Source organism: Primulina tabacum, chromosome 1, assembly GCF_025594145.1.
Source record: "Primulina tabacum isolate GXHZ01 chromosome 1, ASM2559414v2, whole genome shotgun sequence".
In the NCBI taxonomy this organism is placed as follows: Eukaryota; Viridiplantae; Streptophyta; class Magnoliopsida; order Lamiales; family Gesneriaceae; genus Primulina; species Primulina tabacum.
Genome location: NC_134550.1, coordinates 35058937 through 35131025, shown reverse-complemented (window position 1 = coordinate 35131025; position 72089 = coordinate 35058937). Strand labels below are relative to the sequence as shown.

The 72089-nt window shown below is 37.9% G+C and overlaps 1 protein-coding gene and 1 long non-coding RNA gene across 6 annotated transcripts; one reads left to right on the top strand and one right to left on the bottom strand.

The window, feature by feature from the left end:
* Window positions 1-22848: 22848 nt before the first annotated feature.
* On the top strand, window positions 22849-24680 carry LOC142518786 (uncharacterized). Of its 4 annotated transcripts, none has more exons than XR_012813653.1 (4): window positions 22849-23088; window positions 23211-23289; window positions 23428-23664; window positions 24385-24680. It is a non-coding gene; the product is annotated as an uncharacterized LOC142518786 (long non-coding RNA). The 4 variants fall into 4 exon arrangements; XR_012813650.1 differs by having other exon boundaries at window positions 24351-24680; XR_012813651.1 differs by lacking the exon at window positions 24385-24680 and having other exon boundaries at window positions 23189-23289; window positions 23428-23601.
* Window positions 24681-41780: 17100 nt separating this feature from the next.
* On the bottom strand, window positions 41781-43249 carry LOC142543926 (protein CYSTEINE-RICH TRANSMEMBRANE MODULE 13-like). Of its 2 annotated transcripts, XR_012819933.1 has the most exons (4): window positions 43077-43249; window positions 42785-42977; window positions 41846-41989; window positions 41781-41814 (listed from the first exon to the last, which is right to left on the bottom strand). XR_012819933.1 is itself a non-coding variant. In XM_075651164.1 (3 exons), exons 1-3 carry the CDS (start codon window positions 43126-43128, stop codon window positions 41944-41946), a joined length of 291 nt encoding a protein of 96 aa, XP_075507279.1. In that variant the 5' UTR covers window positions 43129-43249; the 3' UTR covers window positions 41781-41943. The 2 variants fall into 2 exon arrangements, 1 of the variants encoding a protein (XP_075507279.1); XM_075651164.1 differs by having other exon boundaries at window positions 41781-41989.
* Between the last annotated feature and the right edge of the window lie 28840 nt (window positions 43250-72089).

Below are 72089 nucleotides of genomic sequence, written 5' to 3'. Positions count from 1 at the left end.
CATGCAAGGCAATACTACTCAAAAAGCTATTAAACATGTATCATAAACATAATATCCATAACGTCATGCAGGTTAAATCATATAAAATCACATAAAGCAAGTAAATCTTACAACTTGAGGCTTGACGACTGATATTCCCGGCGCTGATGGTGGCACAAACCTTTGCAGGACCTTTGCTCTGATACCAACTGAGACGTCCTGCTCTTTTTATTGCTTTAAAAGTACTAGAAATTTTTTTTTTTCCTCACTTAGCATCGGCCGAACCATAAAATATTTTTGACATCATTTTAAAAATAAACATCCAACTGCTATTTAAAAATCCAAAGAAAAATATTTTAAAGCATAAAATCGTCAAACATTTTACTAAACCTAAAAAGCAATAATTTGAAAAGTAAAGCCCATACTAAACCTCTCAAAAATCTCTCAAAAGCATAAATAAATAATCTTAAAAATCTTTAATCATAAAGCATGAGTCAAAAGTCATAATGCGGAAAAAGTAGAAGCGCTGGTCCTCGGGTTGTGTGCGCCTTCAGTCCAGTCAAATCACTCATCAAGTCCTCCCTCAATACCACCTGCATCCATCACACCTAGTGAGTCTAAAGACTCAACACACCATAATCTTGATAACGAGTAATACGTAATACAGTCAACATATAACGGTGAAAAATATGTGTACTTAAAATATCGTTTTCATGAAGATGCATAAACATAAACATTTTCATAAATATTTTCATGATGCATAAACTTTAAACATAAACATTTTCATAAAATACTTTTTCATGACATGCAACCATAAACCTTAACATTTTCCCTTTTTCCTCAACATGACATGACATAAAACATTTTTCAAGATCATAAACATTTTTTCCTTTTCCTTTTCCTTTTCCTTTTCCTTTTGTTGAATTCAGATCGTTAATTGTGACTTTCCTGATCATGCTCATGAGGGTCGATGGATCCATCTACATAAAACCACAGTACTGAGCGGCGGGGGACACCAGCAACACTCTCACCGGTCAACTGGGCCCTGGCCTATCATGATTCGAATAGAAATACGCTCGTCGGGGCTCCCTCTGGGGCCTTTTCCCATAAATGGGCTCCCTCTGGGGCCTTTTCCCCTCACGATATTCCCATTCTTCCGTTACCACAAAACCGTTACCACATATCCGTTACCACATATTCGCAATGATGGAAACACGATCGTCGGGCTCCCACTGGGACCATAACCCTCACGACGTCGCCAACATTAACGAATTAGTCACAATTATTTCACATCCTTCAACATTTTTCATTCACATCACTTTAGAAAAATCATGAATATCATTACGTTTTTCATTTTTGAAACCAAGCATGCAACATGTATTTTAAATGTCTTCCCTCAATCATAAAAATCAAATAGACATTTAAAAATCATCATTCAATCATGAACAATTCATAAACATTTAAAAATAATCATATTTTCATAAAATAGCATTTAGGGCACTGCCATGACCTTAACTAATTTCTAGGTGTAAAAAGACCGTTTTACCCCTGGACTCGACATTTTACGTTTTCGACTTTTTCCTTGATTTCACGACTCTAACATGTCCCAAATAATTATTTAAGCTTACGTAAATTTTTTTCATAATTTTATTTGGCTTAAATGTAAGACTTTTTCAATTATCTTTTCTTAATTGTTTTAACAGTGTTTTAATCCCGAAAAATACCAAACTTTAATATAAAATTCTTAAATTCTAAATTTAGTCTTTTTATATTATTTTAGCCCTTATGGACCCCGACTCGACCCCCGTGAGCCGTTTTCCAATTTTTTTCTTTACTTAAAACCCTATTTTGACACCTAAACTTCGACCCCGAGCCAACTTCTGATTTTCACGAGTTACCCCCGAACCATGTCGAGCCGAAACTTGCCCAACACAATAATTTAGCCTAATGGACTCTAACTTTAACAAGAAACCCTCCCCAAAACCAAAAACGAAGGTCCCCTCTACTGCCCATAAGCTGGCCGAGAGTTATATCCTGCATGGACTCTATGTTTGATGCAATAAGGACCCTAGCCGACACTCTAGCCACGAACCAGCGTACCTAGCACTTACCCAGGATCCTAAGGACTCGCCCTAACCCTGCCCAGCAAGCTTGGAACGAGCCCTTCCCTTCCCTGCAGCCGCGCACCTCCTGCACGCGAACTGCCATGCTTCTCGGGTAGAGTCCTTCCTACGATGGACTCTTCGCCGCCTCTCCTCTCGAGTCCTAGCATGGCTAGGACTCTTCCTTGGTCTCCCCCACGCCCCTGGCTAGCCCCTGGACAAGAGTCGCACCAAGCCCGGCCGTGAGGACCCCTAATCGAACCCATGTTCTTCCCATGACAGCAACTTACGTTTTATTTGGTGCTCTTCAAATTCCAGCGTGTATGGTGCGCTTACAGGACCCTAACTCACGTGTAAACCCTTGTAAATCATGGCCTAGATCATGGCAGTTCTTAAACAACATACAATCATGTTTTAAGAATAAAAAACCTTGCTTAACATATCATGCTATGATCCAAAACGAAATTTAGAAAAGTGGCACTTGTTTTTCTTTCATGTTATTCATGCATCCAATAATTTAAGCATTAATATGATATGATGGATGAGTAAAGGGAGATTAGGGTGTGCCTTTGCGTTTTATACGCACGAAAAACCGTTGACGACGAAGAACGGGACGCGACGATGGCTTGCTCTTGGCTTGATGCCTTCGAAAACCTCTTCTAGCTTGGTGTGGTGAGTGCCGTGTGTGTATGGGAGTGTTTTCAGATTTTAAAAAGTGTGTGGCCGATCCCTTGATGCAAAAAGTGTAGGGTTTTGGGGAGACTAAATCATGTATTATATACTAATTATTTGCTAACATGGCTTTAGGCCCATTAAGCCAACAATTAAGCCCATTAGCCTTTAATTAGAATTAAATAAAATATTAACAAGGTTTTTGTTTAAATAAATTTGTGAATTTATTAGCCGGGTTGCCAAAAAGCTCGTATTTTAGTTGAAAACCAACACCGATAAAATTTACGCCCCGGCGTATAAAATCACCTCAAAACCCTTAATTTCATAAAAATACTAAAAAGCATCGACCATCTTTTAAATAATTAAAAATAATTATTTAATATAAATATTTTACGTTTTCTTCAGCCCTCGGTCCCCGTTCCTCGATCGTCACTTGAATATTCCTAAAAATACATTTTTTTATGCATGATGACAAATAAATCTCATTTAGCATATAAACAAGTACGTCACATAATTAATTAGCAGCTAAAATCAATTAATTACTCAATTTTTCATAATTTCCTAGATTCGCATGCAGTTGGATTACGTCGTCTTAATTTTGGACCTTACATATCGAATTAATATGCAACCCTCGATAAACCAATGGTTGCAGATTCGATCGGGATATATGAGATGAAGGGACCGTACTGTACGTTAATCATAATCGACTGGTTCTTGCAGGCACTATCAGTGATACCTAAAGGATCATGGTGCGATGCTACTAGACGCTCTTACCATGATCCGATGGGTGCAATCAGAAATGAGTTCTGACATTCTTGATCAAGGTGTTGATGAAATGAATGGGGCTAACTAGGGTAAGCCCGAATAAAGTATTATGTCTTGAATCACAAGGAGTTGTGAACCCACGACTAGCTGTATCCCTGAACCATTGAGGGTAACACAAGCACTGGATCGTTTGTTCCCGTTGAGAGAATAAATTCAAGGAGCTGAATTTATATTATAATATAGTAAATTCAAGGAGTTGAATTTATGATAATTAAATTTTGACAAAATAAATTCAAGGAGTTGAATTTATGATATAGTAAATTCAAGAAGTTGAATTTATGAAATTTGGATAGAATAAATTCAAGGAGTTGAATTTATAAAATTTGATAATTTATTAAACTCAAAAGTTGGGTTTATTAAATATTAAATTTTGGAGGTGATAAAATTTAAGGAGTTGAATTTATAATTTAAATGATAAATTCAAATGTTGAATTTATAATGTATTTAATTTATTAAGCTCAAAAGTTGAGTTTATTAAATATTAAATTTTGGATGTGATAAATTCAAAGAGTTGAATTTATAATTTAAATATTAAATTCAAATGTTGAATTTATAATATATTTAAATTAAATGTAATGGGTGTATGTATTATAGGCTTGTAGGAGTACAAGACCAACATACATATTATTAAAGCTCTTAATTAGACTTTAAAAGATTAATTAATTAATTAAACTAGTTGGACTAGGATAATTAATTGATTGAGCCCAGTAAGTGTTTAATTTAATTAATGGGCCCTAAGCTTATATATATATGTGTATTATGCTTAGGGTTAGAAACAATTCATTCATAATTTTGAAAACCCTAGCCTCCATCTCCTAAGGAATTTCGAAAATCCCATCTCCCAAAAGTCTCAAAATTTCGGTCATCTCCTTTTGAAGGAAAACTTTGAGCTGTCTCTCGTTTTCAATCTCCAACGTAAAACTTCTTCTAATTTTTCTAGTGCGAATTAGAAGAGGAACAAATCATCTAGTCGTGGACCTGATTAGAAGAAAGGAGTCTCTTGAAGAAAGTTCGTAGGGATTCATCAAGAGCTAATCCGTTTATACCGGATTAATTGGAGCCACGTGATCTAATTCACAAGGGTATAAAATTTCAACACCCTATTAATGTTTATGTTTAAACCATACAAGCGCCCAAAGCAAAACATATTGTGATTGTCAAAATAAAATAAAATTTTTAAAACTTTCGCTGCATTTGGGCGTGTAGAAAACCGAGATCCAACAGTGGTATCAGAGCCAAGGTTTTTTCTAAATCGTATGGTTTGATATTGAATAATTTATTTCTAACCACACAAGAACATTTTTCAGAAAATTTAGCACCACGAAAATTTATTTTTTTCCAGATTTTCGAAACAAAAAAAAAATTTTAATCTGCTCGGAACTATTCCGGGCAGTCCGTGTGCGCAGGGCCGTGCACGGCAGCGCGCAGCGTGCGCGCAGGCGTCCCCCGCGCGTAGGCGTTGGACGCCTGCGCGCAACGCGCAAGCGCAGGCGCCGGATGCCTGTGCGCCCTGCGCGTACAGGAGTGCCCCCACTGCCCGAAACGTTCGGGCAGCGAGGGCGGCTGCCCGGGATCGTCTCGGGAACCGTGCTGGATGTTGGGCCTGAATTGTTTGGGCCTAGGGTGCAATTTTCTAAATTTTAAAATTTTTGGGTAAAATTGATATTTTTGAAAATTGATTCAATTTCTATTTTGAAAAATTGATTTTTAGAAAATTAATAATTTTCTTGTAAAATAAATAACTAGAATGTGATTTTAATTATTTATGGTAAAATGAGTTTTACAAGAAATCAATTATTATTAATTTAATTGGAAATTAAATAAAGGAGTTTATTTAACTTATTAAATTCTTTAATAATTGTGGTGGTTAGTGATAAAATTATTAGATATATGATTTATCAATTAATAAAATTGATTTTAATATTTGATATTAAATGCATGAAGGATGATCGAGAGCCTTGACCAATGTGTTAGGTGTATGTTAGGATATTTTACTGTTTTATTCATTTTGTTAATATTTGATATTATTAAAGTGGGACTCGTTTATGGCCCGTTCCCACCCCATGAGATGTATCCCTTATGTGCCATGGCTATTTAAATGTAATTATTATAAATAATGGGAGATCAAGACTGGAAGATGGTGGGCCCGATGAACGAGATGAAGACATGTAAAATATTGGAAGCTCTTGTAATAGTTGCATTTGCATCCCTGCATTCACCTAGGTTTTGGACCTGGAACCATGTTTGGCTCACATGGATCTAATAATGTTGGCGATCGATCATCCTTATTTATTGTTGAATGTCATATTATGATATATGCGATATATAGTAGTATGCATGTATGTATATTATTAGATAATATAGTTGCATGAATCCGGCAAACATACAAACTCGTGGCACGCAATTTTTAAATTAAAATGATGAGACAATTTTAAAATTAAAATCCCTCATTTTGAATATGATTCAAAATTCATATCAAACCGTAAAAGTAAAAATTAAAAGAGTTTAATTTTTCCTTGCCTTCCATCAACCGTGGTTGCATGTTGATCGCTACCCGCGGACAGTGTCTGGCTCATATTATTGGGGAGGCCTGTACGCCGGAAAGCTGTGACTTCCAGCGGACATATGATGTCAATTGAGTGGAACTCCCATGACTTCGGCTCATATTATTGGGGGAACTCATGGCGACTGTCTACTACAATTCAATATTGATGGGTCGGTTTGACACGCGAAAATAAACGGCGTCATATTATTGGGTCCTTATTAAACGTGAGGCAAAACACGCGGAGGTTGCATAGGGATGCAATTGGATGCTACCTTTTAGAAATTATAATTGTCTGATATTATTCGGGATTATAATTGGCTAATTGGACTCTACGTGCCTACTAAGGAAATACGATTTCTCTTTTTCATCAGAGGGTGGTGGAAATGTCAAAATAATAGGAGGGTAATTTATAAAATGAAATCCATATTTTATATCTTAAAATTATTTTAAAATAATCAGCAACCATTATTCTGTTTCCGTATCAGTATATTTTCGATTTCGTCACGTAATCTTTTTGTTATTAACAAGTTAACCGAATCTAATTTTCAAGACTGGTTGGGAAAAACTTGTTCTAAATTCGGAGAAAATGACATACACACTAATGTCAGTCCTGCTGAACTGACAAAGCGTGCAAGATGGTAGGACCATAGTATGCAAGCTAAAGTGTGATGTGCTCGCTTCTATGTCAAATGAACTGTAGGGACAGTTTGAGGAAATTTTGAATGCTGCTGACATTCGAATGCACGTGCAAGAGTTGCATGGTGCATGAAACTCATACAATGATGCACACTACTTTCAAGGAGCTCATGACTACACATATGCAAGATAGGGCTTTGGCCCATGAGCGTGGTGGACGTATGACTGCGCTTATTGAGAAAGTGGTGGGCCTGGAATATATGATTCCTAACAAGTTACTAGATAACATCAATTTGTTGTCTTTCTCTTCCTCATTTAACGGGGTTATGGTGAACTTCAATTTGAATAAGATAGATGATAGCCTTGAAGAGCTAGTCAATACGCTTATGACTTATGAGATCACCATGAAATAAGAAAATCGTTGTTTTTATAATGGGCCTCTCGTCGGACGAAAAATGGCCCACAAAGTAAGGGAAAGAAATGTTCTGTCCCTCACAAGAAAAACAATCCCAATAAGAGGCAAACTCTGAAAGGCACTTAAAAGGCCTACAAAGCTCGCTAAGTTAGAACATATTTATTTCACTGCATGAAGTCCGGACATAAGAAATTATATGTGCCAGAAATGTTCTGGAAATGATAAGTGAATGTCCAAGTAAACATGATTTCAACAACAAACAACATAAAGTTAGATGATCCAAATCCCACACAAATATGGCACGTTAGACTAGGTCATATTTCCCAAAGAAGGATGCACAAGCTAGTGGGAGAAGGTACGTTTGACTTGTCGGATAAAAATTCTCTACCTGCTTGTAAGTCCTGTCTAAAAGGAAAAATGACCAAGACTCCATTCGATGGAAACGTGGAACGTGCGCATGGTCTACTGGATTTGATCCACATAGACATTTGTGGCCCGCTAAGTGTTAGCACAAAATATGGGCATTCCTACTTCATTACCTTTACTAATGACTATTCGAGGTATGGGTACGTTTATTTGATGAAACACAAATCTGAAGCATTTGAAAAGTTCAAAGAGTTCAGATCTGAAGTAGAAAATCAGTTGGAAAGAAGTATTAAGGCACTTCGATCTGATCGAGGTGGAGAATACTTGAGTGCTGAATTTTTGGGTTATCTAAAAGAGAATGAGATTCTCTCACAGTGGACTCCACCAGCAACACCACAATTGAATGGTGTTTCTGAACGTCGTAAGCGAACCTTGTTGGACATGGTTCGATCTATGATGGGATTCACTGAATTGCCTACATCGTTTTAGGGCTTTGCGCTTGAAACTGCGGCAATGTTGTTGAATAATGTCCATACTAAAGCATTGGATAAAACACCATATGAGATATGGATGGGAAAAACTCCCAAATATTCTTACATGAGAATATGGGGATGTCCTGCTTACGTGAAGCAGAAAGTGGGAGACAAATTGGATAGTAGATCCACTTTGTGCTACTTTGTAGGATATCCAAAAGAATTCTGTTGGATATTATTTCTATCATCCCAATGAAGCAAAAGTGTTTGTTTCAAGAAATGCCACCTTTTTGGAAAGGGAATTCCTATTAGATAGAAAAGGCAAGATGATAGAACTTGAAGAAATTCAAGATACGCCCTCAACTATAGAAGTTGAACCCATTTCACAAGAACCAGTAGTTGAAGTACAAGCTTCTAGAAGGTCTGATAGGGTTATTAGACCACCTGCAAGATATACGCTTCTTCATGAACAAGGCCATGATGAGTCTTGTGTTGGATGTGATCCAATGAATTTCAAAGAAGCACTATCTGATACTGATTCAACCAAATGGCTTGAAGCCATGCAGTCAGAAATGGACTCTATGTATTCAAACCAAGTCTGGACATTAGTGGATCCACCTGAGGGAATCGTTCCCATAGGATACAAATGGATCTACAAAAGAAAGTTTGGGGCGAATGGGAAGGTAGTGACCTTCAAAGCAAGACTGCTTGGAAAAGGTTATACTCAAAGGTAAGGAGTTGTCTATGAGAAAACCTTTTCACCAGTTGCTATGTTTAAGTGCATTAGAATACTACTAGCCATAGCAGCATAGTATGACTATGAGATATGGCAAATGGATGTAAAGACTGCATTCCTCAATGGAGACATCAAAGAAGAAATTGATATATCTCAACCTGAGGGATACACATCAGTAGGAAGTGAGCATAAGGTATGCAAACTTCAGAGATCAATATATGATCTCAAGCAGGAGTAAAGGAGTTGGAACCTCAGATTTGATAGCACTATCAAAGAGTTTGGTTTTGCTAAGAATTCTGAGGAACCGTGTGTGTACAAGAAAGTTAGTGGGAGTGCAGTGACATTCCTAATACTTTATGTTGATGATATCATGCTCATTGGGAATGATGTAGGATTACTGCAATCAACTAAAGTATGGTTAGCCAGTAAATTCTCCATGAAAGACATGTGTGAAGCATCCTACGTATTGGGAATACAAATCTATAGAGATAGATCAAATAGGATGCTCGGACTCACCCAAGCCACCTATATCGATACTATTATAAAACGATTCTCTATGGAAGAGTCTAAGAGAGGATACTTACCAATGTGTCATGGTATTACTCTATCTAAGGCAATGTGTCCCAAAACTGATGAAGAGATAGAAATGATGACACGAATTCCATATGCGTCAGCCATTGGTAGTATCATGTATCGTGTGATATAGACACGTCCTGATGTTGCTTACGCTCTGAGTGTTACAAGTAGATATCAGGCAAACCCTGGTCGAATGTATTGAAAGGCCGTGAAAGATATTCTTAAGTACTTGAGAAGGACTAAGAACTTGTTCTTGGTCTATGGGGTGGAGAATTGAAATTGGAAGGCTACACTGATTCTGGCTTCCAATGTGGCGTAGATGATTCGAAATCGACCTCTGGCTTTGTACTCATTCTTAATGGTGCGGCTGTCTCTTGGAAAAGTTCCAAGTAAGACACCGTTGCGGATTCCACCACTGAAGCTGAATACATTGCTGCATCTGATGCAGCCAAAGAGGTAGTTTGGATGAGGAATTTTGTCCAAGAGTTGGGCGTTATTCCTAATGGAGTTGATCCAGTCCCGTTGTACTGGGACAACACTGGTGGCCATTGCACAAGCAAAGGAACCAAGGTCTCATCAGCGATCCAAACATGTACTGAGGAAGTTCCACATCATACGGGAGATGGTGGGAAGAGGAGACATATCAGTTGAAAGAGTCCCCCCTGCAGATAATGTTGCTGATCCACTTACAAAGCCCTTGCCAGGACCATTGTTTGAAAAGCATCGCGAAGCAATGGGATTAAGGGTAGTTGGCTCTAGGGCAAGTGGGAGATTGTTAGAGTAGATGCCCTGCAAGCCAACGATTGGCTAGAGAATTTATTGACTTAAGTGAAATAAACAATCTTTATTTTAATATAATTTAACATTTTATGGTCTTGTTATACTTTATCTGTATACCTATGCAAACAGCATAGATAAAGTCCTTGATTATACTTTAATATAAATGAATCGTAATTCAATGTTGAAACTCGTTTGTAAACACTGTATGATCTAAATTCGTTCCTAGTCGATTCAGCCGCCTAAAACATGGATAAAGGTCGCTTGAGCTCGAGACTAGCATCTGTGATGTTGTGTACTGCGTTTCTTGGTAAGGGCATGGAGATGTCCAAACATGCAGATGGGTAGTCATATGATGATTATACCGAACAACCCTCCCTCGGACTTTCCAAGTGGTTATCATTCATCGAGCGGATAAGTCCGTGGTTATGATTGTACACCATTAGTCCTTACGACCCGGGACAACACTGAAGCTCTATATGCTAGGGCTGTGCTTTGACTCGTTTACTGGCTCCAGGAGAGTCATCAGGTGGCGAGGTTGGGTACAGTTGCGACACATATAAGAGCCAGTGCATTGTAGTCGGGGATTCACCGCTCACCTACAGGTGTGGATATCCTATGTGATCTGATGTAATAATATTGCATGAAATCTCTGGCCAGAACATGATATGTACGTTGGAGAAGGAGTTCTCCAATAGTACACGCGATGCCACTGTTATAGTTATCACATAGTTATCGAATTAATATGCAACCCTCGATGAACCAATGGTTGCAGATTCGATCGGGATATATGAGATGAAGGGACCGTACTGTACGTTAATCATAATCGACTGGTTCTTGCAGGCACTATCAGTGATACCTAAGGGATCATGGTGCGATGCTACTAGACGCTCTTACCATGATCCGATGGGTGCAATCAGAAATGAGTTCTGACATTCATGATCAAGGTGTTGATGAAAAGAATGGGGCTAACTAGGGTAAGCCCGAATAAAGGATTATGTCTTGAATCACAAGGAGTTGTGAACTCACGGCTAGCTGTATCCCTGAACCATTGAGGGTCACACAAGCACTGGATCGTTTGTTCCCGTTGAGAGAATAAATTCAAGGAGTTGAATTTATATTATAATATAGTAAATTCAAGGAGTTGAATTTATGATAATTAAATTTTGACAAAATAAATTCAAGGAGTTGAATTTATGATATATTAAATTCAAGAAGTTGAATTTATGAAATTTGGATAGAATAAATTCAAGGAGTTGAATTTATAAAATTTGATAATTTATTAAACTCAAAAGTTGGGTTTATTAAATATTAAATTTTGGAGGTGATAAAATTTAAGGAGTTGAATTTATAATTTAAATGATAAATTCAAATGTTGAATTTATAATGTATTTAATTTATTAAGCTCAAAAGTTGAGTTTATTAAATATTAAATTTTGGAGGTGATAAATTCAAAGAGTTGAATTTATAATTTAAATATTAAATTCAAATGTTGAATTTATAATATATTTAAATTAAATGTAATGGGTGTATGTATTATGGGCTTGTAGGAGTACAAGACCAACATACATATTATTAAAGCTCTTAATTAGACTTTAAAAGATTAATTAATTAATTAAACTAGTTGGACTAGGATAATTAATTGATTGAGCCCATTAAGTGTTTAATTTAATTAATGGGCCCTAAGCTTATATATATGTGTATTATGCTTAGGATTAGAAACAAATTCATTCATAATTTTGACTCAAAATTTCGGCCATCTCCTTTTGAAGGCAAACTTTGAGCCGTCTCTCGTTTTCAATCTCCAACGTAAAACTTCTTCTAATTTTTCTAGTGCTAATTAGAAGAGGAACAAATCATCTAGTCGTGGACCTGATTAGAAGAAAGGAGACTCTTGAAGAAAGTTCGTAGGGATTCATCAAGAGCTAATCCGTTTATACCGGATTAGTTGGAGCCACGTGATCTAATTCACAAAGGTATAAAATTTCAACACCCTATATATGTTTATGTTTAAACCATACGAGCGCCCAAAGCAAAACATATTTTGATTGTCAAAATAAAATAAAATTTTTAAAACTTTCGCTGCGTTTGGGCGTGTAGAAAATCGAGATCCAACAGAAATCTCTAGCATACATCACAACAACAATAGTCACAGAACGGCTGGCCATGTGAGATCCGATTTGAGACGTTGTTGACTACCTTGGTGATCCTTAATAACTTGAATTGCTCGGTTGTAGATATTTCAAATATGTGTGCTTAAGATCTTTTAGAGATTTTGAAATCTTATAGTGCAAGTTCATCGGATATCTTCAATGGCTTGCAATCGCTCAATTTATACTTGCCGTTTAATCTACAACATTCAAGAATCTTGTAAAGCTAGACTTTTTCTTTATCTGATAATTGTGCAGCTTCGTAATCGTCCTAAGCACTCATCATTTAATGATTGATGACGCCTTACCAAAAATGGTAATAACATGCTCTGAAAAGTCGATGCTTTAAGAGAGAGAAGACTGCAAAAATTTCTTTGTATTTTTAGGAGATATTCTAATATTCTGGTAACCTTGTTTTCCATGCTTGATTGGTCAAAAATATGTGGTAATTAAGATTGCTTTGATCCTCAAAAAGTTCATTTTGATTGGCCAAAAACACTAGTCTTCCCGTAATTTGGTTGAGCTTAATTCTGTCTGGTTATAAAACTTAGATGATTCGGTCTTGAGCAACATCTGGCTATGCTAATCATCTGGTAGAATGTGTGGTGATCAGCTGAGAGGAGTCTTTTAAGGTCCAAGAAAATCGAACTATGTAACACGACTGCTTGTGTAAGGTCCAGAAATTTAATTCACGTAACCTAAATACTTGCAATCTAGAATTTTATTTAAATTATGGATTTAATTATTTTTATTCATTTTGTGCATAATTTTTGCATGATAGAATTTATTTCATGAAATTTTAAAGGTTCATGCATCAAAAATTTTTAAGTTGCATTTCGCGCTCGAACGAGGAATGGAGACCGGGGAATTATCAGGAAAATTATTTTTATTACATGATTAATTTTTATTAATTAGTATAAGATGTTTTAAATGTATTTTTCAAGCAATGGGCTTTGTTGGGTATTTTTACCCGTCAGGGCATATTTTTCAGCAACACGCAAATTTTATCGAATCAAGTGACTTTTTGAGGGTTCGGGTATTATTTTCAAAATCTTACCACGACGAAATATTTTTTAGGATTGTGTTTGGACTTAATGGGCCTACTTTTAAGCTTAATGGACTCCCAATCCATTTCCTACTCTTTAATTTTATATTAGGGCCCATTAACCCTTTTATTTAACCTTAACCTAGCACCTAAATTATTATTTAACCTAAACACTCCTCCCCACCAGCCGACACCCCCTTCATTCAGAAATTTCCTCTCGTTTTCAGCGCCTCCCTCAGCTACAAGGCTTCGGCCATAGCTCTTCCTTCGAATATAAATTCATCCGGCAATCTCCCGACGCTTGTCTTCGATCCTCTTGCGTATATATCATCAAGGCACGCATGTTCTTCTCTTGTGCATCATACACGCTGATGTTATGTGTAAAATTTGTGTGATGTCATGTGAAATTCTTGGTGTATGCATGTGTGTGTCTCGGTATTAGTTTCAAGCATTTTATTTCACTTCTCATTCGGTTCTCACGATTTACTTGATGTGGTTGCGAAGGGATGGCGATCTAGGGCCTTAAGGGGTTGTGCATGTCGAGTGTCAAGAGGTTTTTAAGAGGGGATAGCGGCTTGGTGGAGTAGTGTGTGAAACGATTCAGGAGCCGAGAGGTTGAGCGAGTGGTGCCTCATTTTGGGTTGGGGATCGGACCAAAGGTGAAGCCGACGGGATGAGGGCATCTCCAGGCCATGGATTGGTCTCTGATGAGTCTGAGTCGCGATCTGGAAGAGCTTGAACACCGCTGGACTTGACTCTAGGGCCGCGCGAGGGAGCTGTAACGATAGGGGTCATGGTCGAGCATCTTGGGAGGTATAGCGAGAAGCTGGGATCTCCAGCGTGCATGGGACTATTTGCATGGGTTCAGTAGGTTCAAGGACGTCCTAGGGTGGTCTAATAAGGGTTGAGTCGGGGCTAGATCGATCGGATGTAGGCTAGAGTGCCAAAATGGGAAGTAGTGCTCTAGGGTTTGTAGAAATAGGAAGCCCCAAAAATTCGGCAGCTAGATGTCCTAATTTTTGAAAGTTTAGGGGTCTTGTTTTTGAGGTTATAGGGCCTTTTAAATGTATACTAAGTATGGTAAAAAGGTTGGGAAAATTTGGTTAAATTTCGAGTCGATTCGGGTTAAAACCGGGACCCCGGTCCAAGTTTTAAAACGGATCGGTTTAGTTTGATTATGGGCTCAAGTTTATGTCTAAGAAATATTTTTAATAGGTTTTGGGATGTTTTAAGGAGTTGGTAAGATTCGGGTCGAAATTTTGAAGTCCGGGTGTAAAATGGTCATTTTGGATTTCCAGGAGCAAAATAGTCATTTTTTTCCCCGAGGTGAGTTTTAGCCCTGGCAGCGCCCTGAGCACATTTTATCAGGTTTTTAAATGTTTATGCCTCATGTATATGATTTTTATGTAAACACGATAAATACGTTGCATGCTTGGTTTGACGGAAAAACTATGTACATGCATACTTTTATTTAAGTGGTGAATATGATGACACTTTTTTGAAGGATAGGAGTTGGTTGTGACTGACACGATGACACGAAAGGTTGGGACTCAGTGGACGGGTAATGCCGTCGCTGATGCCTCCGCCGTCGAGTACCTCGGTTACACGTAGATGGATCCATCGAATGACATGATAATACGAAAGTCACAGCTGACGAACGGAATTCAAATTAAAAAAAATGAACACGTATAGATTTTTATGATAATATGTGCTATGATTATTAACATGCTTTGACAGGTCACGATTATGCATACAATTTTACTGCAGACATGAAATGTATGTTGATTACGATATTTTTCACTGCTGCTTGTTATGTATATGTATTCGTTATTCCATTACAGGTGTGTCTTTAGATTCACTAGGCGTATGTGATCTAGTTGATCATGATATTGAGGGGACTGGAGGTGCCAAACTTTGAGTAGGCAGGCCTAGATGTGCACCCGACCCGAGGACCACACTTTTCCGCACATCATGATTTTAGGAGAGATGAGAGGAAATTGATATTTTTACACTGTTGTTGATTTACTGATGGTTATTATCATTTTTAATTATTATTTTTTCGCTTGAGATCGATCATTTTAAATTGTAGTATGTCTTTTAATTGTTAAATATTTACGATTATTTTTAAATGTCATTTTTCTTTAGTAGGATTGCATGCATGCAAATTATTTAAGTGTTTATTTTCAAAATGTGAGCTTTATAAAAAAAATACTTCAGCATTTTAAATAGTAGACGTTACAGTTGGTATCAGAACAAGGGTCATGTGTAGGGTTGTGCCACCGTCAGTTTCTGCAGCTCAGTCTTCAAACCTCAAGTCTGTAAGCTTTTATGTTTTAATGTTTTGAATGATTTACTGTTATCACCTGCATGTTTAAATGATTTATGCTTTACGAGGGTTTACTATACAGGTTTAACTGCTTTTATGATTTAAGGATTTACTATTTTAAAAACGAGATTAATTGCATGATGGGTTACGTTTATAAATTGTACTGATTTCATATATGCCTCCCAGACGTGCCCTCAGTACCGAGAGACAGGATGAGATTCCTGAAGGTGGCAGAGGACCTCCACCACCACAACCAAGAGACCCAACTACCCGAGTATTAGAGGGGATAGCTAAACTGATGGAGTAGGCCCAGCGGGCCCAGCAGGTGCCCCGACCACAGACAAATATCTATGAGCAGTTTAGACGGCTCGGCCTGAAGGAGTTTGGGGGTACCACTGACCCTTTCTTGGCAGAGGGATGGGTTAGATCGCTAGAGCTGCACTTTGACTACTTACATATGAGAGATGGCGATCGGGTCAGGTGCATCATTTATATGCTGAGGGATGATGCGTTCCTATGGTGGGAGGGAGCCGCCCATGCCGTCAACTTGGCTACTCTCACTTGGGACAGGTTCAAGGAGATTTTTTATGGCAAGTTCTTCCCAGATGATGTCAAGGGCCGCCTGACGTGGGAGTTTATGAGTCTCTGCCAGGGGGACTCTTCTGTGGCAGATTTTATCAGGAAATTTGATAGGAGCTGCCACTTCATGCCCATTATCGCCAGGGATGCCGCCCAGAAGTTGAGGAATTTCATGGACGGACTGAGACCCACCCTTCGTCGGGATGTTATGCTGCTGAGGCAGGCGGGTTATGACGAGGCCACCGCCTGCGCTTTCCAGGCGAAGCAGGCTCTGCAGGACATAGACTTCGAGATGTAGCGGAAGCGGCATCAGCCCCAGTCCAGTTCACAGCCTCAGAAAAAGCAGTATACGGGGCCACCAAAACAGCAGGGGCAGCAGAAGCTCCAGGGACAGTATAGGGGGCCAGGAAAGCAGCGACCACCTTAGGCACCAGGGGCTCCAAGGCCGGAGGGATGACCGCCATGCAAGCAGTGCAACAAATATCACTATGGTCAAATGCATGTGGGGCACCTACAGATGCTTCGTATGCAAACAGGAGGGGCACAAGGCGGCAGATTGCTCTCATAACAAGGGTTCCACTACCGGCAGCGCATATGTGATGCATGCCGAGGAGGCTGAGGCGGAGCCAGACTCTACTTTGATCACCGATAACCTTTACATTTGAGTTTTTATGTTTACCGCTTTGATTGCATTGGATGATTTGATGATTATGAGAATTTAGTTAGGAGATTAAAAACATAGAAGAATTAGGATGCAGGCTCTAACTAGTTGGATTTAAGGATTTAATTACATGAATTGAGAATTTTAAAGGCTAAATTCAAAATTTTTGATGGGCCAAAGTGTAATTTTCAAAACTTTAGGGGCTAAAACGCAAATTTCAAGATATTTTGGGATTAACTTCGAAATTTTCGAGGAATGCATAGGGTTAATTCAGTAAATTTTTAGGATTTTGGGGTAATTTCCAGTACGAAAATTTTTAAGTTTCAACACGATTAGATTTGATGGTATGTTCTGTCGCAGGGAGGATATATAGTTCAGGTGTAGCTACGCATGCATTGCTAGATTTAGGGGATACACATTCGTTTATGTCCAAATCTTTCGTAAAGCAACTAGAAATCATACCAGTGGCGATGGATTCAGATTGTCGATCCCATCCGGGGATCAGATGTTCATCTCTCAGATAGTGAAGAGATTGGAGCTTCGGTTACAGAAGTATGTGGTGCACGCAGATTTGATAGTGCTACTACTACCGGAGTTTGACATCATCTTGGGTATGGACTGGCTATCTTCTCATGGAGAAATCATAGATTTTTGACAGAGATCAGTGTCTGTCAGACCGCCCAATGGGAAGCCATTTGTTTTCGAGGCAGCCAGACATCAGCAGATGTCTCAAGTCATTTCCTGCTTGTGCTCGAGGAAGCTTATGAAGAGATGTTGCCAGGCATTCCTAGCAAGTATCGTATCAGTGTGTGAGCCAGCCAATCAGAGGCTAGAGGACGTTGATGTGGTCAGGGAGTTCTCTAGTGTTTTCCCTTAATATGTTTCAGGCATTCCACCAGACAGAGAGGTGGACTTCTTTATTGAGCTCACGCCAGGGACAGTGCTGATCTCTAAGGCACCCTACCATCTAGCACCTACCGAGATGAAAGAAATGAAAGATCAGATACAGGATTTGCTAGATAATGGATTCATTTGGCCTAGTTTTTCTCCTTGGTGCGCACCAGTTCTTTTTGTTAAGAAGAAGGATGGCAGCATGCGACTGTGCATTGATTACAGAGAGCTGAACAGGGTCACAGTCAAGAATAAGTATTAATTTCCAAGGATCGGGGATTTGTTTGATTAGCTGCAGGGAGCATGAGTGTTCTCAAAGATAGATCTTCGATCCGGTTACCATCAGCTGAAAGTGAGGGAGTCAGATGTGTATAAAACAGCCTTCCGGACGCGTTACGGGCACTATGAGTTTATGGTGATGCCATTCAGACTGACAAACGCTCCAGCGATCTTCATGGATCTCATGAATCACGTGTTTCAGCCATACTTGGATCAGTTTGTCATAGTTTTCATTTACGATATCCTGATCTACTCGAAGAGCAGGTAGGAGCACAGTCAGCGCCTGAGGACAGACAACTGTATGCCAAGTTCAGCAAGTGTGAGTTCTGGCTTGAAAGGGTTGCATTCTTGGGCCACATTGTATCTCAGGATGGTATGGAGGTTGACCCCATCAAATTGGAGGCAGTCAGAGATTGGTCAGTTTCTAAGAGCGTGACAGAGGTCCGTAGTTTCTTGGGATTGGCAGGCTATTATAGGAAGTTCATCTAGGGCTTCTCTTCTATTGCGGTGCCCATGACCGCCTTGATGGAGAAAAATGCCAAGTTTATCTAAGGACCTGAGTGTCAGGAGAGCTTTGCCACTGCACCAGTACTAGCTATGCCATCATGGCAGGGAGAGTTTGTGGTCTATACAGATGCATCGAAGCTTGGGTTGGGCACAGTTCTGATGCAGCAGGACAGAGTGATAGCCTACGCGTCCAGACAGCTGAAGGCCTATGAGAAGAATTATCTGACTCATGATCTCGAGCTAGCAGCAGTGGTATTTGCCCTGAAGATCTGGAGACACTATCTGTATGGGGAGAAGTGCATAATTTTTACAGATCATAAGAGCCTAAAGTACTTCTTCACACAGAAAGAGCTGAATATGCGACAGAGGTGGTGGCTTGAGCTGGTGAAGGACTATGATTGTGACATTAGCTACCATCCGGGTAAGGCTAATGTGGTTGTGGACGCTCTGAGCAGGAAGCACGCATTGATTGCTCATTTGTCAGTGCATAGACCGCTACAGTCTGAGATTCAGAGATTTGAGCTTGCATATTATGCCAGGGGCGAGGCCCCGAATCTTGCTACTCTAACAGTACAGCTGACACTGAGAGACAGAATTCGAGCAGGGCAGACTTCTGATTAGCAGTTACAGAAGTGGAGACAGAGGGACGAGGATAAAGGCCAGAGAATTTATACAATTGTGGACGACGTAGTTAGATATAGGGACCGTCTATGGGTTCCTGACAGTGATTCCCTCCGAGCAGATATCTTGAGCGAGGCCCACAGCACCTGTACTCCATCCATCCAGGGAGTACGAAGTTGTATAAGGATCTACAGACTCTTTATTGGTGGCCAGGCATGAAGCGAGATATTCTGTGTTTCGTCTCCGAGTGTTTGACTTGTCAGCAGGTCAAAGCAAAGCATCAGAAGCCTGCAGGGAAGCTTAGACCACTCCCTATTCCCGAGTGGAAATGGGAGAACATTGCTATGGATTTTGTGACTGGGCTTCCGAGGACTACTGGAGGACTCAATGTCATCTAGGTGATTGTTGATCGGCTCACGAAATCAGCTCATTTCTTACCGATCAAGAAGACATTCACCATGACTCAGTACGCAGAGTTGTACATCATGGAGATAGTCAGACTGCATGGGATTCCAGTGTCCATCATGTCAGACAGGGATCTGAGGTTCACGTCTACATTCTGGAAGAGTCTCCATCAGGCGTTGGGTACGAAGCTACTGTTCAGTACTGCTTTTCATCCTCAGACAGACGGTCAGTCAGAGAGGATGATTCAGATTCTGGAGGACCTACTCCGAGCATGCATGATCGACTTCCAGGGCAGCTGGGAGCCGAAGTTACCTCTTATGGAGTTCACATACAACAACAGTTATCAGGAATCGATAGGTATGGCTCCGTACGAGGCACTTTACGAGAGGAACTGTAGGTCTCCAGTTTATTGGGACGAGGTAGGAGAGCGAGCAAAGTTGGGTCTGGATATTGTCAGACAGACAACAGATTTAGTGGCCAAGATGAAGACTGCACAGAGCCGTCAGAAGAGTTATGCTGATCAGAGGCGGCGAGATCTTGAGTTCACAGTAGGGGATCATGTTTTCGTGAAAGTTGCACCGATGAAGGGTGTGATGAGGTTCGGGAAGAAGGGCAAGCTCAGCCCTAGATTCATCGGATCATTTGAGATCCTAGAGAGAGTTGGGATGCTCGCATACAGAGTTGCTTTACCGCAAAATTTTGCGGGAGTTCATAATGTGTTCCACGTCTCCATGCTGCGGAAGTACATGTCGAACCCTTCGCATGTACTTAACTATGAGCCACTTCAGCTGACACCGCACCTATCATTTGAGGAGAAACCCACACAGATATTGGATAGGCCAGAGAAGAGGCTCCGGAACAAGGTGATCCAGATGGCCAAGTTCAAGTGGTTGAATCATGCCAAGGAGGAGGCTACTTGGTAAACCGAGACCGAGATGAGGAGTCGCTACCCGGAGTTATTCGGTACGTTCTAAATTTCGAGGACGAAATTTTATTTAAGGGGGGAGAGTTGTAAGGTCCAGGAATTTAATTCACGTAACCTGAATGCATGCAATCTATGATTTTATTTAAATTATGGATTTAATTATTTTTATGCATTTTGTGCATAATTCTTGCATGATAGAATTTATTTCATGAAATTTTAAAGGTTCATGCATTAAAGATTTTTAAGTTGCATTTCGCGCTCGAACGAGAATGGAGACCGGGGAATTATCAAGAAAATTATTTTTATTACATGATTAATTTTTATTAATTAGCATAGGATGTTTTAAATATATTTTCAAGAAATCAGCTTTGTTGGGTATTTTTACTCGTCAGGGTATATTTTTCAGAAATAAGCAAATTTTTTCGAATCGATGGACTTTTTGAGGGTTCGGGTATTATTTTCAAAAACTCACCAAGACGAAATATTTTCGGGATTGTGTTTAGACTTAATGGGCCTACTTTTAAGCTTAATGGACTCTCAATCCATTTCCTACCCTTTAATTTTAAACTAGGGCCAATTAACCATTTTATTTAACCTTAACCTAGCACCTACATTATTATTTAACCTAAACACTCCTCCCCACCAGCCGACAACCCCTTCATTCAGAAGTTTGCTCTCGTTTTCAGTGTCTTCCTCAGCTGCAAGGCTTCGGCCATAGCTCTTTCTTCAAATATAAATTCATCTGGAAATCTCTCGACGCTCATTCTTTGATCCTCTTGCGTATATATCATCAAGGCACGCATGTTCTTCTCTTGTGCATCATGCATGCTGATATTATGTGCAAAATTTGTGTGATAGCATGTGAAATTCTCGGTGTATGCATGTGTGTGTCTCGGTATTAGTTTCAAGCATTTTATTTCACTTCTCATTCGGTTCTCACGATTTACTTGATGTGGTTGCGAGGGGCTGCCGATCTAGGGCCTTAAGGTGCTATGTATGTCGAGTGTCAAGAGGTTCATAAGAGGGGATCGCAGCTTGGTGGAGTAATGCGTGAATTGATTCAAGAGCCGAGAGGTTGAGCAATTGGTGCCTCGTTTTGGGTTGGGGCTTGGACCAAATGTGAAGCCGACGGGGTGAGGGCATCTCCTGGCCATGGACTGGTCTCTGATGAGTCTGAGTCGCGATCTGGAAGAGTTTGAACACTGCTGGACTTGACTCTAGGGCCGCGCGAGGGAGCTCTAATGAAGAGGGGTCATGGTCGAGCATCATGGGAGGTCTAGCGAGAAGCTGGGATCTCCAGTGTGCATGTGACTATTTGCGTTGGTTCAGTAGCTTCAGGGATGTCCTAGGGTTGTCTAAGAAGGGTTGAGTCGGGGCTATGTATATGCATGCTTTTATTTAAGTGGTGAATATGATGATACGTTTTTGAAGGATGATAGTTGGTTGTGACTAACACGATGAAATGATGACACGAAAGGTTGGGACTCTGTGGATGGGTAATGTCGCCGCTGATGCCTCTTCGCCGGGTACCTCGGTTACACGTAGATGGATCCATCGAATGACATGATAATACGAAAGTCACAGCTGACGAACGGAATTCAAATTAAGAAAAATGAACAGGTATATGTTTTTATGATGATATGTGCTATGATTATTAACATGCTTTGACAGGTCATGATTATGCATACGTTTTTACTGCAGACATGAAATTTATGTTGATTACGATATTTTTCACTGCTGCTTGTTATGTATATGTATTCGTTATTTCAGTAGAGGTGTGTTGAGTCTTTAGACTTACTAGGCGTGTGTGATGCAGGTGATCATGATATTGAGGGGACTGGAGGTGCCGAATTCTGAGTAGGCTGTCCTGAATGTGCGCACAAACCGAGGACCACACTTTTCCGCACATCATGATTTTAAGAGAGATGAGATGACATTGATATTTTTACATTGTTTTTGATTTACTGATGGTTATTAGCATTTTTAATTGTTCTTGTTTCGTTTGAGATCGATCATTTTAAATTGTACTATGTCTTTTAATTGTCAAATGTTTACGATTATTTTTGTAAGGCCCTGTAATTAATTATCCGGTAATTTGGCATAATTAAAGTAATTACTGAGTTGTAAATTAAAATAATTATTTATGCCAAATAAATTCAAGAAGTGTGTTAAAAATATGTATTTTAGAATATCGGAGAATTTAACGATATAAAATACATATGAAGTTTAAATAACACACGAGAACAAAATATATGCAAACCGGGATTATTGGGCATGTGTTACCAATTTTTTTTAGTAACTAAATATACATATACATACACACAATTTATCATATGAGAGAGAGAAAGGAAGAATGAGAAACCCAATCCCCAATCCCGTAACTTTCCTTTCCCCTTTTTCCATTTTCACGTTCTTCCTCCTTCTTTCAATTTCTCGACCATCGTACGCCGTCCAACCACCAGAGAACGAGGCGGAGAGCTCATCAACCTCTTCCTCTAGCTCATGCGCCCTATTCCTGTTCTGAATCAAGGAAGAACGACGATGGTTCTAGGCTTTTATGCGAGCTCGGTTCTATGTGAACTTGTGTTCGTTTTGAGGTGAGATCTTGGTTTAGTTTCTTGAGTTTTGGTAAGGATTTGAAGCTTAGTATGTTAATTGGTTATTCCCCTGATTTCTGAAGTTTCCAGCTATTTTCAGCTCGTTTTCTGAATTTTTTTAGCTCGTGAACAGTAACTCCGACGAGTTTTCGGTGGGTTATCGCCTCGAGATCGCTAGCGACTAGAATAAACTTCGAACTTGTGAGTTCCTGGTCCGAAATTTCAGCTTCTAAGCGTGATAGTAGGCTGCCGAAATTTGGATTTTTACCCATTTCGATTTAAATTTTTTTCGTCGTTCGAATAGCGTTTTTTGACATATTTATTGGATAATTATTGTAGGTTCGGTCATTGGAAATCTTCGAGGTATATTTTGGCGAGCCTATTAATTATGTCGAATTGTGGTGTTATAAAGATGTTATAGTATGGTTGTTATCATTGGAATTAATCTAAGGATTATCGAGTTGATAATGGTTGGAATGTAAATAATGATGAGTTGTGGAATTATTCGGCTTATTTTATTATTTTAGGCTAAGAGAGTTCAGTTGATTATTCTTGAAGATCATTTTCGTGGTATAGGTATGTTACAGCTCGGTAATATACGACGGTAAAACATAAATTATGTTTAATTGTCATTCTGTGTTAAATGGATCGTGTTTATGATTTGTTGACTGTTGTAAATTGTTAAACGACTTCGTTGTGATCTATGTTTATTATTATGACATATTATTGGCATTTAGCATCGGGCATACAGTTACGACATTCATATTGAGCCCTATCGTTCTTGTTAGCCATTGTTGATATCCGTTGTTATCTGGCACTGTTGTTTATCTCGGGATCATTGGGTGGCTGATAGGCCTATACACACGAGACCGTAGATGTGATTGAACAATCCCGTGGTTAATGCAGCCTTTTGAGGTGAGCGCTGGGGTTGTGTCATCTAGATCGTTATGTTGTGTCATCCTGTTATATCGTATCAGCTGTATGGAGGCCGAGTCAAGAATGTTATTTCAGCACAGCTTGGCATACCTCGCATACTTGGCAGGGCGGTTTAGCTGCATGACGATGTAGCTCCCCTGTGTTGTTGCTCAAGCATTATTCCAGTTGTTATCGTACCATTTGTTGGATCCTGTTATCCCGTTATTCGTTTAGCCTTTCATGCATTGCATATCACATTTCATTAAATGATTATGCATGATTTATGTTATTGTTGTTATTGTTGGACTGTTTCATACCAGAATCCTAACCTCGGTTGTTTACTGGAGGGGCTACTGTGGTTGCTATTGGGCACCATGGTAGATCTCCCGAGTCGTTTTGCAGCATCAGGCCGAGGTTCCGCCAGTGGAGCTCGGGATTGAGGTTGGATTGCTTGGTTCTGTTCAGTGGAGTCTCCCAGTTAGTCTATATGTATGTCTTGGGTTTGTTTCAGTCTTGTATTGTAGTTTATTTTCCGGAGAGATGCCCCGTGTATCTGTAGTAGTATTTGGTTGTTTTGTGATGTTCTGAGTCGACTCTGTGATGTTTATGATTTGGTGAGTATTTGGTAAGTTTTAATTTCTGTTTAGTCCTGGCCAGTGCGGCTATAGGTTGTTTAATTTCGATTTTGTTTTAATGACTCTAGTGGGAGTATATTTTGATATAAATTGTTGCTTGAGTTTTTTCGGGATGTCCTATTTACAGGGAGGTCATGCCGAAATTTTTCTAGGGCCTGAGGTCCGTTTTAAAGTATTTTAAACCTTTTTTCCGCTGCAATTTTAAGTCAAATCATTATTGTTTGATCATTAATTGTCATTAGAGTAAATTGGCCTCACAATTTTTAAATGACATTTTTCCTTAGTAGGGTTGCATGCATGCAAATTATTTAATGTTTATTTTCAAAATGTGAGCTTTATAAAAAAAAATTTCTCCCGCATTTTAAACAGTAGACGTTACAGCTTGCACTCTAGGATTTTACAAAATATGTTTTTAATTATTTTATTGCATGAATATGTATGTCATTTCATGTTTTATTTAGAGCTTCATGCATTAGAGTTTTAAGTTGCATTTCGCGCACGAACGTGTAATGTAGACTGGGGATGATCAAGAAAAATATTTATATTAAATATGTGACACCCTAAAAACAAATGTGCATAAATGCATTTTTATTAGTATAAATTTTACTATTTTCACTTTTAAAATTTTATCACATTATTTTTCGGTACAAATTTTATTTGTCCAAAGTATCTAGAAATACATTAAAATACATCACAATATACTTAAAAATTCATCAAGCACTATGAGGATCCCATTCCAAAACCAAATACTCAAAATATAATAAAATATTATAATTAAACTCAACATATATGTTAAATAATTAAGTACAATAATTATTACGTTCAATATAAGATAATTTATAATTAGATTCAATACATAGGTTTAATAATTAGATACACGAATATAATAATATTAAGTATGGATAAACATAACATTTTTTCTATTTAATAAATAAATAAAAATTAAAATAATAAATAATAAGGATAAGCATGAAATTTTCGCTATATATATAACTGGACACTTTTCCAAATCAACCGAGAAACACAAGCCGAAGAAAGAAAGAGACAGAAAGGGAAGGAGGAGGCAAGGGAAAAAGAGGTAGAAAAAAAATAGAAGAAAAAAGCTATATCATTTCCGAAAAATCCCAATAAATCACCAACTATTCACCTCATATAGTAAAGCAATATAGCACTGAAGGTGACGTAAAAGGATCGCTCAAAAACTAGAAAATCAAACAAAGATATTCCGCAAAACGGCAACGGTATCTCGTATTCAAGCTTGGTACTTTTCGCTCATTTTTCTTATAGCTAAACACCAAACTAGAAGTCGGCTTGAACATAAAAGTTGTACCTCTTGTTGCACAGATGAGGTACATACCGCCCGTCGTCCCAAAATATTTCCGGAACTAAAATTTTCGGAATGCCGGAGTACCTTAGTTAACCATACGACGATATTTAATTCTGGTATTGATCGGGTAGGAATTTGAAAATACTTTCAACGTAAGAATTCAAGATCATAAAAAGTTACATATGCTGGAAAAAACCGGCCGCGCGTGGCCGCCGGAAGGCCACTCACGCCGCCGGATCGGCGATTTTCCGGTGGTCGAACATTCCTGGTGATATTTCTGACTTGTTGGCCAACTTTCGTAATATTTGGAGATATATTCTAATTAATATGAATTTTGGAAACTTAAGTAAAATCAACCAGGTTAAATTTTGAACAAAAAATAATCTGAAAATGATCATGTAACGTCCCGAAAATCAGACTACGTATAAGACATGCATAATTACTGTTATTTAAATTAAAATGATTTTTATGCATGAGAGTTTAAATTCATTCTTTTAAATTTATTGAGTCATGATTATTTATTTAAAAAAAATAGATGTTTAGTTTTATCTTTTCAGCATAAATACGCGAGGCCGGACCGGAGTTTGGAGATTAAATATAAGATTAATAATAAGAAAAATATTCCTAAATTTAAATTAATTCAATGAATAATTTAATTTAAAGAAAAAGAATGTTTTAGGATTTATTAATTAATTAGAGCTAAGTTATTAAATAAGTACTTTAGGTTAATATTTAATTAAAGCTTAAATTAAAATATGTAAACAAGTGGGGATAAATTAATCTAGGTATAATATAGTCAAGAAATTAATCATAGCATTTGAATATTTAAATTTGAGGTCATGAATGCCATGCAATAATCTAACCCAAATTTAATGTGTAAATTCACTAAAATATATAATGAGAGTGCTAAACTTTAAGCAATTAAAATACAAGATTTAAACAATAAAATACCATGCAAATTAGCAATAATAATTTTGAGTCCAACATTTAAAATAATTCAAAGGTTAGTAACACCCCATTTAAACCACTCCTAATTACACTTCATGGTGTATTCATTTACCCTCTTAATTCACAAAGTAATGGAAATTCAAATATTATAGCACACCACATTCATCCTCATCTTACTACCTAGCATACCAACGTGTATATGCAACAAAAATGAGGGAAAAGAATAGGCTAGCAAGGAATAAGAAAACATTTCAAACCATTCCACTTCTTGAGTTGTAACCTCCCACCTTAATGCATGTTATGACCCATTTAACACTACTTATAACATTCATCTTCATCACCTACATATCCTACACCTATATGCTCGAAAATATCAAGAGAAACCAGCTGCCATAGTCGTGTAAGAATAGCAGCAATAATAAGGAAAATAATGAAGAATCCTTCGGCAGCAAGGGGTGAAGGGGAATCAATTCAATCCCATTCAACTTCTTGCACTTGTAACTCTACACCCTTTTAACACCTCCTATATCATACACCTTCATCCCTAACATCAACTACACCCCTACATTCGAAATATCAGAAAGAACAATCTGCTGAATTCGAGAGAACAACAGCAGAAACAAGAAGGAAAAGCCAACTCCGATTCCGTCGCATCGTATTGTCGTTTTGATTTGTTTTATTCAAAACAACTTCCAGGCATGTATATGTTGTTTCTTTGCTCTTCAATCAAGTCCTATAAATATTTTTAAACATTATATGTTAAAGATTCATGAGGCAAAACGAAATTATGGCAGCAACATTTTCGAAAAATCTGCACAGGTTCTCGGAATTGGCTTATGTTTTTGTTTGAGATGTTTCTTGTGATTTCAGGAGTTGTTTCGGTTCCAGGCTCCCAAGGCTGATTATAGGCATGATTTACAGTATGTTAGGGGTTTTTTGGTTCATGTGTTTCAGTCCATACACTCAAGAACAAAAGAATGACAACAACTTTCCCTTAGGTGCAATAATGAGTCACGGTTTTGGTCATTTGGGTGGTTAAGGTGTGTGTTCTAATCTTGGCTATCCTAGGGACTGTAGCCATGGTTACAACCCTCACTTACCATGTCTAGGACGTGACCAAGGTGTCCTTTCAAGGTTTGGTTCATGGTTCCCTCAAAATTTTTAAACAACAACACAAGTGCATATTTCGGTCTTTCCATTTCCTGTGTGAGTGTGTTTCGGTTTTGGGGTGTGGTTGTTTTGTGGTTGGCTTCTAGCCCTTAGTCATGGTCGAAGCCATGCCTTAGGATGTTGGTAGGAGTCTTTGGGTGGTGGTTCAAGCCCTTGGTCATTAAATTTCAGAATTTCCCCTCAAATACACAAGCTGCTCCTGCTGTAATTTGACAGCAACTTGCTATTCGGTTCATGAGGTTGGTTTGAGTTCTTGGCTAGCTTTTAGCCCATGGCCTTGGACTGGAGAGTACCTCAATGAGTTAGGAAAGTCATGTTTTTGGCCGTTCGTGATTCGGTCGAGTTTAGAGGTCGTACGAGAATTTACGGTGAAAGGTGCCAAAATGACTCTCGAAAGAGTGTTTTATGTTTTTGGATTCCTTTCACCTATTTTCGTGTTTTACAGTTAGTATGCATATTTTTCAGTATGTTTGGGGTATTTTTAATCATGGTTAAACGTCGGTTTAATGTTGGTTCGGGTTGGCACGAAGCCATGGTTAAAAATCAATATGTTGGTCCGAATCGTCTCGTTTTTTGTTCTATTTTTAAAATTTTGTCAAGTTAAGATTTATTGCATGTGTCACATATTAGTAGTAAGTCGCAGCAAGCCTGGGAACGATCCAACTCATCCGGTAAAAATAAGGTTATAATTATATTACGTGCATAAAAATATAAAATGTTTATTTTTGAGATATATGCTATATGTCTTGTGGCCACCTTATGCTTATGGGTTTGGAAATCGGTAGGCGCAACCGAGGACCTCTCCGCCCGGTGACTTACGACCGGTTTATGATTATGTATGGGTACGGACATCCAGTCCAAGGGCTGTGATTGATCTCTACCGCCCAGTATACTGTGGTTTAGTCTGATCAGGCGCTTACGTTATGTTATGGGCCACTTGCTTAGAAACATTATCTCTACCAGAAAATTATGATATGACATGTCAGAGCTCTATTGAGCAAAGCTTTTACATATGATTTTCAGATATGCACGTAGTTATAATTATTCATGATACTATTTTCACCGTACGCTTTACGATACCATATTTTTACGTTGCATGGGATTTTATTATATATATTTACTTGTTATACACGATATATACATGTTGAGTCTTTAGACTCACTAGACTTGATTGTTGTAGGTATTGATGAGGTCGAGACTGCGGGCGGAGACCAGTGAGCGATCTTGGGACATCAGTAGTAAACCCGAGGACCTCATGATTTAGTTTATGAACCTTTTATTATTCAAACTCAATTTTAATACGTTGGATTATTTTAAGTTGATGTTTACGTTGGATTAATTTTAAACTGTTTGTTTGAAAACAATATTTGCTTCCGCTGTTATTTTAAAGTTAAAATTATTTACATGTTTATTTTATAAATTGGATAAATTATTTATTTATTTAGAAAAATTTTAATAATTCCGTAAAAAAAAATTATGAATACGAAATACGGGCCTTTACAATTGGTATCAGAGCCTATGTTCTTGTAAAGGGTTGTACTACTACTGACCTTGAGAAGCTCACGAAGTCACGCCTTCGGTCTGTAAGTTTTACGTTTACGCACTTTGTTTAAAGCATGAAATTTTAACAGCATGTTTTCATGAAATATTTTACGTTCAGATTTTAATTGTTCATTGTTTATTTAAATTTTAAAAAAAATTATGGAATTATGCATGTTGGGTACGTTTGGAATTGGACATGTCTAAGAATTCGAATATTGGGCTTTAGGAGAGGTTGAAAATGATTTGACTATATTAATTTTTAGGTCAGTAGTGTTGATGTCCTCCTTATGGGTCATAAGTTAATCTTTAAAATTATGAATGCTTTTGGGACTTTTAGAAATTCTAAGAAATTATTGATGGTTCGTGGTTGCTAGTTGAATTAAATTTTTGAGGATTTCATGCAAGGATTAACGATTCGAAGACTACGACAATCTTTAGGATTATAAATGTACAATTTGAGGATTTTAAGTATCTATGGAAATGTAAGATTAACTATGAGAATTTATTTTGGATGCATTCTCTACATAGTTGGATTTAATGATTGAATTGCAGGAATTGAGAATTTTAAGGACCTAATTGTAATAAACAATGATTTGAGGACCTAAGTTCAAAAATAAAATTCTAAGGGACTATTTTCGAATTTACCAAATTTTGGGATTAAATTTCGAGTTCGAGAATCTAAAAGTTTAATTAGGACAAGATGGAAAATTTTATGAATGATGCAAATTTCGAAGAGTTGTAGGGCCAAAATGTAAATTTGGAGAACTGTAAGGGTCAGATTGCAATTTTCAAAATTTTAAGGATTAAATGCGAACTTTTCAGGAATTGGAATTTTAAGTATTTATAAGAATGTAAAACGTGTGATGGGAATTAATTTTGGGTTTAATAAACTTAAAACTGTTGAACCTTATGATACGAGAAATCTATAAAAATGAAATTGGGAATACTGAGGACTAATGGGTAATTGTGGAACTTTCGAGATTTAAGGACAAATTGGATAATTTTTGAGGAAATTAAGAATTTATGTTGCAATTTTAAGAAATTTTGGGGACTAGTTTAGAAGTAAGTGATAATCGAATTATTTAAATGATTGGAATTTTTGATGATTTCGATTTGAAGAGATATTTGGAACTTTGAGATATCTGGGTTATAATATTATAAGAAATGGTAATCAAAGACACTGTAGGATGAATCAATCTTGGGCTTGAAAATTTAAGTGTTAGTAAAATAATGTTGTGCCGAATTAAGAATTTAAAGTGATGACAATTTAAGGTGAAGTTGATCAATTAGTTAAGTTATAATAGTAGACATTGAGCTAACAAAATTTTGGGAACCTAAGTTTGATGTATTATAATTTTTAATCGTGATCTTAAGAGTTAAAATTATACCTTTGTTTGAATTTAATTTTTCTAGAAAGTTAGATATGATTGTTGGTTAAGATATTTGATAGAAGCATGTAAGAGGTGAGGTAGACACCTTGTCTTGAGGAATTTTGAAGGTCATTAACAAACTTGGGACTAAACGGATATGCGTATTGGAATTATTTTATTCAAAGCTATTTGGATTAGGTAAGTTTAAATTTCAAATTTATGGGATATTTGTTCATACGGAAATTTTGAGTGAAATAAAAACAAAAGAGAATTAGTTGTGTTCAATATAAGTTATCAATTGATGAATATTAAGATTTTTTTTATCAAGTAAGGAATCTAAAAGCTTGATATGGGGATTCTAGAATTCTATGGGTTATAAGCGAAATTGATTTATTAAAGTTAGTCTAATGCTACCATGGGCTAACTTATTAAGTTTATATGCTAGAATTAAGTAAGCATTAAGGATACACAAGAATGCGACACTTGTTTCAATGAGGAAAGTCCAGAGTCTTAGGCCTCAACTATATTGTAATTGGAAAGAAAATGGTTTAAGCATATAATTGAGACTTGAAGGGCTTTAAAATATTGGTAGAAGGTCGATGTTGTATAATTGGGTTTTATGGATTAACGTTATTTGAGGTTTAAGATTTGCAACAATTTTATATTTGGGGTATACTCGTAAATAGTTAAGTTATATAAGTTTGGACTGTAAGATAAAGATTCGATTCAAGGATCTTAGACTAATTTTGTTATGGAGCTGAAATAAGATTTAACTTTTAAGTGTATCACCGAGGATAGAAGTTGATCAGTAACCTTTGGTGCTAAGAGTCTTTAAGTTGAACTGCGTAAATGCTAATGTAATAGGTCGTTGAACATTACGGGTATAGTATAAGGAAGGTAAGACATGATAAGTTTGAACCACCAATTCTAATATTGGGAACGATGAGAAAAGTCAGAATTCGAGGTCATAGTAAAGTAAAGCTAAGTTACCATAAGTCGTTTTAAGTTGTGATTCACAAATGAGATTTTTGGTAGGCAATCTAATTAGGATTGAAGAAACGTAAAGACAGCCTAGGACTTAATTTTTATCAGAGTAGCGCAACGGTAGCGTGGATTGCTGGGATAATAGAATTAAGAATATAAACTTTTTGATTATCAAGGATAAGCGAATTTCGAGAACGAAATTCAATTTAAGGGGGGTAGATTGTAACGTCCCGAAAATCAGATTACGTATAAGACATGCATAATTAATGTTATTTAAATTAAAATGATTTTTATGCATGAGAGTTTAAATTCATTCTTTTAAATTTATTGAGTCATGATTATTTATTTTAAAAAAATAGATGTTTAGTTTTATCTTTTCAGCATAAATACGCGAGGCCGGACCGGAGTTTGGAGATTAAATATAAGATTAATAATAAGAAAAATATTCCTAAATTTAAATTAAGTCAAGGAATAATTTAATTTAAAGAAAAATAATGTTTTAGGATTTATTAATTAATTAGAGCTAAGTTATTAAATAAGTACTTTAGGTTAATATTTAATTAAAGCTTAAATTAAAATATGTAAACAAGTGGGGATAAATTAATCTAGGTATAATATAGTCAAGAAATTAATCATAGCATTTGAATATTTAAATTTGAGGTCATGAATGCCATGCAATAATCTAACCCAAATTTAATGTGTAAATTCACTAAAATATATAATGAGAGTGCTAAACTTTAAGCAATTAAAATACAAGATTTAAACAATAAAATACCATGCAAATTAGCAATAATAATTTTGAGTCCAACATTTAAAATAATTCAAAGGTTAGTAACACCCCATTTAAACCACTCCTAATTACACTTCATGGTGTATTCATTTACCCTCTTAATTCACAAAGTAATGGAAATTCAAATATTATAGCACACCACATTCATAATCATCTTACTACCTAGCATACCAACGTGTATATGCAACAAAAATGAGGGAAAAGAATAGGCTAGCAAGGAATAAGAAAACATTTCAAACCATTCCACTTCTTGAGTTGTAACCTCCCACCTTAATGCATGTTATGACCCATTTAACACTACTTATAACATTTATCTTCATCACCTACATATCCTACACCTATATGCTCGAAAATATCAAGAGAAACCAGCTGCCATAGTCGTGTAAGAATAGCAGCAATAATAAGGAAAATAATGAAGAATCCTTCGGCAGCAAGGGGTGAAGGGGAATCAATTCAATCCCATTCAACTTCTTGCACTTGTAACTCTCCACCCCTTTAACACCTCCTATATCATACACCTTCATCCCTAACATCAACTACACCCCTACATTCGAAATATCAGAAAGAACAAGCTGCTGAATTCGAGAGAACAACAGCAGAAACAAGAAGGAAAAGCCAACTCCGATTCCGTCGCATCGTATTGTCGTTTTGATTTGTTTTATTCAAAACAACTTCCAGGCATGTATATGTTGTTTCTTTGCTCTTCAATCAAGTCCTATAAATATTTTTAAACATTATATGTTAAAGATTCATGAGGCAAAACGAAATTATGGCAGCAACATTTTCGAAAAATCTGCACAGGTTCTCGGAATTGGCTTATGTTTTTGTTTGAGATGTTTCTTGTGATTTCAGGAGTTGTTTCGGTTCCAGGCTCCCAAGGCTGATTATAGGCATGATTTACAGTATGTTAGGGGTTTTTTGGTTCATGTGTTTCAGTCCATACACTCAAGAACGAAAGAATGACAGCAACTTTCCCTTAGGTGCAATAATGAGTCACGGTTTTGGTCATTTGGGTGGTTAAGGTGTGTGTTCTAATCTTGGCTATCCTACGGACTGTAGCCATGGTTACAACCCTCACTTACCATGTCTAGGACGTGACCAAGGTGTCCTTTCAAGGTTTGGTTCATGGTTCCCTCAAAATTTTTAAACAACAACACAAGTGCATATTTCGGTCTTTCCATTTCCTGTGTGAGTGTGTTTCGGTTTTGGGGTGTGGTTGTTTTGTGGTTGGCTTCTAGCCCTTATTCATGGTCGAAGCCATGCCTTAGGATGTTGGTAGGAGTCTTTGGGTGGTGGTTCAAGCCCTTGGTCATTAAATTTCAGAATTTCCCCTCAAATACACAAGCTGCTCCTGCTGTAATTTGACAGCAACTTGCTATTCGGTTCATGAGGTTGATTTGAGTTCTTGGCTAGCTTTTAGCCCATGGCCTTGGACTGGAGAGTACCTCAATGAGTTAGGAAAGTCATGTTTTTGGCCGTTCGTGATTCGGTCGAGTTTAGAGGTCGTACGAGAATTTACGGTGAAAGGTGCCAAAATGACTCTCGAAAGAGTGTTTTATGTTTTTGGATTCCTTTCACCTATTTTCGTTTTTTACAGTTAGTATGCATATTTTTCAGTATGTTTGGGGTATTTTTAATCATGGTTAGACATCGGTTTAATGTTGGTTCGGGTTGGGACGAAGCCATGGTTAAAAATCAAGTTGTTGGTCTGAATCGTCTCGTTTTTGGTTTTATTTTTAAAATTTTGTCAAGTTAAGATTTATTGCATGTGTCACATATTAGTAGTAAGTCGCAGCAAGCCTGAGAACGATCCAACTCATCCGGTAAAAATAAGGTTATAATTATATTACGTGCATAAAAATATAAAATGTTTATTTTTGAGATATATGCTATATGTCTTGTGGCCACCTTATGCTTATGGGTTTGGAAGTCGGTAGGCGCAACCGAGGACCTCTCCGCCCGGTGACTTACGACTGGTTTATGATTATGTATGGGTACGGACATCCAGTCCAAGGGCTGTGATTGATCTCTACCGCCCAGTATATTGTGGTTTAGTCTGATCAGGCGCTTACGTTATGTTATGGGCCACTTGCTTAGAAACATTATCTCTACCAGAAAATTATGATATGACATGTCAGAGCTCTATTGAGCAAAGCTTTTACATATGATTTTCAGATATGCACGTAGTTATAATTATTCATGACACGATTTTCACCGTACGCTTTACGATACCATATTTTTAAGTTGCATGGGATTTTAATATATATATTTACTTGTTATACACGATATATACATGTTGAGTCTTTAGACTCACTAGACTTGATTGTTGTAGGTATTGATGAGGTCGAGACTGCGGGCGGAGACCAGTGAGCGATCTTGGGACATCAGTAATAAACCCGAGGACCTCATGATTTAGTTTATGAACCTTTTATTATTTAAACTCAATTTTAATACGTTGGATTATTTTAAGTTGATGTTTACGTTGGATTAATTTTAAACTGTTTGTTTGAAAACAATATTTGCTTCCGCTGTTATTTTAAAGTTAAAATTATTTACATGTTTATTTTATAAATTGGGCAAGTTATTTATTTATTTAGAAAAATTTTAATAATTCCGCAAAAAAAAATTATGAATACGAAATACGGGCCTTTACAGATCAGCTAGTTACTTAAAAACTCTAACATATAAATATCATTCATAATACATTTTTAGGACTTGCTCCAGCAACTCGGATTATTAATCAAGCCTAAACTGTAAGTTATCAGGTGAGGAAATTACTATTCATTCTTCTATTAAAGCCTTTGGCATTTGGCCTGAGAATTTCAATAACATTTATTTAATGTTCAAATATCATCCACAGTTCATTTCAATTACTGATATATTTTCTTGCATATTTATGAATGGATTGATATACCATTAATGAATGGAGTCATGGACAACGGATTTCGGTCCGGAAATTGAGTCCACTGGACAACGTGGCTTCGGCCCGGAAAATGAGTCCAATGAAAAACGGGTCAAAAGTCCCGGGTATATGGTTCATCTGAACAACGCGCACCGAATATTTCGGTCCGGAGAATGGTTCACCCGGCTCGTAAAAGGTGCTCAATTAGAGCCACCAATGTTAATTTATGGAATTCTCATTTATCTATTATTTCATTGCATATCATTCATAATATCTAAATTGTTATGCCTATTATTTCATGCATAATTATGATGAAGTGTTATTTAAAAACCATATACTAATTTAAACTCACTAAGTCCTCAAAGACTTAACCCTCTGTTTCTTTTCGTCTATTGTAATTTCCAGACATAGGAACCCCCGAATTGGAACAAGAGGAAAATAACTGAAGCTGAAATAAGATCATTTGAAAGTTGGGATGATCTGTTTATAAATGAATGTTAAACTTCCGCTGTAACATAATTGTACATATGAATGTTAAACTTCCGCTGTAAAATAATTGTACATATTTGAAATAAGAATGTAAATATTTGTAGATAATCTTTAAATTATAGTAGAAAATATTTAAATTTTTATCTACAATATCTTTCTAATAATAATAATGGTAAAAATAACAATAGAAGTTCAATAAAGAAAGATTGTAAAAAAATGTGGCACTTAGTAAGGGAATAACTAAGAATTCCTAAACCGGGCGCCACAAAATAATTATTGTAATTATTTAATATACGGTGTATTTAAGTTTGATTTTTGAAAATGAGCCTTGGTTGGGTATTTTTACTCGTCGGGTCACATTTTTATCCGGTACGCAATTTTTAACGATTCAGAGGACTTTTTGAGGGTTCGGGCAATATTTTCAAAAACGTACCAAAACGAAATATTTTTCGGGAGTGTATTTGGGCTTGATGGATTTATTTTAATACTTAATAGGCCAAAAAATCTTTTAATCCATTTAATTCTAATTAGAGGCCCATTAATGTACTATATTTTGACTTAAACCTAATTAATTAAACCCTAAACCTAATACCCTCTAGTGGCCGCCCCCTCCCCTCATTCAGCAGCCTCCATCCTCACGTGAAACAAGCAGCATCTCGGTTTTTTTCTCTCAAGTTTTCAAGAAAGCTTCTTCCCCGCCTCTCCGGTGCAAAGTCCTACGCGCGTATCTTCGAGTTTTTGAGCGTATAAACGTTAAGGCACGCTATGTATCTTCCTTTAAGGGTGTCAATCGGGTCGAGTGGGTAGGGTTTCGGGTCAACCCGTGAATTTTTTTATTTTTTTTATTCAACCCAAACCCGAAGCAACCCGAAAATCCCTAACCTGAACATGAACCCGTCTAACCCGAATTTTATTTATTTTTTAAAAAAATTAATGAAAAAAATTCGAAAAAATAAAAAATAATAATAATATTTTAATTTAAACACATAATAACAAAATTTTCGATTTAAATTTGAAAGTTTAATTGTAGAAAATTAAAGTATATTTACTAAATCAAATAAACAATTGTTAAAAAAATAAAAAATATACAAAATAAATATTAAATGATGAAAATTTATCATATAAATATACAATAAATTTTGTTCAAACATACAATATATAAAAATATAGGTAATATTTTCAAAAAAAAAAGTTTTCGGGTCAACATGCGACCCGACCCGACCCGACCCGAAACCCGTCTAACCTGGCACTAACCCGAATCCATCCAACCCGAACCCGACCCGAACCCGATAAACACCAACCTGAACCTGATTTTTTTCATATCGGGTTGACGGGTCATGTTGCATTTTGACACCCCTATCTTCCTTTCTCATCATTCATGCTGTAAATATACAGTTATGCGTGCCATGTATGAAGGTTTCATATTTTTGCATGTTAAATCATTTAAGCATTCGGTTTGTCATAAATCTGCATGTTTACGCATACAACTCACGTTTTTATGATTCTTGTGCAAGGGGACTGTCGAGTTACGTTGCTAAGGAGCTTTATACATCAAGTAAGATGGTGTCTAAGTGCTGGAGTCGAAGCTTGGTTGGTCTAGGTGAGGGCCGAGCGCTTTGGTTGAATACCCTAGCAGCTAGGCGACTAGATCGAGAGGCTGTCGTGCGTCGGCTCTTCAAGGGTCGTCCCTAGTCCTGGACCAAACCCTGGTGGGTCTGAGCCGTGGCCTAGGATGGATCGAATACGGCTGGAGTTAGTGAAGAGGTCGTTTGAGCGAAAGGTGCTAAGGTTGTTCTCGGTTGGGGCATTGTGGGTGGTTAGCGGTCGTGTGCGTCGTGCAGTGTGCATGGGGCTGTGAACTTGGGTTAGGTCTGTCCATAAGGGTCCTAAGGTGGGCTAGGAAAGGTTTTTCCAGGGCTGGAACGAGCTGGTAGGGCCTAGGGTCGAAGGGTTGCACGTTTGGTGGACTAGGGTTGAAGTCGTGAGACGCTAGAAATTTCCAGCAACCTTTAGGCGTTGATCGTAGGTCATACGTGGTCTTGAACGTGTGGTTTAGGGGCTGGAGATGTAGCTTTAAGTCATATTTCAAGTTGGGAAAAGTTTGATTGAAATTCGGGTTGATTCGGGTTAAAATCGGAACCTCGGTCCAAGTTTTAAAACGAATCGTATAATTTTTAGAACGGTAAATTTTAGAACGGACTCGAGTTTATATCTAAGAAATGCTTAATATTATGTTTTGAGGTGTTTTAAGGAGTTTGGTTGGCTTCGGGTCGAAATTTTGAGGTCCACGGGTAAAATGGTCATTTAGGGTTTCCAGGGGAAAATGGTCATTTTTCACCCAGGTCGATTTTTTAGTCCTGACAGCATTCTGATCACAAATTTATCACGTTTTTAAACGTCATGTAACACGAATTTGATTTTTATGTAATTATGAAAATACGTTGCATGCTTGATTTTAAGTAAAAACTACGCATGTGCATAATTTTGATAGTGATGAAAATGATTATATTTTTGAAGGATATGAGGTGGTTGTGACTGACGATATATGTATACGATGAGCTGTAAGGCCAAGGCTCAGTGGATGGATAATACTGTCGCTGATGTCTCCGCCACCGGGTACTACTGTTGTGTAGATGGATCCATCGAATAGAGTTGATACGAAAGTCACAACTAACGAACTAAATTCGATTAAAGAAAATGAACAAGTATATGATGCTATGATAAGATGTTTTGACACGTTATGTTTTTACGATATGTTTACGTGTACGCTTTTAAGATCATGAAAAACATATTTTTATTACAGTAATTATCAATGTTGCTTGTTATGTATATGTATTCGTTATATGTTACAGGTGTGTTGAGTCTTTAGACTTACTGGGTGTGAATGATGCAGGTGAGCAAATTGATCAAGAGATTGGAGGTGTATAAGACTGAGTAGGCGGAGTTGGATGTGCGCACGTGAACTCGAGGACCTTATTTCTCCCGCACATCACGTTTATGAGATAGGAGTGGACATGAATATTTTTACTCATTCATCTTATTATGTTTATTGGTTATAAGAATTTTTACTCGTTCATATTTGTTTTATTTTTTAAAATTACAGTATTTTCATCCGGTAGATGATTACTATTATTTTTGAAAGGTGAAATTTTCGGCAGTGTTGCATGCATGCATAATTTATGAATTTTCGAGAATGAGCCTGAAAAAAAATTAGTAGCATTTTTTAAGTAGTAGATGTTTCAAGTCTGGTCGCCCTTGATGAGGTTACACTTTGAGCTCTGGTTACAATACCTGTTGATACATAGAATAGCGATTGGATTCTATAACAGTTAGATACTGTTTGTTATTATTAAAATTAAGAATTACTATCCTACAGTTTTCTAGTCTCACTAAAAAATTTTTGAATATATAAGAGTAATTGTTTTTTGGTGTTTGGCTAATTGGATTGATCTATTGGCATGAATTTTTTTTGGCGTTCTCAAAAATTTTATATAATAAAATAGTGGATTTATAGTCTCTCTCGATTTGAATTCGGGACCTAGAATCGTACCACTAGACCAAATGCCCTTGGAACACTAGACTCGGAGTTTTTATACTTCATTTTAAAATTGTTTTTACACTTTCTCCAAGATATGGCTTTCAGCGCCTTACTCAATTCTAAATCCATGATCAAGTGCTATTCAGACAGCAGTATTAGATTAAGTTTCTTAATATATTCAAAAGATTTTTATAGGTTCAACAAGATTCTACCACAAAGCTTTTCCAGAGAGAGTGTCAAATACAATTTTTTGAAACCTTATATCTAATCGTTTTCATTGGAAACAATAAAAATCGAAGTATTAAAGATCTCGAAGATAATCGAATATACTGAAATGAATTACTCGCTCAAAATTTATGCAAGTCTTCAAATGTATTACAGTCTCAAAAGTTTATCTCATACATAATTTATTGAAAGAAATATTCTTATGAAAGACTCTTCAATGTCACAAACTGACGTTGGACTATTCTGCGTTATAAGTTCATGAGTAATGAAAGAAGCAATGTGGTGTTGTAAAAGTGACCTAGTGCTAGTTTTTCAAGCGACCGATAGAAAATCTAAATTCGAACCTCTATAAATATACGTATTATTTTATGATAGACACGATTGAGTTTACCGATTAAGTTGGCATATTTCATCTTATTCTTCTGTTCAAGCTTGTTTGCACCGGAGGATTTGTTTTCATCACTTTGTCAATTCTACGATTATTGTGAGGATATTAATTTACCATGGAACATAGAAAAAGATTTGCAAATATCATCACTAGTTTTGGCTACTTAACATGTTATGTCTCAGGACGTCTCTATCGAGACTTATTCCATCCCTATTTGTAATATATATATATAAATATATATTACATAAAAAAATATTGTAAATATCTCGTCAATTGATGTTAATAATGCTATTTTTATGGATAAAAGGGAAAATTCAACTACTAAAAAAACATTGAGTTCACACGAAAGCTCGGAACTTGCCATGTGAAGATTCTTGGGCCTTTCATGTGTTACTCATCCACGTTTTCTTTGTTTAATTTGTGCAACTAATTAATGATTTGACTATTATTTAAATTTATATTACTGATATCTTTCATGTACAGTTGGGTTTGATAAGATATATTTGTCATAAAGCTATGTCAAATTCTGTGTTAGTCGTGTAGTGCATATGCCCAATTATTTGGATTATTCCCCGTCACAATATGCATGTCCCATTGTAATGAAACAAAACTGGTTAGGAAATTTACAACATCATTTGTTTGAAAGAAATTAAAATTGTTTTTTCGTCATTTTCCATATCCACTCCAACTTCAAATTCCTTGGAAAACTGGAATTTGTTTGATTAGTAAATTATAACGAGGAAGAGTTAAACAGATATGTGTCTTGGTAAGTAATTGAGTTACTAACAATCAAAGTTATAGGATGATGGAAAAGTTGTCCGAGTTAAAAGGGACACTAAGTTTGAGAATTGTGCAATCTTCCGGTTCGGAAAACATCTTGGAGATTGATTGTTGAGATTTGATATAATATGCGATAATGGGATATTTTAGTTTGTTAATACAGATAACTAATAAATCGAGCCAATGTGATGAAATTTCTAAGCCGATGGAAACTTTTTATTTCTAAACCTTTGGTTGTGCTTTTTCCATGGACGGCTTTTACATATCTTATTTCATTTCGACTTGGCACTTGGAACCGAATTACTGAAAATACTCTTCTGGATTCATGGGATCAGTTCATAATTTCTTGTTCGTTAGATCTTTCACTCGTATTACTTACAATCACGCGATTGCATCGAGTCAATCGTATCATTAACCCTAATCAGATGGTTCTTAGGTTAGTATTCTGATTGGTTTTCAATTATTAGAACATCATCCAAGATTGAAACATTTGAAATTTATTATCACACATATTATTGATAATGTCTTAAATTCTAAGCTTGAATTTAATCTATCCAAACAAGTCAATATCTCACGGTAGCGTCGATTTAGTTTGGAGTGGGAGATTTGATTTGTGAAACAATCAGATAAACAACATGAAACCACATTGATATGACTTGTATACTCAAAAGCCAAAAACACCCAAGAAATTTAGTAAACGAAATGCACAATTAAAGAAAAAGGAGAGTAGCATTTCAAGAAACAAGTCAAATATTATTTTTGAAGGGAAACATATGACAAGCATTAACAACCCTAGCTTAAATGGAAGATAAATGGGGTAAAGATATCCATTTTCCAACTATCCTTTCTTCTTCAAAAGCAAGCATCAAGCAGGCAACAACAGCAAAGAGCAGCCAAACTGCACCAAAAATAGTTCCATTCATTCACATTTTCTATATCAATTCAGCGAATGTGAGTAATCTACAAAACGAAAAGCGGGGAAATTACGATATTCAACAATTTTTTTCCATATATTATTCTGCACTGGCGATTATATTTTTAAACAACCTACTTAGCTCTAAATATTATCCTATGCGTGGTGCTAAAAAAAAAAAAAAGAGAGTCAAAGAAAGTTATACATGAAAAATATATTTCACCTAAGCAATTTATTTAAACTAATCCTCGTATAAATATTGGTAGCAAAAATTTGGAGATTATTAGATTTCAAATATCTCTATAAATACGTTCCATCTAAATTTGGAGAAGCTTAATCAACAATACATATATAATACTAACGATTATAAATCTCTATGAACTAAAATTTAATTTTCTATAAAAAAAATTTTAAAAATATATAGATTAGGTAAGTCAATAATAATTAATAAATTCAAATATAGGGCGATAATATTATATGATAATAAAGTTTATTAGATAATCCCTGAAAAAGCGAGCAAAGCCTGGAAAAGGCGCGTGAATACCACCACTACAGAAGAAGCACAAAACCCTCCGCGGGCCGCCCCAACCCTCGTGGGCCACCCACCGACCTGGTGGTCCACTTATCGAAAAACCCCAAAAAATAGAGAAAATAAACTAAAATAAAACCCCAAATTACCCAGATCTGAACATAAAACCAAATCCGCCAATCAATCGAACACGGAAACAACTAAATTGACCAAATCCGAAAAAATTCACATGATCAGATCCGTTTACGTACCATCCTTCCATTAACCCCGTGCTACCGGATTGCTTTTGAGGAGGCGGCGCGCCGTATTGAGGCGCGTACTGTGGCGGATATCCCTGGGGTGGGTAGCCCTGCTGCGGTGGGTAGCCCTGCTGCGGTGGATAGCCTTGCGGCGGGTAACCCGCTGGAGGATAGGCATCATTCGGATACGCCTCCGGAGGATATCCTGTAAATAAAAAAAACCCACATAAAAAATCAGATACAAATCTTCAATCAAACAAAAAAAGAAGAGAAAAATCGAAGATCAGATCATCTAATCACTCACCTTGAGGGGGAGGAACACCAACTGGGGGTTGATTCTGGTTGTAGTAACTCATGATCTCGCCTTAGTTTATTATTTTCCTCCCTCTGTCTAAGGTCTGCTCCTTCCCTACTCGGAAGTTCAAAAGTATTTGCTTGTAGAAAGAAAGGGAGAGACACAATCGGGATTGCGATTACTATTTTGTATAATAAAGGCTGGAATGAGTGCGCGTACACCACGCGTAATACATTTATTTTTTATAAAAATTCATATGAGACGATCTTATGTATTATATTTATGAGACGGATTTTTTATTTTGATCATTAATAAAAAAATTATTATTTTTTAGACTAAAAATATTATTTTTTATTGTGAATATCGTTTACGGTTGACCCGTCTCACAGATAAAAATTCGTGAGACTGTCTCAAAAGATACATATCGTTTACTTTTTATCCTAAGTAAGAATTTCTAAAATCTAATTTTCCAAAGATATTCATTACTGCTTCTTTTATAGATTAGATAGATTATCTTAGATAATTAAAGTTGAAACAAAATTATAAAAATTAATAATTAATATTGTATGATAAAATATATATTGTTTTGTATGATTTTACTATACAAGATTTATTATATATTTTTCGAGATAACGAACAAAATACTCTTGTATTTATTTTAAAATCCGGAATCATTAAAACTTCAACCAACATACTGTACACAAGCATATGAGAAATTTTTGTTGTCAAAATTATTAATTGAAACAATACCTGAATGAATTTTGACTCACATAGTCTCTACTTTTTATTAAAGTTTAGATAATCATAAAAAGCCTTCTCCTGCGTAAGTCAAGTTTTTCTGACCCTTTCGTCGTAACTCGATAATATTTTTCTCTCTCAAAATCAATCAACGTCTCCAACAAAACCGTTCCACATAATATTTTATTCTTATACTCTCCACGATTCTCTCTAGGCTCATGTTTTTTTCCCTATTCCATAATTTCTCTCAGATATATTTCACAAAATACCGATTTCTTTTCTCTTAATCTCTCTGGTTGTTGGTTTGGCTTCACGAATTTCAATTCAATCTTTCACAGAATGTAAGTTTCCTTCCTCTTAATCTCTTTAATTCTTGGTTTTGATTTACAAATTTTTAAATACGATTATCTTACCGTTTATGCTCACTACCTTTACCCAAATCTTCTCAATTTGTAGCTGAAACGTTATTCTTTGCCCTTTCACATTGGTCTGTCGAATGCAAACCTTTTACAAAATGTAAGTTCGCAAATATCTTCCTCTCAGCTGCTCTCAACCGATGTGGTTGTTATTCGTTTCGATTTCCGCATATGAGTAATGAAATTTGAATGTTAAATTTGACTGAGTATTGTAAGGTCCAAAATTAAGGTGACGTAATCCAATTGCATGCAAATCTAAGAAATATGAAAAATAGTTAATTAATTGATTTTAATTGCTTAAATGGTTATGTGACATGCATGATTAGAAGTTAAATAGGAAGACTGAGGGCTGAAAAATAGTAAAATATTTTTATTAAATAATTAATTTTAATTATTTAAAATATGAGTGATGATTTTTCATATTTTTGAAAATAAGGAGTTTTGAGGTGATTTTATACGCCGGGACGTAAATTTTATCGATGTCGGTTTTTCAACAAAAATACGAACTTTTTGGCAACCCAGCTAATAAATTCACAAACTTATTTTAACAAAACTATTTTTATATTTTAATTAAACTTTGATCAAGCACTAATGAGCCTAATTACATTTTTAATGAGCATAAACTTAATTAAGGGATTAATTAAGTATTTAAAGTAATAAACATCACCCAAAACCTACCTACTACACGGCCTCACACCCCAACATCACACGTACACACACATCTTTTGGAAGAGGAAAAAAATCGAAGCTTCAAGAATTTGTCAAGCCTAGGCTCTCCTCATCGCCGTTCTTCGTCGTCAACGTGTATTCGTGCGTTTTACATGACATATATCTCCTTTTTCTCGTCTATCACATCGTACTATCGTTTTTAATTACGTTATTTGAAAACATGGTGTTCTTATTATGAATTTTCGGATTTTTGCATACACATGAGTCAAACTAATGGTTTTATGTTCCAAATCACGTTCTTTATGTACCAAGGGGGTGCCATGATGTTAAGTTATGAACAAACAAAGATTTTACATGAATTAGAGTCCTAGACACACACCAAACCCACGACAATCACAAAAGAAATAAGATGGAATCGAGTTTGTTGTCTTGGGGTTCATGGGGTTCGGTTTCATGGTTGAGGGGCTGGCTTGGTCTTGGCTTACGGTCAAGGCTGGCCAGGGATGGGGTTCAGTCGAGGGAAGAGTCCTAGCCAAGCTAAGACTCGAGTAGGAGGGCTGGGAGGAGTTCTTGCTAACAAGGACTCCTACCCGAGAGCACCTACGCAGCGCACAGCTTGCGCAGATGGTGCAGGGAGATGGCCTCAATTCAGGGCTCAGGGGCTGGGCTAGGGTGAAACTTTAGGGTCCTAGGAAGGTGAACTAGAGGTTGGTTCAGGGGCTAGGGCGTCGGCTAGGTTCCTTAGTTCACAAACTTAGAGTCCATGCATGTTGGATCTCTCGGCAGCTGCATGATCATGGGAAGGGAGTCACGTTTTCGAGTTGTGGTCGGATCCTATGGGTTCCAAGGGTCCAGCAGGGTGTCTAAAGGGGTTGGTCAGGGTTAGGACCAGCTTGGCTCGAGGGTGGCTCGTAGGAATCAAGCCATGGCTCAGGTCCAAACTTTAAGGGTCGAGTTAGGGTTTTAAAGGAGCAAAATAATTGAAAAATGGCTCACGGGGGTCGAGTCATGGTTCACGAGTGCTAAAATAATATAAAAAGTCTAATTTTTAAATTTAGGAATTTTATTCTAAAAGTTTGGGATTTTTCGGGATTAAAACGCCTTCAAAACGACTAATTACGAATTAATTAAAAAGTCTAGTATTTATGCTAAATAAAATTATGAGAATTTTAATTTAGGCCAAAATAATTATTTGGGTCATGTTAGAGTTAATGAAATCAAGAAAAAGTCAAAACCGAGAAATTTTACGTCTAGGGGTAAAACGATCATTTTACACCTAAAATTAGTAAACGTCGTGGCAGTGCTCTGAATGCTGTTTTTATGATTATTTCGAATTGTTTATGAAATTTACATTATTAAATTGTGATTTTTAAATGTCCATGGATTTTTATGATTTAAGGTTGACGTTTAAAATATATGTGCATGCTTGGTTTCAAAAGAAAAACAATATATATGCATTATTTTTTAAAGTGATGAAAATGTAAGTAATTGTTACTATTGAGGATATGAGGATTTGAGGTAAGAATGTGAATATCGTGAGGGAAAAGGCACTAGAGGGAGCCCATTTATGGGAAAAGGCCCCAGAGGGAGCCCGACGATCGTATTTTCATTCGATGAGGATAGGCCAAGGCTCAGTGGACGAGAAATCGTCGCTGATGTCCCCGCCGCCCAGTATTGTGGTTATATGTTGATGGATCCATCGACATTTGAGGATGAGAAAAGTCACAAGTAACAATCTAAATTCAATGAAAGGGAAAATGTTTATGATCATGATAAAAGGATACATGTTATGAATGAGGTAAATGAAAAATGTTGAGGTTTATGTTATGCATGTCATGGAAATGTTATTTTTACGTAAAAGTATCTTTCACTGTTGCATGTGATTTTATACGTATTACTTGTTATCAAGATTATGGTGTGTTAAGTCTTTAGACTCACTAAGTGTGATGGATGCAGGTGAGTTTGATGGAGGTCTTGATGGTTGACCTGACTGGACTGAAGGTGCACACGATCCGAGGACCAGCGCTTCTACTTTTCCGCAATTATGATTTATGATTACGATTTACGTTAAAAGATTTTTTAGACTATTTATTTATGCTTTTGAGTTATTTTTGAGAGAATGATATTTTTCACGTTTATTGCTTATTAGGTTTGGTAAAACAATTGACGATTTCGTGATTTTTAAATACTAGTTGGTTGATGTTTTATTTTAAAGTGGGCAAAATATTTTATAAAAATATTTTCATGTATTGGTAAAGGTTCGGCCGTTTCATGTTATGTTTTAAAAAAATATATATTTTTTTAGCACTTTTTAATATTAAGAAAGGCAGACGTTTCAGGTATAATATTTTTTGTTGAATTTCGACTTCTAATTCAATCAAATTGCGTTTAATGTCTGGTTGAAACGACATGTTTCACTTTTATGTTAGTGAATTCGAAAACCACATTCAAACATTAAATCAAATTTTTCGATGTTACAACCAGACATCAAATCAAATTGCGTTTCGACTTCTCATTAATAACTTATTCAAAATGCGTTTTTATGTTTATTGGAAAACTGAAGCTGGTCTCTTGATGATTTGTTTAGATTTTGTTTACTGAGGATGGTGATGAATTTTGTTGGAATTTTATCGAGTTGAGGCATAAATGATAATATGAAAATGCCACTTGAGTTTGTTTTGCCAGTGAGTTTAGCGGTGATGCCATCACATAACTTGACCATAGAATTGTAATCAGATTAAGTGATCGTTTGTATTTCTTAATAAGTTCTGATGTTTATTGGAAAATTGAAACTGAAATTTGAATGTTGAGACACATTCTACGATTTATACTTCATTTAATTATATATATAGTTTGATACAGATTCTCTATTAATCCGGAATCAGATTTTGCTAATTTTTATAAGAATCGTAATTTTTTTTTTAATTTGAAGCATCTAAGAATCATATTCATTTCAGTAATGTGTGCTAAGAACCAAGAAGAATATAGTGGCAGATGCTTCTAGGATTTGGCGTTCGAAACGCATGTTGAATCATCTCTTTCAAAAAGCAATGGCATCAACTCCCAGAAGAAGATTTGGCTACAATAATTTTGTGAAAATTGATGGAAGATTTTATTATCCTTATTTTAAAATTTTAGATAAATTCATATATAAACGATTTTAGATCGATTCTTTTAAAATTCATGATGCCAAATACTTACATAAAGGTGCATTTTGATGATTTCAAATACATTTTTTTATGATTTCAAATACTTAACATAGCATAACACATGTGTTATACATAACATACAATCATGTTGAATTTGATTGAGGTATTGTAACATATGGGCGTATGCTATTAATTGTATGCTTTTTTCATTTTTGTTCTAGGATTCTTTGTGAATAGCTGGATGTATGTTGTTTTTAAAAAATCAGATGGTGGGTGAAAGGTCTAAAATACGATAACGTAACCTAATTGTAACGTCTCGAAAATTTGAAGGTCCACGTGAGCCACATGCATGCAAGTTATCAAATTCTTATGTATTTTAATTAAATTATTTTAATTGCATGAAGTGATTATGGTAGTCATGTTTATATGTTTCAAATGTAGTTTTACTAGAATGCATAAAAATTGTGTTTTAAATGTTATTCGAGACGCGATCGAGGAACGTAGACTGGAGACTGTAAAGGAAAAATATTTTTATTAAATGATTATTTTAAATATTTAATATATGATTTATTTTATTAGGTATTTTCTAAAATGATGTATTTTTACGCGTAGAGTCGTATTTTAAACCGACAATCAATCTTTGACGAAAATATGGACTTTTTGGAGACTCGGTTATTATTTTCGAAAAGCAACCTAAACAAAATATTTTAATTATTATCTAATGGGCTTAATGGACCTAATATATTATGATTAATAGGTCTATGCTTGTACCATGTATTTTATATGTTAAATAAGCCCTAAAACATTAAAACCTATACACTACAACTCACGCACAAAACCTAGAGGAACTAGGAATCTTTCTCCCCTCACCCCACACGATCACAAGCCACACCACAAGGCTGCTACAGGTGAATATTGAAGAAAACAATTCAGCAAGGCTTCACCCCGCGTCTTTCCGCCAATGCCCCTCGTATCGCAAGTTGTTTTTCGAGCGTGAAATATGCAAAGGCACGCTTTAATCTTCCTTCAAACATATGTCACACCATATTATATATATTTAATTATGTTTGCATGAAAAATAAGATGCACCACTTGTATTTTCGTTTTTATGGCTAAATATGCATAAAACTAGAGTTTTCATTTTCTAAAACTCTTGCTAATGATGCAGAAAGGGGCTGCCATGGTAGAGATACTTGAAGGGATGTTTTTCCTCATGTTTAAGGGTCCCTAGGTGCACGTCTAAAGGCTGGAAAAGTAAGGGTAATAGGATGAACTAAAATAAGGTTTTCATGGGACCAAGGGTTGCGTTTTTGGCCCTAGGAAGAAGCAGGATGTTAGCTGCTGTAGGGACGTGATCAAGGGTCCTATTAGGGTCTAGTCATGGTTCTAGACAGCTCAAGGGAAGGCTGGTGCGAAGCCTAGGAAGAAGTCGCGCATGGCCTTTATGTCACGGCTTGAGGGCTGTGGCTTATAGGCTGGTTATGTTCCGTCCAGTATGGTCCCTAGGGAATGGTCATGGTCCTAGGATGGTCAGCCAGGCTCTGGATGGGTTGGATAAGGACTAGGGTCTAAGGTGTCATGGGATGGTTAAGCTAGGGCTCGAATAAGATAGGGCAGAAATTTAGCAGATGGTCTAGGCTTGTTCGAGGGTCTTAATTGGCTTGATTTGGGTTGTATTTGGTATAGTTAGGTGTTATTAAACTTTTGGTTCAAGTTTGGTTAAGTTTTGAGTCAACACGAGTCAAAATCGGGATGTACGTCTGAATTTAAATACGAATTGAGAAATTAGCCGAGAAGCTTAATTTTACTTCTAAGAAATATTTATAGGCATAATTTAAGGTGATATGTTAAGTTTGGAATGATTTGGGTCATCTTTTTACGGTGCGTTTGGTAGAGGTGATTAGGTAGGTTTATTTTTTTAACCCATCTAATCACATGTTTGGTAAGAGTGATTATTTAACAAAGACTATCTCTCCTATGAATGATTAGGTTATATTAGATGTGATAAAATAATCACTTATCACCCCATATGATTATTTATCCCTCTCTTAATCCATCCTATTTTTCCAATTTTACCCTTCTCCTAAATTCAAACTCACCACCACTCCCTACACCGACCGCCGGTCGTCCGCCGCCGCCGATCGTCGACCATCGCCGCCGTCGACTGTCGCCGCACGCCGCCTCCTGCCGACCGTCGCCAACCCTCACCTCCGCCGACCACCGCCGCTGCCGTCGCCGACCGCAGCCGCCTCCGTCGACCACCCCCTCCTCGTGTCGGCCGACCGCTGGCCGATAGCCGGACCGCCGCCACTTCCGTCCGGCCAACCACCGTCGACCACCGCCACAAAACTGGAAGGGCAATTTTGATAATTCATCAAAAGATTATTATTTATCTCATTCTTAAAAATCATACCAAACATAATATTATTTTATCCTTATCTACTTCAATCATTCTTTTTATCATTTCTCACTTAATCATTTCATTATTTTATCCTCCAAACCAAACGTAGCCTTAAGGTCTAAGGATAAATTGGGAAAGTTAGGGTTTCAAGGGTAAAACGGTCATTTTACACATGAAAAATGTTAGACGTCCTGGCACTGCCCTGAATGCTGTCATAAATGTTAAAATATTTATTTTAAACGTTTATGGACTTTTGTGACATTCTAAAAGACATGTTGCATGCTTGGTTTAAAGGAAAAAATGTTTTATATATTCATGGATTTTTATAAGTGATAAAAATATGAAAAGTTGACATAGGTGAATTGATTGTTACTAATACGATGATACAATGATATTGTAAGGTCTAGGAAATTCGAGCTACGTAACCTGAGTGCATGTAATCTAGGTTTTTTATTTAAAATATGTTATTATGATTTTTACGCATTTTATTGCATGGGTATTGCATGGTTAAGTGTGTATTTCATTGGTTGTTAAAGTTTCATGCGTTAGGGTTTTAAATTGTATTTCGCGCTCAAATGAGTAAAGGAGAATGATGATAATCAGGAAAAATATTTTTATTGAATAGTTATTTTTAATTATTTAATATATGGTGTATTTAATTATGATTTTTGAACATGGTCCTTGATTGGGTATTTTACTCGCCGGGTTATATTTTTAGCCGGTACGCAAATTTTAACGATTTGGAGGACTTTTTGAGGTTTCAGGCAATATTTTCAAAAACTTATCAATTTTTCGGGAGTGTGTTTGGGCTTGACGAGTTTATTTTAGTGCTTAGTGGGCCCAAAACTCTTTGTTGGAACTTTTCAAGTTCGCAATTTTAATTTTGATGATAACAAAACTTGTTAATTATGTTACTAATAATCTACCTTAATGGGCAGCATCTAGGATCACTCACGAGCTGTTTACATTGCAAGCTGAAGACCTAACTGATCGCACAAACTGAATCAATCTAACTGATTACGTCAATTGAGAAGTTCAACTGATTGTCCAGTTGACAAGTGGTTCAGCAGGAGACCTCAGAAGCCTGGCCAGCCAAAAGAGTGTTCAACTGATGAAGAAACCCAGCTGATTAGTTCAACTGAATGAGAGTGAAATCAGTTCAACTGACCAGTCAACTGATTTCACCAGCTCAACTAAAGATCAGTTCAGCTGACCAGTTCGGAGCATCAGTCAGAATCTTTCAGTTATAGATGAAGACAAAATCTTTCAGTGGATTCCAGCTGTGCATGAAGGTACAAAGACATTGTCCAGTCAAAGGACAGTGATGGACGTTGAATCAGAGCATTAAAGACAAAACGTTTCAGAAGGGGAGTCGAAAAGTCGAGACACAAAGTCCAAAAAACGAATTCAAGATGCAACAGATACAATAAATGAGTCTCACTGTACGTTCAGTTTTTTCACCTATATAAAGAGAAGATCAGTGAAGACTAAACAAGTTGAAGCAAGAAGAAAAAGAACGATATACAGAAACAAAAGCTTCAAACAAGATAGAAAAAAAGGGCACGCACATTGCATATTTTCTTTCAGAAGCATTCAGCCCAGAGGGACACTTTAATATGTTATCTGCTTAGTTTAGAAGCCATTTTCCCTCAGTGTGTGAGAACATATTTGTTCAGTTCTTTCACACAAATTCTCTCAACCACTCAAATACAGTCATGCACAAAGACGTTAAACTTGTGTATGTAGTCTTTGACACATAGACGTTAAAGAAGTGTTGGCTGGAAGGTGCTGCCTTCAGTCGTAGCTAGGAGTTCAGTTTAGGCAATAGTGTAAGTCCTAGCTGAGTGGGTTTGTACAAAGAGTTGTATAAATCAAAGTCTTCTAGTGGATCCTACTTGAGGCGGTAGAAGGGGTGAGGTAGAAGCAGTTGAAGTCTCCGAACATCCATAAACATATACCCTTTTTCGGTTATTCAGTTTACATAAGTTAAAATGTTTTCTAATATAACAGTTTTCTTCACGAAGGATTACTTCAAGTTTTTTCCGCTTGATTTTTAACCAAACTCGATTTAATTCATTGGTGTTAATATTCTTAGAACACGAGCTATTGCAGCTCATTGGAGAATATTTTGTTTGAAGCATCCGAAAGATGCTCAACAAACGATCCTTCAATTGGTATCAGAGCAGGTTGTTCTAAGAAGAACATTTGAAGAAAACTCTGTTTTAAAATTTATTACTTTAAAATAGTGTTAAAAGCTATTTAAAATTATTTCATAATATTTTCAAAACTATTTGAAAATATTTATATGTCGCTATTTAGTAAAGAGTTGAGAGATTGGCTCTGGAACTAATGTTGTAGCCACTTATTTATACTCTTTTCTTAGGGGTTTTAATTAGCCTGCAGGGGACTGAGAATCATCTGCAAAAGATGCACAGCTAAATTGATCGTTGAACAAGTTTTCAGTTGCAAGCCTACCAGATCAGCTGTTCTTCAGATGAAACTCATCCATGCTGGAACGTTGGTTGATTAAATCACCAGCTGTATTCCAGTTGAGCCTAGTCAGTCTTCTCGACCAGTTAGTCTGCGAAGAAGTCAAGTTCGAGCAGTTTAACTCGTTTCTCTAGCAAATTGAACTCACAACCGATGCAGCATTTCAAGCAGTCAAGCAACCAGTTGATGGTATATCCAGTTCTATTGCATAAACCAAATGATATCTGATGTTGTTTAAAATATGCTACTGTTGTAGTAATTTTTCTGGTTCAACTGATGTATGTACTCAGAAGTAATTACGAGGAAATTTATTTAAATAAACATCATATGTGTTCAGCTGTGTTTGGTTGTGACTGAATGGATATTTCTAGATCTCTTGTCTACATTGCTTGAATGATTATAATATCTGAATGAATGATTATATAAATATCTTTCAGATATAAGTTTTTATTCAGTTTTTGAGGGGGAGTTTTTCAAAAACTACTTTAAATTCAGATATAAAGGGGGAGCTTTTAATGATTTTTGAATATACTAACCCTTCAACTGAATATATTGCGCTTAGTTCAACCAACAATTATGTTTATGATTTAAGTTTACTTTAAAATTTTTGTGACTTTTATGCTTTTGAGAGATTTTGAGATATTAAGATGTTTATGCTTTATTTTGGAAAAAAAATGTTAGTTATAGGTGTAACGTACCGTACTTTTAACTATTTTAAAATTTGCGAAAAAATAAAAATTTTATTATATAAGAAATAAACTCTCAAATTTCTATTAAAAATAAACTGTTCATCCTAAAATAATTGAAATAAAAGGATCACGAATAAAGTTTGCTAGAAACACTTGTTTAAACTTCGTAAATCAAAACATGAAATCAGAGTAATAAAATTTGTCGTGCGTAAAATCTAAAAAAAGGGCGGTCCTCGGGTTTAGCCTCCCACTCAGTCCAAGTCAGCTCACTGGTCCGCACCCCTCGTCTCCTCAAAGTCATGCTCACCTGCATCGATCAAGTCTAGTGAGTTTAAAGACTCAACATGTATAAACTGGGATAACAAGTACTACATAGTAAAGCCACATGCATCTTTAAAGTTGAGCGTACATATTTGAAACTTGAACGTAATAGCATAAACATACTTGGAACTTGAACATGCGTGTAAAATCTTGAACTTACATACATAACATAGACGTGCCATAACGTGAAACTTTTCTGAAACATGCTTGCAACATACATACTTGAACATACATGAACTTCATCATTTTGCGTAGAGATATGTTTCAAAGCAAGTGACCCATACATAAAACGCCTGATCAGACTAAACCACAGTACTGGGCTGACAGGGAAGATCCACTGCCACATACATGAGATACCCGTTCATGCTTTAACGGGTGGATAGGTCCCTGATAATGGTTTACCGCTTTCCAATCCTGATCTAAACCCGATCATGCTTTACCAGGGTGGATTGGTCCCTGGTCATGATTTACCGCTTTCCAATCCCATACATAATTTGGTCACAAGCCATTTAGCATACCTCAAAAACTTAAAAATATTTTCTTTTGCACGTTGAACATACTTACTTACTTGGTGTTGAGGGATTCGTTAGATCTCGCTTGGGGCCACTGCTGCACATACAAACAAGATTACATGCACTTAACTTTCATAACTTAGAGGTAGGTAATCGCGCTCACCACCGAAGTACATAAATAGCTTATGACGTTCTAGATCACTCGGGACTTAACCTCGTTAAATCATCGTACAAACCCATGACATCGAACCCCGAAAAATCTCTAAAGTGACGTGTGAACATTTCCCAACAATAAAAGACATGAACTCACTATTTGAACTTTAAAAGAAGTGGAAACCAAACACTTTTACAGATGGGGCCGCGCTCGGGCTGTAATATATTATCGCTCGAGCGCCAGGTCTACTAGAAACCTACCCTCGGACAGAAGGAGTGGCGCTCGGGCGGTAAACATTACCGTTCGGGTGCCGAGTCTTCTGGACTCCGCGACTCAGAAGCTTAAAACTCCTAACTAAATCATACGAATCGTGAACCAATCCATCAAGACTCATTCTAGGACGCTATGACACTGACTCGATTCCATAAAACACCCCAAACGTCCCCAAAGAAACGACGTACCACATGCAACACAATGGAACCCATAAACTCAAATTTTTGACACAAATGGTTCCTACGACTTCTAATGCAACCAAGGACTATCGACACGAAACAAAGCATCAAAACTCATCCCAACATCATACCCCATATTCCTAAACGCAGCAGCGATCACCGGTTGATCCCCAACGAAGCCTGCAACAATAAAACTTCAAGAACACATCAAGAATATATTTTTCGGAAAAATGCAGTTTGAGCAGTCCCACAAAAACGGCCATAACTCACTCAATTCTTATTCAAATATTTCGGATTTACTATCAAATCGAAGGTATCAAAAAGTTCTACGTTTTATATGTTGAAAGTTTTCCAAAAGGTTGACCAAAAAGTTACAGTATTTAAAATGACAGCAAACTTCGAGTTTTGAGATCCAAAAACCGTTTCAAAAGTGATCCAACCATATTTGCTCAAAATTTTGCATAACATTCACATGTTTTTCATACAATAAACATCAAAATTAATAATATGACAAGATCGATACGAATCGTCCTCGAAATTAAATCTTACCAAATAACTCCGGGTAGCGACTCCTCATGTCTGCTTCTGTCTCTCAAGTGGCCTCTTCCACTGATTGATTCAGCCACCGGACTTTGACCAACTTGGTCACCTTGTTCCGAAGTCTCTCCTTCTGTCTGTCTAGGATTTGGACTGGTCTTTTCTCATATGACAGATCATGAGTAAGCAGTAACGGCTCATAACTCAAAACATGCGAAGGATTCGCTAGGTACTTCCTCAGCATCGAGACGTGGAACACATTGTATACACCGGTCAGATTCGGCGGTAGGGCTACACGATACGCTAATGTCCCAACTTTGTCAAGAATCTCAAACGACCCAATAAATCTCAGACTAAGCTTGCCACTCTTCCCTAATCTCATAACACCCTTCATGGGTGCTATCTTCACGAAAACGTGATCACCTACGGCAAATTCTAGATCCCTCCTTCTCTTATCAGCATAGCTCTTTTGACGACTCTGGGCGGTCTTCATCTTGTCTCGGATCTCGACCACCGCATCTGCAGTCTGCTGAACGATCTCTGGATCAAGTTCTGATCTCTCACCGACTTCATCCCAATGAATCGGTGATCTGCACTTTCTTCCATACAATGCCTCGTAGGGAGCCATACCTATAGATGATTGGAAACTGTTGTTGTAGGTAAACTCCACAAGATGTAGCTTAGATTCCCAAGTCACATGGAAATCGATTATACATGCTCTCAATAAATCCTCCATAATCTGAATTAGTTGCTCAGACTGGCCATCTGTCTGCGGGTGAAAAGCTGTACTGAAAAGCAACTTCATCCTCATGGCTGGGTGCAAACTCTTCCAGAAGGACGATTAAAATCTCGGGTCCCTGTCTGACAATATAGAAACTGGGATCCCATGCAATCGAATTATCTCCCTGATGTAAAGCTCCGCATACTGCGTCATGGAGAAAGTCGTCTTCACTGGTAAGAAGTGTGCCGACTTGGAAAGTCGATCCACTATAACCTAAATAGCATTGGATCCTCTGACTGACCTCGCAAACCAACTACAAAGTCCATGCTGATATTCTCCCACTTCCACTCGGGGATAGGGAGTGGCTTAAGCATTCCTGCTGGCCTCTGATGCTCTGCCTTCACCTGCTGATAAGTGAGGCATTCAGACACAAATCGACGGATATCTCGCTTCATACCTGGCCAACAATAAAGAATTTGCAAATCCTTGTACATCTTTGTACCTCCTGGATGGATGGAGTACGGAGATGCATGTGCCTCTGTCAGAATATCCCCTCTGATCGAAACACACTAGGCACCCACATCCTTCCTCTGTACCTCACAATACCATCGAAAAATGTGTAGAGTACACTGCCCTTGGCTTCATCCTCCAGTCGCCGATTCTGCAACTGCTCATCTGAAGGCTGATCTGCATGGACTCGGTCAAGAAAAGAAGACTGGACTGTCAGATTAGACAGTTTAGGAGCTCTTCCCTTAGGATAAATCTCTAACCCAAATCTCTGAACCTCTGCTTGAAGAGATCTCTGTGCTGACAACTGTGCTATAACTGCGATTTTTCTGCTCAAAGCATCTGCCACCACATTAGGTTTCCCTGGATGGTAGCTAATTTTACAATCGTAGTCTTTTACCAACTCCAACCATCGTCTTTGTCTCATGTTCAGCTCTTTCTGCGTGAAAAAATACTTGAGACTCTTGTGATCAGTAAATATTTGGCATTTCTCTCCATACAGATAATGTATCCAAATCTTCAACGCAAAGACAACTGCAGCTAACTCAAGATCGTGAGTCGGGTAGTTCTTCTCATGCACCTTCAACTGCTGGAAGCATAAGCTATAACCTGACCATGCTGCATCAACAATGCGCATAAGCCGAGCTTAGATGCATCGGTGTATAGCACAAAATTGCCTTGACCTGCTGGAATGGCTAACACTGACGCTGAAATGAGAGCTTGCTTCAAAGTGTCAAAGCTCTTCTGACATTCATCACTCCATACGATTTTAGCATTCTTCTTAGTCAATGAAGTGAGTGGCACTGCTATTGAAGAAAATCCCTGAATGAATTTCCTGTAGTAGCCTGCTAAGCCTAGGAAACTGCGGAACTTTGACGCATTCTTCGGCTCAACCCATTCTTTAACTGCTGCTACCTTAGCTGGATTCACTTCGATGCCGCTGCTAGATATTATATGACCCAAAAACACTACATTCTCCAACCAAAATTCACACTTACTGAATTTTGCAAACAACTTGTGTCTCTGCAAAATCTGCAACACTGTACCCAAATGCTGAACATGCTCCTCATGGCTCTTCGAGTTTATAAGAATGTCGTTAATGAACACTATGACGAACTGGTCTAGGTAGGGCTGAAATACTCGATTCATGAGGTTCATGAAAATTGCTGGAGCATTCGTCAGTCCGAACGGCATCACTAAAAACTCGAAATGACCATATCTGGTTCTGAAGGCTGTCTTATGAACATCTGCATCTTTCACCTTCAGCTGGTGATACCCCGATCGAAGATCTATCTTAGAGGACACTGTAGCTCCCTGCAACTGATCGAACAAGTCCTCCATCCTTGGAAGTGGGTATTTATTCTTGATCGTTACCTTGTTCAGTTCTCTGTAATTGATACACAGCCTCATGCTCCCGTCTTTCTTCTTCACAAAGAGCACTGGTGCGCCCCATGGTGAGAAACTAGGGCGGATGAATTTTTTGTCTAGAAGCTCCTGAATCTGCTGCTTGAGTTCTAACATCTCAGCTAGAGCTAACCGGTACGGTGTCTTAGAGATTGGCACGGTTCCTGGCAAAAGATCAATTGAAAACTCCACCTCTCTCTCTGGTGGAAGGCTTGTGACGTCATCCAAAAAGACATCAAGAAAATCTCTGACTACTGGCACATCAGCTATTGATGGAGTGGGTACGTCAGGTGCGGAAATAATACTGGCCAAGAAAGCCTGACATCCCTTGTAAATAAGTCTCCGTGCCTGCATGCAAGAGATTATGCGAGGGAAACTCCTCCATCTCGCTGGCTCGAAGAGGAACTGCTCCATGTCCAAAGGTCTTACCAACACTGACCTTTTCTGGAAATCAATGAGAACTCTGTTCTTCGTCAGCCAGTCTATTCCCAAAATGATATCAAATTCTGGCATCGGCAACACGACTAGATCGGCATATACTAAGTGGCCCAGCAGTTCAAGATCGATGTCTCTGACCACGCTAGTAGCTGATAATTCTTCCTCTGATGGGACTGTCACTGAATAGCTCACGTCAAGTCCAATAGACTTGACGTCTAGATGATTGGCGAACGTCTTTGAGATGAAAGAGTGGGTGGCCCCTGAATCTATCAAGGCCTTCATGGCAAATCTTTTTATGAAAATATTTCCTGAGAGAAGTTGGTATAAGACAAAAACTTATAGCCTAAAAATTCTAATCTTAACCTCAAGCACAGTATAAAAATCTCTACACAAGTCACCAAATATACTACTAGGACACTAATATTCCCAAATAAACTTTTAAACATGCATGGCAAAAATAATACGGTGCTTAACTAAATGAGTTTACCGGTCAATAATGTCGTGTCTGGGTTCGCCTCCTGAGCATGCATGGTGAATACTCTTCCTTGAGTCGGCTGCCTCCACTGTGGGCACTCCTTTAACATGTGATCACTGGCCCCGCACTTAAAGCACTTGCCTGATCTATATAGATACTGTCTCGGATGTTGGCGATGGCACTTCGGGCACACCGGGTACTCACCCGGCCTCTGGTAAGCCTTTTGCTGTGGAACAGGACCCTTGCCCTTCGCTGGCCCCTGAAATGGCTTTTTCCCTGGCTGCCCCTGGTAAGGCCTCTTAAACTGAGGTCGCTGTAGCTGCTGCTGCGGTGCCTGATAGGGCCTCTTGCCCTGCCTGTCAACCTCAATGTCTGTCTGATCTTGCTCTGCCGCCAAGGCTCTAGACACATCAACGACATACGTAGTCGGACCAGCAACCCTCACATCACGGCGCAAGATCGGCCGCAAACCATCCATGAAATGCCTCAGCTTCCCCTGGGCATCATTAGCTATCAGGGGCACAAAGTGACACTGTAGAGCCCAAAATCAGTACACATAAACCCATGCATTTATTTAATTGTTAAATTATTTATTCAAGTTTAAAATGCTTTATAGCGATGCATGATCTATTTAAATCGCATTATTTTAATTATTTATGTCTATGTGATGCGCATTAAATGTTTCCTTGAGTTTCATGTATCAGACGATTATTCGATGCGGGATTGATGAAAAGAGACCGGCGACGATTTTGGAAATTTTAAAACGTTGTATTTTATTTAAGTTGGGTGTGTGGCATTTTAAAAGGTTTAATTAATTTTTAGCATCTTAAAAGCTTAATTTAATTATTAGGTGATTTTATGACTTTAAAGTTTTAAGAATTTGTCACTTGTACATTTTATTTTAATCAAGAGATGTTATTTAAAGTTAGGAGAAGGTTAGTATTTTAATTAGTTGTTAATTATTGATTAAGTAATATTTTAATCCCTTAATTTAACTAAACTCACACACACACACCGAGACACACACACACATACACGTTTTAACACCCACAACACACACACACACATTTCAATTCAGATTTTTATTTTTAGAACAAAACCTAGGGTTGTTAGAAAGAAGAGCAGCCACCCCTATTCCCCACAATTTCCCGGAAGTTTTCGCCACTTTCTTTGTAAGAAAATCATGTCACGTTTGTCCCGGATCGTCTCTCCCATCCTTCCCGCTTCGGTGTCGTCAATCGGTAACGTTAAAGATTTAAAGGCATGTATATTCTGTTTTTCCTGCGTCGATCTCATCATATTATGTGTCGTAATGTTTATTATGCGTAAAAATTCATGTATGATATGCAAAGTTTGAGCAAAAACTTGTTGGATCTATTTCTGAAACTTTTTTGGATCTAAAACTCGAAATATACTGTTCTTTTAAATACTGCGATTTTTCGTTCGCTTTTCTGGAAAAACTTTCAACATACAAAACATAGAACTTTTGGATACCTTCGATTTGACAGTAAATTCAAAATATTTGGATAAGAAATGAGTGAGTTATGATTGTTTTTGTGGGACTTCTCAAATTGCGTTTTCTGAAAATATATGCAATTGACGTGTTCTTGAAGTTTTATTGTTGCAGGATTCGTTGGGGATCGACGGGTGATCGTTGCTGCATATAGGTATATTGTTAATGATGTTGGGATGGTTATTGATGTTTTGTTTTGTGTTATTAGGCACTTGGGATAAAGAGTAGTCGTAAAAATCATTTTGTTGTCAAAAGTCGTGTTCACGGGTTTATTGTGTTCCTTGTGATGCGTGGTTGTTTTGGGGAAATTGTATAGGCTTGAGTCAGTGTTATAGTAGCCTAGGATGTATCTCGAGGTGTCGATTCATGGTCGGGATGATCGAGTTAGGGAGATTAAGTCACAAGCACAGAAATTTTCATTAATTTATTCATCCCACAGGTACACGGACCCGTACACGGACCTTGACACGGGTTCCGTGGCTTTGTTCCTTCGAAGTGTCATTTTCCAGAGCCTACACGGACCCTTACACGGACCATGACACGGGGTCCGTGTCCTTACTTCTTTTCGGGTATAATTTTACAGAGCCTACACGGACCCGTAGCTGGACCTGGGCACGGGGTCCGTGTACTCCATTTTTGGGCAAGATTATGTTGTTTGGTTTGGAGTTTCGTTGTCATGGTTAGTACGATAATTAAATGATGTCAAGTCACGAGTGATCTAGAATGTCATAAGCTATTTATTTAATTCAGTGGAGAGCATGAATACCTATGTCTAAGTTATGCAACTTAAGTGTTGAAATTCATGTTAGTATGTGCAGCAGTGGCCCAAGCGAGATCCAACGAATCCCTCAACACCAAGTAAGTATGTGCGACGTGCAAAGAAAATACTTTTAATTTTTTGAGGTATGCTAAATGTCTTGTGACCAAATCATGTATGGGATTGGAAAGCGGTAAAGTATGACCAGGGACCAATCCACCCCGTTAATTTATGAACGGGTTTAGATCAGGATTGGAAAGTGGTAAAGTATGACCAGAGAGCAATCCACCCGTTAAATTATGAACAGGGATCTCATGTATGTGGCAGTGGATCTTCCCTGTCAGCCCAGTACTGTGGTTTAGTCTGATCAGGCGTATTTATGTATGGGTCACTTGATTTGATACATGCCTCTACCCAAAATAATGAAGTCTATGTATGTTCAAGTATGTACGATGTAAGCATGTTTAAGAAAAGTTTTATGTTGATGGCACGTCTATGTATGTATGTACGTATGCTCAATCTTATTTATGCAAGTCCAAGTTCCAGTATGTACGTTCTATTTTAAAGCTGCATGTGATCTTATTACGTAGTACTCGTTACTTCCAGTTTATTCAAGTTGAGTCTTTAGACTCACTAGACTTGATCGAGGCAGGTGAGGATGAGTTTGAAGATACGAGAGGTGGGGACCAGTGAGCTGGCTTGGACTGAGCGGGAGGCTAAACCCGAGGACAGCCATATTTTAAGTTCTTATGAAATGTTCAAAATACTCTGATTTCACGTTTTGATTACAATGTTTGATCAAGCATTTTTCCTTAGTAATTTTAGTCATGTTCACTCTTTTGCAAATATTTTCGGTTGGACAGTTCGTTTATGATCACAGTTTGAAAGCTTATCGGTATTTATGAAAATTTTTATTTTTCCGCAAATTTCAAGTAGTTTAAAAGTACGGTACGTTACAGACACCCCCTTTGAAACTTCCTGACAAAGTCTGCCACGCTGATGACTCCCTGTCACAGCGTCATGAACTCCCTTGTCAATCTGGAGCGTACTTCCTCAGTGAAGTACTTGGAGTAGAAAACCTCCTTGAATCCATTCCACGTCAGTGTTTGCAAGTTCACTGACACCGACGTACTATCCCACCACAGTCTGGTGTCCCCTGTCAGAAGGAATGTGGCACACCTGACCCTGTCTGCATCTTGTAGCTCCATAAAAACAAAAATCACCTCGATGGACTTAATCCATCCTTCAGCTATCATCGGGTCAGTAGTCCCCGAGAACTCCTTAGGATTCATCCTCCTAAACCTTTCATACACTGCCTCTGGTCTGGGTCTGGGCCTCGCCCTCGTGTCCATTACCGCCTAGTTTCCCGCAAACTGTGAGAAGAAATGAGTCATACCTGCAAGCATCTGTGCCTGCATATATGGCGGTGGAGGATGAGGTGCATCTCTCCCCTCCTCACGAACCTCTCTGTCCTCATCCCTTGCTTCCCGGTTAATCAAGCGTCTAGAAGGCATACTGATCCAACAATTTACCCAACACGTAAACACAATGTGCATGAATATAACATCAATAGCATAAGATGCACGTAATTTGGACTTAAAACATGGACATGCCGAAATCATGACTTAATGCTTAATACATGGAATAATTCAAAACCTTAAAACTTACAGACTTGAGGTGTGGCTTCGTGATCTTCTCGCAACTAGCAGTAGGCGTAACCCTTTACAAGAACACCACTCTCATACCAACTGTAACGTACCGTACTTTTAATTATTTTAAAATTTGCGGAAAAATAAAAATTTTCTTACATAAGAAAAAAAATTTCAAATTTCTATTTAAAATAAACTGTTCATCCAAAAATAATTGAAATAAAAGGATCACGAATAAAGTTTTCTAGACACACTTGTTTAAACTTCGTAAACCAAAACATGAAATCAGAGTAATAAAATTTGTTGTGCGTAAAATCTGAAAAAAAACATGGGCGGTCCTCGGGTTTTGCCTTCCACTCAATCCAAGCCAGCTCAGTGGTCCGCACCCCTCGTCTCCTCAAAGTCATCCTCACCTGCATCGATCAAGTCTAGTGAATCTAAAGACTTAACATGTATAAACTGGGATAACAAGTACTACATAGTAAAACCACATGCATCTTTAAAATAGAGCGTACATATTTGAAACTTGAACGTAATATCATAAACATACTTGGAACTTGAACATGCATGTAAAAGCTTGAACTTACATACATAACATAGACGTACCATAACGTGAAACTTTTCTGAAACATTCTTGCAACATACATACTTGAACATATATGAACATCATCATGTTGCATAGAGATATGTTTCAAAGCAAGTGACCCATACAAAAAACGCCTGATCAGACTAAACCACAGTACTGGGCTGACAGGGAAGATCCACTGCCACATACATGAGATCCCCGTTCATGCTTTAACGGGTGGATTGGTCCCTGGTCATGCTTTATCGCTTCTCAATCCTGATCTAAACCCTATCATGCTTTACCGAGGTGGATTGGTCCCTGGTCATGATTTACCGCTTTCCAATCCAATACATAATTTGGTCAAAAGTCATTTAGCATACCTCAAAAACTTAAAAATATTTTCTTTTGCACGTCGTACATATTTACTTACTTGGCGTTGAGGGATTCGTTGGATCTCGCTTGGGGCCACTGCTGCACATACTAACAAGATTACATACACTTAACTTTCATAACTTAGAGGTAGGTAATCGCGCTCACCACCGAAGTACATAAATAGCTTATGACATTCTAGAACACTTGGGACTTGACCTCGTTAAATCATCGTACTAACCCATGACATCGAACCCCGAAAAATCTCAAAATTGATGTGTGAACATTTCCCAACAATAAAAGGCATGAACTCACTATTTGAACTTGAAAAGAAGTGGAAACCAAACATTTTTACAGATGGGGCCGCGCTCGGGCGGTAATATATTACCGCTCGAGCGCCAGGTCCACTGGAAGCCTTCCCTCGGATAGAAGGAGTGGTGTTCGGGCGGAAAAACATTACCGCTCGGGCGTCGAGTCTTCTGGACTCCGCGACTTAGAAGCTTAAAACTCCTAACTAAATCATACGAATCGTGAACCAATCCATCGAGACTCATCCTAGGACGCTATGACACTGACTCAACTCCATAAAATGTCCCAAACGTCCCCAAAGAAACGACATACCACACGCAACGCAATGTAACCCATAAACTCAAATTTTTGACACCAAATGCTTCCTACGACTTCTAATGCAACCAAGGACTATTGACACGAAACGAAGCATCAAAACTCATCCCAACATCATACCCCATATACCTAAACGCAGCAGCGATCACCCGTCGATCCCCAACAAAGCCTGCAATACCTTGGTGCTCTGCCCTTACGGTATACTTCCAAACCAAACCTCTGAATTTCCGATTGAAGAGGTCTCTGCACTGATAACTGAGCTATGATTGCAACTTTCCTGCTCAAGGCATCTGCCACCACATTAGCTTTTCCCGGATGGTAACTAATTTCGCAATCATAGTCTTTCACCAGTTCCAGCCACCGTCTCTGCCTCATGTTTAGCTCCTTCTGCGTGAAGAAGTATTTCAGACTCTTGTGGTCAGTGAAAATCTGACACTTCTCGCCATACAAGTAGTGTCTCCAAATCTTCAACGCAAAGACGACTGCGGCTAATTCTAAATCGTGCGTCGGGTAGTTCTTCTCATGTACCTTCAACTGCCTGGAAGCATAAGCTATAACCCGACCTTGTTGCATCAACACTGCGCCTAATCCGAGCTTAGATGCATCGGTATAAAGCACAAATTCACCTTGCCCTGTTGGCATGGCTAGCACTGGCGCCGAAATAAGAGCTTGCTTCAAATTATCAAAGCTCTTCTGACATTCGTCACTCCACACGAATTTATCATTCTTCTTGGTTAGTGAAGTGAGTGGCACTGCTATGGACGAAAATCCCCGAATGAACTTACGGTAGTAACCGGCTAAACCCAAAAAGCTGCGGATTTCTGATGCATTCTTCGGTTCAACCCAATCCTTAACGGCTGCTACTTTTGCTGGATCCACTTCAATGCCACTGCTAGACACTATATGCCCCAAAAACGCTACTTTCTCCAACCAAAACTCGCACTTACTGAACTTCGCAAATAACTTGCGACTCTGCAAAACCTGCAACACTGTCCTCAAATGCTAGCTATGCTCCTCATGGCTCTTCGAGTATATGAGAATATCGTCAATAAACACTATGACGAACTGATCAAGGTAGGGCTGAAATACTCGATTCATGAGGTCCATGAAAATTGCTGGAGCATTCGTCAATCCAAATGGCATTACTAAGAACTCGTAATGCCCATACCTGGTCCTGAAGGCCGTCTTGTGAACGTCTGCATCCTTCACCTTCAGCTGGTGATACCCTGATCGAAGATCTATCTTAGAGAACACTGTAGCTCCCTGCAACTGATCAAACAAGTCTTCGATTCTAGGGAGTGGGTACTATTCTTGATCGTTACCTTGTTCAACTCTCGGTAATCGATGCACAGCCTCATACTCCCATCCTTCTTCTTCACAAAAAATACTGGCGCGCCCCACGATGAGAAACTAGGGCGAATGAACTCCTTGTCGAGAAGCTCTTGAATCTTTTGTTTGAGCTCTAACATCTCAGCTGGAGCTAATCGGTACGGCGCCTTAGAGATTGGCACTGTTCCTGGCATGAGATCAATGGTAAACTCCACCTCTCTCTCTGGTGGAAGACCTGAAACATCGTCTGGGAATTCACTGACTACTGGCACGTCGGATAAAGATGGAGTGGGCACATCAGGCGCTGAAATAATACTGGCCAAGAAGGCCTGACACCCCTTGGAAATCAGCCTCCTCGCTTGCATGCACGAAATCATGCGAGGGAAGCTTCTCCATCTATCTGTTTCAAATAGAAACTGTTCCATGCCCAGCGGCCTAACCAATACTGATCTTTTCTGGAAGTCAATCAGGACCCTGTTCTTTGTCAGCCAGTCCATTCCCAAAATAATGTCGAACTCTGGCATCGGCAGTAGAATCAAATCTGCATATACTAGATGGTCCTGCAATTCCAGATCGATATCCCTGATCACGCTAGTTGCTAACAGCTCTTCCCCGGATGGGACTGTCACCGAAAAATTTATATCTAGGCCAATGGACTTGATGTCCAGATGATTAGCAAAAGTCTCCGAGATAAAGGAGTGAGTGGCTCCTGAATCTATCAGTGCCGTTGTGGCTAATCTCTTAATGAAAATATTCCCTGAGATGCGTTAGCACAACAAACTAACTTGTATCCCAAAAATTCTACCATAAACCTCATGCAACAAAAGACACTCAAAATTCCAACTAAAACACTAGTATTCCCAATTAAAACTAAACATGCAAGGCAAAGAAATCCATACTGTACTGAATTAAATAAATTACCAGTCAAAAGGGTAGTGTCTGGGTTCGCCTCTTGAGCATGCATGGCGAAAACTCTCCCTTGCGTTGGTTGCTTCCATTGTGGGCACACCTTCAACATGTGGTTCGTAGCCCCACATTTAAAACATTTCCCGGATCCCCATAAGCACTGACCGGGATGCTGGCGATTGCATTTCTGACACACTGGGAAGTTACCGGGCTTCTGAGATGCCCCCTGCTGCTGGATAGGACCCTTGCCTTTCGGCGGTCCCTAATAGGGTTTCTTTCCCGGTTGCCCCTGGTAAGGTTTCTTGAACTGAGGCCTCTGATGCTGTTGCTGCTGCAATGGGGCCTGATAGGGCCTCTTGCCCTACCTGTCTGCCTCAATATCCCGCTGGTCTTGTTCTGTCGCCAAAGCCCTAGAAACGGCAACTGCGTATGTAGTAGGGCCAGCTACCCTCACATCACGGCGCAAGATCGACCGCAAACCATCCATAAAATGCCTCAGCTTTGCCTGGGCATCATTCGCAATGAGGGGCACGAAGTAACATCCCCTCTCAAACCTCCTAACAAACTCTGCAACACTGCTATCTCCTTGTCACAGCGTCATAAATTCCCTAGTCAGCCGGGATCGTACTTCCTCAGTGAAGTACTTGGCGAAGAACACTTCTTTGAATCCATTCCAGGACAACGTCGGCAAATTAACTGCCACCGACGCACTGTCCCACCAACGTCTGGCATCGCCTGCTAAAAGGAATATGGCACAACGGACTCTGTCTGCATCCTGCAGCTCCATGTAGTCAAAGATCACTTCGATGGACTTAATTCATCCCTCTGCTACCATCGGGTCAGTAGATCCCGAAAACTCCTTAGGATTCATCCTCTGGAACCTCTCATACACCGCTTCTGGTCTAGGCCTCTCCCCCGCGCCAACTACAGCCTGATTCCTCGCAAACTGTACGAAGAACTGAGTCATTCCTGCCAGCATCTGCGCTTGCATATCTGGCGGTGGAGGTGGAGGATTGGCTCTCTCCTCATTTCGGGTCTCTCGATCCTCTTCCCTTGCTTCTCGGTCAACCACACGTCTAGGAGGTATTCTGTCCCATCAATTACCCAACACGTAAACCCACTATGCATGAACATGATATCAATGACATAAGATGCACGAAATCTAAACTCAAAACATGGATATGCTGAATTCATGATTCAATGCTTACTACATACATAATGCAAAAATTAAAACTTACAGACTTGAGGTGTGACTTCGAGAGCTTCTTGCGACTAGCAGTAGGCATAACCCTTTACAGGAACGCCGCTTTGATACCAACTGTAATGAACCGTATTCTTTACTACTTAAAATTTGCGGAAAAATTAAAAATTTTCTGGAATATAAACATCCATACGGTCGTCAACTCATCGTTCATAAAAATATCTTTGAAATCATCCAACACCAATAAAAATTGCTAACAAAATACTTGTCCCAAACATCTCTCACCGAAACATAAAAAAAAAATCAGAGTATTTTAAACTTGCATAAAAATGTTAAAATAACATGGGCGGTCCTCGGGTCTAGCCTTCCGCTCAGTCCAAGCCTGCCCCTTGGTTGCCACCTCCGGTCTCCTCATAGAAATCCTCACCTGCATCGATCAAGTCTAGTGAGTCTAAAGACTCAACACGTATAAACTGGAAATAGCGAGTACTACATAATAAAACCACATGCAACTTTAAAATAGAACATACATACTTGAAGATTGGATTTGAAATGAACTTGAACTTGCATACGTACATAGACGTGCCATAACTTGAAAGCTTTCATAAACATGCTTACATACTTGATCATACTTAACCATACATGACTTCATTTTTGCGTAGAGGATGTTTCAAAGCAAGTGACCCATACATAATAAACGCCTGATCAGACAAACCACAGTACTGGGCTGACAGGGATGTATACACTGCCACATACATAAGATCCCCGTTCATAATTTAACGGGCTGGTTGGTCCCCGTTCATAATTTAACGCTTTCCAACCACGATCTAACCCGTTCATAATTTAACGGGGTGGAGAGGTCCTCGACCACGTTCACCGACTTCCAAACCCATTCATAATTGGTCACAAGACAATTAGCATACCTCAAAAACTTAAAATATTTTCTTGCACGTCAACATACTTACTTGGCGTTGAGGGATTCGTTGGACTTCGACCGGGGTCGTTGCTGCAACATACTAACGTGAATTCATAAGCTTAACGGGTGTAACTTAAACGTAACAGTCAAGCTTACCCACGAGTTCATACATTTCCTTAGGACGTTCTAAAATTCCCGTGACTCGACATTGTTAAAAATTGCACTAAACCAAGACATCAAACCTCAAAGCATACCATAATATTCCCCAAAACTCAAGTACACGGACCCCGTGCCCAGGTCCGGCTCCGGGTCCGTGTGGGTGCGGTGGAATGACTCGTGAAGAAAAGGGAAGGCACGGACCCCGTGCTTAGGTCTGGGTGGGGGTCCGTGTAGGTGCGCAAAAGTGAAACTCGGGAAGAAGTGAGGACACGGACCCCGTGCTAGGGTCCGTCTAGGGGTCCGTGTACCTACTGTGAACGCGAACTTACGAAAAATTTTTGTACATGTTTTGCTTAACTTTCTAGATTCGATTGCACGGACTATGAATCGACACCCCGAGACCCATCCTAGCATGCTATAACATCAAACCAATTTTGTACGACATCCAAAGCAACGATGTTCACCCTATGGCACATACAATTCAAAAAACGTGGTAATCGACACCAACTCGATTCCTACGACTACTAAGGTGCTCGAGTACCTATCGACACTAAACGACATACAAAATACCAACCCAACATCATAATAATCATACCTAGACGCAAAAACGATCACCCGTCGATCCCCAACGAAGCCTGCAACAAATAAACTTCAAGAACGCATCAATATCATAATTTTCTAAAAACGCAGTTTGAGCAGTCCCATGAAAAACGCCATAACTCACTCAATTTTTATCCAAAAATTTCGAATCTTATATCATATCGAAGGTATCAAAAAGTTCTACGTTTTTTGCGTTGAAATATTTCCCAAAATCTTGACCGAACATTCGCAGTTTTAATAAGAACAGTAAAAACGTGGTTTAGATCTAAAAATTTTTCTTCAAAATCGATCCAAAGAATTAACCGCTCAAACTACTACACATCATACATGGATTTTACGCATAAAAACAATGCAACACATACTATCACATGATCGACGCAGCAAAAGAGAGATTATACGTGCCTTATGATAACAAACGTTACCAAAACGACGTCACCGAAGCGGAGATAGAAGCGAGGTTGATCCGGAACGATCGCGCAACGATTTTCTTGCCACAAAATACACAAAACCTGCTGGAAATCTAGTGGAGGGGGCGGCTGCTCTAGGAACAAGAGCCCTAGGTCTTTCCTTGTTTTAAAATAATAAAAATGTGAATTGTGATAGTGTGTTTGTTTAGCCGATAAGTAGTGTGTGAAATAATGTGTGTGTGCGCGTGAGTTAGGGGTGAATTTAGGGAAATAAATTGCATAAAAATAAATTAACAACTAATTAAAAGTTAATCAAGCACTAACTCACAATTTCTTGGAAATAAAATACACACTGGTTTAAATAACTCCTTAATTAAAATAACACCCACACAATAAAAAGTTTAAAAGTTTTAAACTCTCAAAATTACTAAATAAGTGCTTTAAGCTTTAAAAATGCTAAAACTCAATAAATTATTTAAAATGCCCCGAACTTAGCTTAAAATAAAATACCAGATTTAAAATTGCCACCAATTGTCACCGGTCTCTTTTCCTCAATCCCGCCTCGAATAATCGCCTGAAACGTGAAACTCGAAAAACATTTTAACGTGCATCACCATAAACATGAATAATTTAAAATAATGCATTTTCATAAATCATGCATGGCTAAAACTCATTTAAAATTAATTAAATGATATAATAATTAAACAGATGCATGGGTTATACGTGTACTGAATTTGGGCACTACATGTGATATCCAGACCGTAAGTCTATCTTTGAAAATACCAAAGCTCCTTGATCAAACAAATCTTCGATTCTAGGTAATGGATACTTATTCTATACTGTCACTCTATTAAGGTCTCTGTAATCGATGCACAGTTTCATGCTCCCATCTTTTTTCTTCACAAATAGTACTTGTGCGCCCCATGGAGAGAAACTAGAGCGAATAAATCCCTTGTCTAGTAGCTCTTGAATTTGATCTTTTAATTCTTTCATTTCAGCAAGTTCTAGGCGATATGGTTCCTTAGAGATCAGCACGGTACCAAGCATCAATTCAATAGCAAATTCTACCTCTCGTTCGGATGGGACCAGTAACATCATCAGGGAACACGACCGGAAAATCCTTGAAACCTCCACGTCCTCGATCGATCGACTGTCAGTAGTAGGTACATATATAATACTAGCAAGAAAACCTTGACAGCCTCTCCGGATTAGCTTCTTCGCACATATGCATGAAATGATATGCGACATATGATTGTTTTGTGCAGCCTCAAAGATGAATGCTTTCTCATTGGGTCGTGTAATAGATACTAACCTCCGCCAACAAATTTCTGAATGTCATGTTGTGAAACCCAATTTCCCGTTAAGCCCAGCCTATTTGAATAAAACCCAACACATTTGAGAAAAATAAAAAGGATAGCATATCGCTAAATCCAAAGAAAAAAAAGATTTCCCCACCCCTGCAACCTGTCGCCCCTACCTCATTTTTCTGCAGCCACCACGTAATGCCTCCAGTAGTCGGAGAAGTCGCGCATCATCCCAGCAACCTTCTTCCTCTAGTCTTAAAATATATTTCCTACAATGAATCGAAAGATTTTGAGCTCATCAGCCATGTTTCAATCTCATGTGCGCGTGAGCTATATTCCTGTTTTATGTAAGATTTGGGATTTGATTCTTAGTTGTTCTTGGTCGATTAGTTTATATAAGTGAAACATTAAGTTTTCCCCTATTGTTCAGCTTGTTTTCTTACCGTGAACAGCATTTGTCTATATTGGCGTGTAAGAATATCGAGTGGATGTTGTTTGCTGTTATGTGCCTTGAATGTTTTATTTGATACATTCTTGCGTTAATTATTTCGGCATAGCATATTGAGCCTTGAATCTTTTGATGTTGATTTAAGTTGATTCTGTTGATATATATTAAGTCATCAGAGGGACAAGTGGGATAGGATTAGCCA

Bases quoted from the DNA above. Each gene is read 5' to 3' on its own strand.
- LOC142543926 (XM_075651164.1), bottom strand. From the start codon at position 43,128: ATGAGTTACTACAACCAGAATCAACCCCCAGTTGGTGTTCCTCCCCCT. The intron at 42,978-43,076 runs GTGAGTGATTAG...TTTTATTTACAG, and splicing joins TGGTGTTCCTCCCCCTCAAG to GATATCCTCCGGAGGCGTAT. The intron at 41,990-42,784 runs GTACGTAAACGG...TTTTTGGTGCAG, and splicing joins ACGGGGTTAATGGAAGGATG to TTTGGCTGCTCTTTGCTGTT.